The sequence below is a fragment of the Capricornis sumatraensis genome, chromosome 22 (assembly GCF_032405125.1).
Source record: "Capricornis sumatraensis isolate serow.1 chromosome 22, serow.2, whole genome shotgun sequence".
Taxonomy (NCBI): domain Eukaryota; kingdom Metazoa; phylum Chordata; class Mammalia; order Artiodactyla; family Bovidae; genus Capricornis; species Capricornis sumatraensis.
Window position 1 is genome coordinate 54,150,875 of NC_091090.1, and position 70,294 is coordinate 54,221,168.

The 70,294-nt window shown below is 52.0% G+C and overlaps 1 protein-coding gene across 1 annotated transcript; it reads left to right on the forward strand.

The window, feature by feature from the left end:
- The first annotated feature begins 8,522 nt into the window (after positions 1-8,522).
- MYLK4 (myosin light chain kinase family member 4) lies at positions 8,523-58,796 on the forward strand. Its single transcript, XM_068994213.1, has 13 exons — positions 8,523-8,652; positions 25,563-25,745; positions 25,837-26,010; positions 29,050-29,155; positions 33,009-33,102; positions 33,174-33,283; positions 34,382-34,523; positions 37,709-37,779; positions 38,600-38,728; positions 39,495-39,647; positions 41,413-41,491; positions 56,574-56,673; positions 58,648-58,796. The coding sequence occupies exons 1-13, from the start codon at positions 8,523-8,525 to the stop codon at positions 58,794-58,796; spliced, it is 1,620 nt and encodes a 539-aa protein (XP_068850314.1).
- Positions 58,797-70,294: the final 11,498 nt, after the last annotated feature.

Genomic DNA, 70,294 nt, shown 5'->3' on the forward strand with positions numbered 1-70,294 from the left:
CCAGTTCCTCATTGCTTCTCTGATGTTCAAATTCCACAGGACCTCCTGTTTCCTCAGTTTCGCGGTAACAGGGCGCAGCCTGTGAGCACGGAGTGCTTTGTGATCGTGGCCGCGGGCTGACGCTGGAACCCAGAGGCCAGGTGTGGGCCCAGCTGGGGGGCTGGAACCAGGAGGGCGTGGGGACTCCCGTGGCCCACTGCAGGGGCGCTGATGTCCTTACAGTGTCGGGGGTGGTCACAGCCCAGCGGGGGAGAGGGACACGGCCGGGCTGCAGACAGGGAGGCCTGGGGGCGCTGCGGGGGACGGAGAGAGGCTGACGGGGAGGCAGGGCTGGGTGGACGGGCGTGACGGTCAGGAAGCAGCAGGTGTGGCTGTGCTGGGTCTCCACGTCGGTGACGGCCGGATGCAGAGGACTTGTGCTCACCATGGTAACCAGGTGGAAGCGAAATGGCCCCACGGCCCTGCTGGGTTCTGAAGCCCCACCTGACCTGGTGGTCAAGTCACAGGATAAGAAGGGCCCCCGTGGGTGCTGGGTGAGAGGGAGGTGGCGGGAGCCCAGGGTGCGGCCCCAGGCGCTGATGAAGGCGTGAGCCTCCCGCAGCTGCGGCGCCAGGCGCTCTCCTTGTTGGCCCTCCTCTTCAAACGGTGCCTGACGGGCTGGGCTGAATTGCAGACAAGTGAGCGGCCCCTCCTGAGTGGTGGGGGCACCGCGCACCCCTGCAGAGAGCAGGGAGGAGTCGCTGACCCCCAAGCTCTACGTCTGAGGACGGCCTTCCCCCCCAAAAAGGACAGACAGGCTGCCCGCCCAGGACCGCCGCCCAGGGCCGCCTGGCCCTTGTGGGGACCTTGGTCAAGCTGCGGTGCCCGCTGACCTTTAGAAACAGAGGCCGGCGCTGCGCCCTCCCGCCCAGGGCCTTGGAGTCCTGCGGCACTTTCTGGGCCCCGGTTTGCCTGTGTGGAGGGGAGGCCATGTGACCGCCTGGTGGGTTAAGCAGGGGCCACCGGGCTGTCTTGCATCCTCAGATGGCCGTCACTGCCAATGGTGACCTAGCGGTGAGACGTGGGCCAGCCCCTCCAGACCAAAGCATCAGATCTCTGCGAGTCCTGCTCAGGTGATTCTTAGGATTCTAGAAGTTTGAAACACGTTTCTTGTGACAGAGTGTCTGTTCTCAGGGGTTTCCCAGCCCCTTTCCTGATGCTTCCCCACCTCCCTTCTCAGCACCCGTTTTTACCCCCAGAACCTTGTGGGGCTCCCCAGGGTCCCACTCCTTCCTTGTGACCAGAATCGTGGAGCAAGAGAATCCAAGGGCCTGTGTTTGAGTTCCTGGTGGATCGCTTTCATTTTCAAGGGTCTCTGATTCTGTTAAAGGAGCCAGTTCTTCAAGAGTCGTGAAGATTGACCAGAAAGAGCAAATTCCTGAAGCTCCTGGGGTGCCACCCGTCTGCCCACATCCGTGTTCCCTGAAGCCCCACGGGGACTCGACGGGGACCTCACTTCAGAAAGCAGCGGCCTGTGACATGGTCACAGCTCAGAGCGTCAGGGGATTTGTCTCTCCTGCTGGGAGGGAAGAAGCCGGCAGTAAGACGTGTACACAGAGGTCTGTTTTAGCCTGAAGGACCGTCCAGTTAATTACAGTTAATTACGTCGTCAGGTCTGAGACTCCTCAATCCCCCGTGTCTCCCGCCTCGGCTTTTGTCTTCCCCGAGTCCAGCCACAGGGGACCACATCAAGGGTGGGATTTCCTTAGGCGGACACCTGACTCTGGGATCTGGTTTCAGAAACCACTCACCTACGGTCTCAAGGTACGTGAGCCGTTTCCTGGCGAAAGGCGACGGCGCTGTGTGCCCGACCCCCTTCTTCCCCGACACCCACTGCGTCTCTGCTGCTGTAGCGTCTGTCTGTAACCTGAGACTCCTCACGCTTTCTGCGGTCCTGCAGCTGCAGGGTCTCTGTGCCATTTTTGGATGTCCACAGCTGTGTACGTCGGAGAGGCTGCTTCCTTGCCTCTTCAGAAACCGGCGCCCTTACCTCTGGGCTGACATGTGCAGCTGGCAACGAGGGAAGCTCTGCTTGCTCCCCGGTGAGACAAGAGACTCTCGAAGACAAGAGGCGAGGAGGCTAACCCTGGTGGACCAGGAGGACCTTCCGAATCCTGGGGTCTGCCCCTCCCAGGGCGGCCTGGCCGGGCCGTGGGCTCGAACCTGGACCCGCGTGTCAGAATACCATAACTGGAGCTAGGGCGAGGTGCACGCGGGGCCACTGCCAGCTGTAAGGCCTTTCACTTTGTTTCAATATGGAGTCCTGGTGTTTGTTCCCTCGGTACATATGAGGTTAGCAACCGACCATAAACGTTTGAAGTATGAATTTCTGTGATGTGAATATTTTATTAATGCTTGGCCAAAAAAAAAAAAGCCCTTTTTCCTTCCCCGCAATTTTCCAGAAAGCTACCACGGACTCTTCGCATTTCTGTTCCTCAGCTAGGGCAACAAATGGTGTCTTCCTGCTTGAGTTAGGGCTTGAGCCAGCTGCGTCAGAGTCAGAGCCTCGCTGGGTCCGGACCCTCTGGGGTTCCTGTTGCTCTCCCCTAGAAGCCCCCTGTCCAGAGCAAGCCCCCTCTGGACCCTCGGGAGCAGGAGCACCGGGACGCAGGGTTTGGTGGTGATGTCTAGGCTACCGAAAAGCGCCTGTGCGTCCAGCCCACCCGCGCAGGTGCCAAGGGAGGAGCAGAAACGCCGTTCCTGGCTGCAGGGCATTGAAGGGGGACGGCCATCTTCAGAATGGCCCACCGGAGAGCCGGGGAGATGGGGATGGAAGCAGACAGAATCGCTTTGTGGAGAAGAGCCCAGAAACAGTGAGGCTCCCGCAAGTGCTAACAGCCTCAGGAAGGGCGTCTGTCTAGCCGGGGCTGCCTGGGGCCAGAAGCACCCACAGCCCGACCACTTCCACCTGAGCTCTCACTGAAGATGCCAAAAGCCAAAACCGTAACTTTACGAGGTGCTCCGGCTGGGCTGCGATGAAGAGGGAGCGTGGAAAATCAGTGAGCACTCGCCATCTCGGGGTGCCAGTGTGGCCGGGCGGGCCCCGGGAGAGCCTGGGCTGGGGGTGGCCCCCCAGCGCTTCTGAGCAACCTCTGCGTCTCCTGTTCTGCCGAGCGTTCTTGCATCCTTCCGTCTGGGAAGCTGTCTTGGGCAGTTCCATACTCTCTCGTTTCCGTTCTGGAACTCCTAGTATGTGAGTGTTGGATCCCCTGGTCTTGGAATCTCTTACCCTTTCATGTCTGTTTTCCTTCTCTGCTCAGCTTTCGGGGAGTTTTCTTTATTGTGGGGGTTCCTTTAAGTTCTCTTGTCAACTATCGGAATCGATTCCAACAACTCTTTCCTATTCTCTGAGCGCTTCTTTTATGTAAATCCTGTTCTAGTAACAGAGATTGAGCACGTTTCATGAGCGCATTGATGAGTTTTCTTTTACAGTTTTCTTTCTTACATCACCTCTGCTGCCTCCAGCTTGCTTTGTTCCATTAGTTTTAGCCTCTGGTTTTCGTGCTACGGCCGAAATGCCAACACTTGTCTGCATGTTAGAATCACCAGGAAGTCCTTAAAAACTCAAGTGTCCAGACCACAGGCCAGACCAATTAAATTGTAATCTCTGGGACTAAGGTGAAATACTTGGTATTTTTCAAAGCTTTCCAGTGTCCTGTGGAATAACCCGGTTGCTTCTCCATGTCCCTCTGCTGTCCTGAGATTCCGCTCTCCTGTCCGGATCATTTATCCATCTGCCTCCAGTCTCTGAAACTCTGTTACCACGTATCTTCTCATGTTATCTGTTTCCTCTGTGTGGGTATGACCCACTTATTGTTATTGTGGTTAAATCCTGAAAGATGATGCTGTGAAAGTGGTGCACTCAATATGCCAGCAAGTTTGGAAAACTCAGCAGCGGCCACAGGACTGGAAAAGGTCAGTTTTCATTCTAATCCCAAAGAAAGGCAATGCCAAAGAATGCTCAAACTACCGCACAATTGCACTCATCTCACATGCTAGTAAAGTAATGCTCAAAATTCTCCAAGCCAGACTTCAGCAATACGTGAACTGTGAACTCCCTGATGTTCAAGCTGGTTTTAGAAAAGACAGAGGAACCAGAGATCAAATTGCCAACATCCGCTGGATCATGGAAAAAGCAAGAGAGTTCCAGAAAAACATCTATTTCTGCTTTATTGACTATGCCAAAGCCTTTGACTGTGTGGATCACAATAAACTGTGGAAAATTCTTCAAGAGATGGGAATACCAGACCACCTGACCTGCCTCTTGAGAAATCTGTATGCAGGTCAAGAAGCAACAATTAGAACTGGACATGGAACAACAGACTGGTTCCAAATAGGAAAAAGAGTACGTCAAGGCTGTATATTGTCACCCTGCTTATTGAACTTATATGCAGAGTACATCATGAGAAACGCTGGGCTGGAAGAAGCACAAGCTGGAATCAAGATTGCTGGGAGAAATATGAATAACCTCAGATATGCAGATGACACCACCCTTATGGCAGAAAGTGAAGAGGAACTAAAAAGCCTCTTGATGAAAGTGAAAGAGGAGAGTGAGAAAGTTGGCTTAAAGCTCAACATTCAGAAAACGAAGATCATGGCATCCGGTCCCATCACTTCATGGGAAATAGATGGGGAAACAGTGGAAACAGTGTCAGACTTTATTTTTCTGGGCTCCAAAATCACTGCAGATGGTGACTGTAGCCATGAAATTAAAAGATGCTTACTTCTTGGAAGAAAAGTTATGACCAACCTAGATAGTATATTCAAAAGTAGAGACATTACTTTGCCAACTAATGTCCATCTAGTCAAGGCTATGGTTTTTCCTGTGGTCATGTATGGATGTGAGAGTTGGACTATGAAGAAGGCGGAGCGCTGAAGAATTGATGCTTTTGAACTGTGGTGTTGGAGAAGACTCTTGAGAGTCCCTTGGACTGCAAGGAGATCCAACCAGTCCATTCTGAAGGAGATCAGCCCTGGGATTTCTTTGGAGGGAATTGTAGGGAACTAGGTTTAAGGAAGGTTGAGAAGTGCTTGCAAACGAGACTCTCAACCAGGGCTGAACATTCTTGCAAACGAGATGTTCTGCCCAGTGTAGGAAACTAGGTTTAAGGAAGGTTGAGAAGTGCTTGCAAACGAGACTCTCAACCAGGGCTGAACATTCTTGCAAACGAGATGTTCAGCTAAGAATCCTGTTTGTTCCCGTGGGAAAAGAACATTTCTTGCACACAAGGATGTTTCTCTGATTCCTCAAAAGGAACAGACCCTGGGACAAAGCGGATTCTAAGTTGATAAGGAAGTTCCCCAAAACAAAGTCTTAGCTGCAGTAAATAAGTCAAGGTAAAGGTTATTTTGCCCTGCGCCTGCGCACTGTATAGTCTCGGAATCATAGTGCTTGGCAGCTTGCCCTGTAGGTTGTTGTGCAAGGGATATAAAATAAAGCAGCTGTAAGAAGCAAGTGTTAAAATATAAAGATTTAAACCACTCTGCAGTGTTGGTGTTTCATTCCGTCGCCGGCAGGGAATGATGCTAAAGCTGAAACTCCAGTACTTTGGCCACCTCATGCGAAGAGTTGACTCATTGGAAAAGACTCTGATGCTGGGAGGGATTGGGGGCAGGAGGAGAAGGGGACGACCGAGGATGAGATGGCTGGATGGCATCACGGACTCAATGGACGTGAGTCTGAGTGAACTCCGGGAGATGGTGATGGACAGGGAGGCCTGGTGTGCTGCGATTCATGGGGTCGCAAAGAGTCAGACTCGATTGAGCGACTGAACTGAACTGAACTGGACTGAAGAAGCAGCAGAGCACGGAGTAAGACAGAGAGGAAAGGAAGGGCTCTTAGAGGAGGTCAGTTTCAAACCAGAAGGAAGGGTCCTTCTAGTACAGACGTATCAGCAGCGATTTTACTTCGCTTCATTTATTCAGAAAGGGGCTACTGCCTTAAATCCACCCAGATTTTCTTTACCTGTGAGAGCGCTGGCACCACCCTCAGCTGTACAGTTAGAACTTCACACAGTCCCCAGTCCCTCCCAGCATCAGGGCCTTTTCCAGTTCACACGGTCAGCGTTTACCCATTCATGGTTTAGTCACTAAGTCCTCTCTGTGACCCCACGTACTGCAGCCCGCCAGGCTCCTCTATCCATGGGATTTCCCAGGCAAGAGTGCAGGAGTGGGTTGCCATTTCCTTCTCCAGGGGAACTTTCCGACCCAGGGATCAAACCCAGGCCTCCCGCATCAGAAGCAGATTCTTTGCCAACCAAGCTACGAGGGAATCCCCACTAATTTATAACTAGTGATAACAGACTTGGTTAAAGCTTGCTTTTCTCTAATTATTCTGGTTAAAAAATTAGTGTAAATAAGATTGGAAACTGGTAAACTGATTAAGAGAAAAATATTCAAGGGTCTTACTAGAACTTAAATGCAGGAAGATGAACCAGTTGCTGTGATTACAGATGCTGCTGATCTGATCTGCTCTGCCCTGAGCCACACTTCAGTAGCTATTAATCTGTGTCACTGAATTAACAGAACTGGAATAAAACTCTTCCTTCTTTTTAAACAAATTTCATAATTTTATTTTTTACATACGTTTGGTCTGCCTGAACTTGGGATTGTGGTCTGTTTGATGAAAATAACAGGAAGACAAACTGTGGAGTGGAACATGTCATTTCTAATTAATAAACCACTAAACACAGGCGAGGAATCCAGGCTGTAAAGCACCGTGCCTTTTCACAGGCAGTTAATACAGAATTATTTGGCACATTCAATTCTGTAGCTAGGTGGGAAGTTACTGTATTTAATTGCGCTCACGCTCACACGTGTACCTATGAAGCAGGGCTCTCTTTCCTGTTCTCAGGGCCTGTAACCTCGGCCGCCCCGCCCCGGAAGTGCGGTCGGCTCCTCTCCCCCACTGTGACCCCCTGCCCTCTCCCCTCTCTGTCTTTCCTTCCTCGCTGATGAACTCCCAGCGCTCTGGTCCCTGTTCCGGGGCTGACTGGCATCCTTTCTCCCGTGTGTGGGTGGATGTGACTCAAGGATGTGAGCCCAGACCTAGCTACACATCCTGCCTTTTGAAGGGTGTGAGTGAGTGTGTGTGTGTGTGAGTGTGAGTGGGTGTGTGTGTACGTAGAGTGTGGCTTTCTCTCAGAAGCCTGGGAGTTTCGCTCACTCCTAGCTGGTCTGTCTGCCACAGCAGTCCTGAGTGAGGCCAGCGGAGTGAAAGAGAAGGCAGGGAGCCGGCCTCGGAAAGTCACGCGGAGGCTCCAGTGAGACTAGTGACGTTCAGCCTCATGGGTGTGAGATTCAGAGGCTCCCAGGCTCCCCAGCAAACACAGCTGCACCTCTCCTGTTCCCTGTTGAGAAAAAGATGACTAAAAGCTATTTTTATTCATCGGTTCTGACAAGTAGGCTTGACTTTTACCAGCCACACTGGTGTGAGCGAACACGTGAACGACGGTCAGAGTCAGTGCGTGCCCATGTTCCATCAGCGTGCCGCTTAGAAACAGAAGGCTTCCCTGTGGCTCAGCTGGTAAAGAGCCCGCCCGCTATGGACGAGACCCGGGTTCGATCCCTGGAGAAGGGAGTGGCAGCCCACTCCAGTACTCTTGCCTGGAAAATCCCATGGACAGAGGAGCCTGTGGGCAACAGTCCATGGGGTCGCAAAGAGTCGGACGTGACTGAGCGACTTCACTTTCTAGAACTCATGCTCTAGCGAGTTCAGTACACGAAGGTTTAGACCCTGAGAGTCTAGAAGTCCAGAGGTTCGATTCTCAGCCAGGCTCTCTGGAACGCTCCGGCCTCTCCCTCACAGCCCCAAGGAGGTTAGTGGGGCTCCTGCCGCGGACCTGCTTTCCCTGTAGCTTGAGGACTGGAGGGGCAAGACGTTTTCCTTGAAAGCTTTTTACTCTCTGATGCTTATGTCTCAATGGCCAACCCTTCTACAAAGGAGGCTGAAGAACATAGTTTTTTAGCCGAACACATAATCCAGGTGTCTCTTAGAAGGGAAGCTGGGGAAAGGACATTAGACAGATTGCTCGAAACCTATGGCGTGATCTGTCCAGAGACCAGGCCGAGTGAGCGCCAGGCCCGCGGGCAGTGTGGAGCTTCTTCGCGTGTGGGCCAGAGACCCCGCCCTGCTGTCCCCAGCACTCTGACTCCCTGAGACTGGGGTCTTGGGGTGCTGGGTGTGAAGCGTTTCCCAGAGGAGGCAGCTCATAGCAGAACGCTGAGTGTGGATCGAGAGGAGGTGGCGCACATCCTGAGTGATGGTCAAGCTGGACAGGCTGCTTGACTTCCTGGAGGCTCAGCTCTCCCCTGCCAGGAGAAAACGCTCACCTTTACTCCCGGGAGGGCCGACGAGCCGGGGTCTGCGGACGCCTGTTGGCTGGGAGCCTCGCACACGGTGCTGCTGACTCAGTGTGCCTGTAACCTGAGGAGCCGGGGTCACAGGCCCACGCCGGCCTAGGGGACCACCGGGCAGACGTGAGATGCCGGACCTTCACCTGGAGTCCCACATGGTGGGTGCTGGGGTCGACGGCCACAGAGTCACTCCCAATGCCAAGTGGCGCCTTGTGAACCGCTCGGCCCGGGGCGCGGGTGCGAGTCGGATTTCGCGCGGTGCGGGGCGCTCCCTGCCGCAGTCCGCCCGCCCGGGGCTGCTTACGTGTCTGCTCTCCGTTTCAGGGGTTTCACTTTTATACTGGCTCGTTTACAGATGTTTGATCAGGTGTGAACTTCTACCAAGAAGACTATAAAAAGGCAATTTAACCAGGGAGTCTGAAATGCCATACGAGGGGTCGGCCTCTACACAAATTACGTACTGGACTTTAAAAATGAACAAAGTTGCTCTTTCTTTTTCATTTCCTTGCAAAGCTCCTAGAAGGAAAGTTCAGGAGTTCACTTGGCCTGTTCGGGAGACTGTCCCAGCAGCCACACCGTCCTGTCTGACCTCAGTTCTTCTCTTTTCCTGACACAGCCTCTCCCTCCTGTTCACCAGGCAAACACTTGGGTATGTTTTCAGGCTGGGCTCAAGGGGCAACACTGCCTCAAAGCCTCCATAGCTAGGAGCCCCTGGAGGAAGCCCTCCTTCCCCTGGGCTGGGGTAACCCTGTCTGCATCTTTATGGTAAGAGCATCAGGCGCTAATTGAGAGCTTACCATGTGCCAGCCACCGGTCTAAGTGCTTCATACATGTTCGCTTCATGCTCATGAAACCTCTGTAAGCTCAGAACCCTTATTATCCTTAGCTTACAGATGAAAATTGAGGCACAGAAAGGTTAAGCAGCTTGCGCAAGATCACACAGCTAGAAAAAAAGAGCCGAGGCAGGACAGGCATCCGGTCTGTTAAGTAGTTATAACCCGTACAAGATAACTATTTTAATAATGCAGTTCTCAGGTTTTCTCACTTTGATTATAAGGATTTTCCGTCAGGGCTCTGTCTTATTCCTCTGAGCATATTCAGCATTCTGTCTTGGATGAATGAACGCATGAACGAATGAATGGGAACACACATGCCAGCATGGGAAACAAATTCAGACCGGACAGGAAACTTGAAAATGATGAGAGATTACACTGTGGCTCCAGCTCCAGCTTCTCGCCGCAGTGAATGCTGTTGACAATTTCCTGTGACTTCTTTTAGGAATGCCAGCATGTATGCATGTGCTTTAAAGAATTCATCCAAGCAGGGTCACACTTGAACACATTCTGTTCATTCCTAGCACATACAGGGCTACTTTTAACTTAGCAAGACTGAAAAGTGTTTCCCATCCATCCACCCATCCATCCATCCACCAGCAGACGCTTGAGTTTCTTCCACATTTTGGCCGTTGTGGATAATGCTGCTGTGGACGGGGCTGTGCAGACATGCGTCGGCATTCTTGGTTTTAGATCTTTCGGGTGCACACTCGGAAGCAGGACTGCTGATATGGCAGCTGCCTGTTAAATCTTTGGAGAATCCGCCTCACCCTTTTCCCCGGTGGCTGCGCCATTTTGCGTCCCCACCGTCAGTGCACAGGGTTCCGATTTCTTCACACCCTCACCAGCACTCACTGTTTTTATGCTGGGCTCCCAGGCGTGATGGGTGTGGTGTGGTATCTCGTTGTGGTTTTGGGCTTATGTTATTTTATTTTATTTTTGTCCATGTGGCATGTGGGATCTTAATTCCCTGACCAGGGATTGAACCCATGGCCCCTGTAGTGGAAGCTTGGGGTCTTAACCGCTGGACCACCAGGGAAGTTCCCTGGCTTATATCACTTGTCATTCAGGAAAAATCATCCTTCGTTCTGGGTTTGGGTGGGAGTGTTTTAAGGAGAAATAACAAAAGCAAAGTTCTCCGTGGGATGTGGCTCAGGGTATGTTTGTCAGCCAACGTCTGGGCCCAAATGAGGAATCCGACCTTTAAACTGGCTGGGAAACCTTGCACCACCCCGCCAGGCTCACCCCCAGCGACCTCCCCGGGGATTCCTGAGTGTTAAATCGTGCCCTGACTCTGGGTGGGAACGGCCTGCTCTAACGGCAACTGCTTTGTGCTGGCGTTTATGGCAACAGGAGAGTGTTCTTCCAAGTGTCGGGGTCAGGCGTGGGTACGCCTCCCTGGTGGGGGTGGACTTGCCCTGGGCAGCGGAGTCAGTGCAGACAGCGGACCCGCCTGTTCTGGGGACCCTGCATCAAGCTGGTGTTTGTGATGCTTTTGTTTTTCCAAAAACACTTCCACATTCGTCACTGTATGTTAGCCCCTCAATGGTCTTTGAAACTAGGGGCGATAAACCCGCGTCTCTAACATGGAGCGCTCTCCACAGGGAATGCAGCTGGTTAGCAGAAACGCCCCTAGGACCCAGCCTCCTGACTGTGGGCCAGTGATCCATCTGACAGAGATGGTCCCCTCCCAGAGTTAAGATTTCATGCCTTTTAAGAGCCTGCTTTCTTCAGGACTTTTTCTGGCTTCAAGCAAAGTACCCTGTCGAGCAGCGGCAGACAGTAGCTTGTGTCTGGCCCTTTCTCAGTGGACCCTGGTGGTAAAGACCAGCTCGGTGAGGATGGGCACAACCCTGGGGCCTCCCTAACCTTGGCAGGTTCCACCTAGTACCCCTCACAAGCCTTTGAGACCAGGACTGGTTAACTCTGCTCAGCTTAAGGTTAGAGACCTCTGCTGATGGCTCTCACGATGGTTAAAACCAACGTCTCCAAACATGAATGCCGTAGGCTGAGGAATGCCCTAGGTCTTCTCTTGTTGTTCTGCGTAGCTTGAGTCAGAGATCACGGGAAGTTCTATGTCATTGGAGAAGGTCTCTGGGTGACCAGTGGCTCCATGCTGGACTTCGGGTGGCCTGAAGTAGATAGAGGTCTGGGTGGCCCTCCCCAGGCTACTTGCACAGACACGAGCCCACGCGTGGCCAGTCTGTCTGCTGGAACTTGCTCGCTGCTAGCTGAGTGGCCGAGGGCACCGGGGCTCACGGACGCAGCAGGTGGGTGCCACTGATGGACGAAGGTGGCCAGCTGCGTTTGATGGCGTCGCTCCACGGAGGTCATCCCCCCGGCTCAGGTGGCCCCTGCTGAGTGTGAGCCCCGGGGCATGATGAAGCTGTTGTTCCAGGGACAGCGGAATCAGCGCCCGGGAGTTTCAGGTTTCGTGACTGTCAGTGGGAAAACAGTGAAGGTTTCCTCAAATAGACGTGTTCACAGAGTGTCCTTTTCTGCTTTAAAACGAAAGAGGAGAAAAACCCACCTCATAGGCCACCTCTGACATGTTGTATACTTACTTGCAAGATGTACACCTTTGATTGATTATTTATATCTTTACAGAGGCACCTTCTTTGTCAAGGATACTACAACTGGAGGAAAGAGCTTTGGTTTCCAAGGAAAAATAATCGTCACTCTTAGGTTGCTCTTCAGAACGACTACCCAGAGCCTACTTAAAAATTATAGACCCGAAATGTTGCCTTATTTCTTTTAAGCCAGAGATACCCAACGTTAGCATGACTTAAAAATAGTTTTTAATTAGTGGATAATGTTACGTATGAGATGCCCTTCCAAAGCATCTTAGCACTTTACAGCTTCTCAGATGATACCACCCTGTGAAAGTATGTTCGTGAGCCCTGGGCTGACACCCCACGCAGAAGCTCCTGAAGGGTAACCAGAAGGTTTCCTCCTGTGTCGTGCTCAAATGCAGTTCAAAAATAAAGTCTTGCCCTCATTTCATTCCATCTTTACTGAGCCAGAGGTAAGAGAATTTCATGAGAAAGTTTGGAAGTAACTGGAGACTTGAGGATATTTAGAATACGGACCATCTGAGGGTGAAGACAAGGACTGCTAAAAAACACCTCCACGAATTTGTAACTTGCATTCATCAAGGAAATGTGCTGCACTCATTCTTTCCTCTCCTGCGTTATTAAACCAACGTGAGAGTGCCACGACTCAGGTTAATTTCCGCAACTCCGTTTCTTGCCGTATCTTGCGGGGAATGCAGAGCCTGTGGACTGGCCAGCAGCAGAGCGGGTGACGCTGTGGTTGGCTGGAGAGCCATCCATCCTCAGGACAGAGCCCGGAGCCGTGGTCCTCAGCGTCCTTCCCGTTGTGGCTCGGTCAGAGGACGGTTCCCGCCCTGGACTCGTATGCACCGCTGTGTGCAGACCAGCTCCCTGCCACTCAAGAAAACACACCTCCAGAGCAGTTAGGGTGAGAGATATTATTATGAGAATAAACCCACCACTCCAATCCGGAAAATGGACGGCCAGCGGATTTCAGTACCTGGGACACTATTAGCACCGGAGTGGTGGAGCATCTGTGAGGGACCCTAAGTGAAACAGGCTGTGTGGTGGCCTTGCCCTCCGCCTCCTCCTGGGCAACATTCTAAACTCCAGCTAAAGACATTGCGCGGTGCGCTTCCAACCTCCTGGAGAAGCCCAGCTCGACAGCCAAGAGCAGCCTGCACGAGAGAGGCGGCTTCAGAGCTCCAGGGGAGGCTTCAGGACCAGGAAACCTATAGCTGAGGGAAGCTTTAAGCCAGTACATAAAAGTGGTTAATTTTCAAAAGTGAAGCTTCGATGTCCCATCCAAAAGTTTTCAAAACAAGGTTTGATTTCTGTAAGTTTTGCTCCAAAGGGACTTCTCTGATAAACAGACCTGTCAACATGATCAACTACTATTTGGGTAAATATTTTAAAGAATTGTAAGAAATTACAAGAAATAATTTATTATTCTATTCTGCCTCTGGACGGCTAGTCCTTGGACGACAGTGACACCATCTTGCTGGTTGTCTCTTGACCCTGGCTGTCTCGGGCACGTGCCATAGAAGTGTGGTGCATTAAACGCTAGTTCACAAACCTCGCAGAGGCATCTTGGCTGTGACAGAACTCTCCACTTAAGACAAAGTTTGCAAATTAGACGGCTAGGACCTTGACGAGCTAACCCCAGGGCAGCTGTTCCCCACCCTTGACTGTGCGTTACTCACATGAGCTGCCCAAGAAAATATACAGGGCGCCACTTAGAATGGAATTTCAGAGAATGAATGATTTTTTTTGGTAAGGGACACACATTAAAAAGTTATTTGTCATTCATCTGAATTTAAATTTAACTGGGCGTCTTGTGTTTTCCTTTGCTGAACCTCACAAGTCTAAGGCTTTAGAAAAGGTTGAAATAAAGTTCTCACTTTGGAGGTGTGGCCTGGGATGGGGCGCCAGGGCTGGGGTTTCAGAGGCTCTCCCGGTGACTGTTCTGCAGCTGGGGTCGCGGGCCGCTGTCCTGTAGGGCGCATTTCAACCTTGAACCTGTTCTCATGACCTCCAGTTGGAAGCGTCTGCACCTCCTTTCCGAGGTATCCCGGGCCTTGGGACCCCAGGGGCCAGTGGCGGGGGTCTGTGACACGCAGGCGTGGGGAGAAGCGGGAGCTGTGAGGCGACCTTGACATCTCTGCCCTTCCTGAGACAGCGGAGCTTTACCCCGGGAGCTTCTCCCTGTTAGATTCTCCCGAGAAGAAGTGTCTGTGCCCAGGCGCTGGGCTCCTTGGCTCATCTTGCCATCGCAAGACGCTGCTCCCGGTTCTGCACGGTCCTCAGAGGTGATGCTCAGCCCCTGGGCACCCTGAGTTCTCGAGGGGCCTCCTACACCCGAGTCCCCACACTAGGGCCCCCCACAACCCAGGGAGGCCTCAGATTAGGAGGAGGCCAGGCTTTGCTGGTCCTTCCAAGTTTGATCGTGTGTGAGAGCCTAGTCTAGGCCTTAAACCCCTCAGACTCCCCACCGGAGACTGCTGCTGCTTCCTGGGGCCCAAGCCCAGCATCGGGGCCTGTCAGCCAGGAGCAGGCCTTGCAGGGTTTGTTGTCCCAGGTGGAATCTGCTGTGGTGTTTCTCTGGATTTCTGTTTGCTTTTCTCTGCTCACTTGGTGGTGCCAGTCACATGCCTGAACTGTGGAGCTTGCCACGGCCTTGGGTCTAAGGTGGGCGAGGCTCCTATGAGGACAGTGCCCAGTGGGAGGATGGACACTCAAGTGCGAGGTTAGGCCTGGCCCTGGGTTGCTTTGAGCCGGACACCACGCCTCCCTGGCAGATCCACAAATAAGACACAGCGCTGTGGATGGAGGCTGGAACCCCTGAGGGCAAGCCAACGCAAGCATAAGATGGTGGATTTCATTTAGATTTGTACAGTTTGAAATCCTGATAGCATGATCAAATGGTAAGATCTAGTAATCATTGGAATCATGGCATTAAACACAGAGTTCTGAGCTCATTTGTCTAGAGTTTAGTTGAAGGTGTCCATGAGTCCTCCAAGGAGAAAAAACGGGCTCGGTGCTCACAGATGTCAACCACACAGAGGAGAAGCCGGGAGCGGCATGATGATGCCCGAGGCAGGAATACGTGCCGAGCAGCCGTCAGCCCCTGATCACGTGTGGACCCTGAGGACCACTGCTGCGATGAGGTCTAGGATGAAGGCACAGCATCGTCTGTGAGGCCGGGATCGTCTGCCATCTGATAGGCGCGTGGCTGATGGAGGGAGGCTAAACGGTTAGATATTTTTACGAGTGACCTATCAGAGGTGCTCATTTAGAAAGAAACCAGATAGTGTTTTCAAGGATGTGAGCTCTGTAGGAAAATTACCGAGGTGTCCTAGCCAGAAGACAAACCCGGTCTTAATAAAGACTTCTGCAACGAGGCAGCCGTGGAGGGAGGAGGCCAGAGCTTTTAATTTGAGTTGGAGTACGAAGTAAGACTCCAAAAGATTAAGTGGAAGGAACATATAGTCCTGGCTATGAACAAAGCAGCCCTGCGAGAAGCCCAGCGCTGGCAGAATCCTCGAGCCTATTAGCAGCTAATTAACTCCTGTGCTAGCTCGGGCTGACGAGACCGACGGCCCGGGTCACAGCAAATCCGAGAGGGGACAGTCCCTTCTGTCTTGTCACTGGGGGAATGGAAACGGGAGACATGGCTTTTTTCTTTTTCCACGGCCAAAATTCATGACAACAAAGGCTACGCTGTATGGCAGATCTGTGAGGTTAAACTTTAAGATCAACTCTTTGGTATCCTCTGAAAAAACGATTTGAAAAACGACTTGAAGAGAAAGTAACATATAATGCTTAAAGGCAAATTAAAAAAAGCAATTTTCGTCAGAGAACGTGACTCATAAGCACAGTTGTGTTATTTCTAAGCGTAAGTACGTTTATAGATTCAGCCAGCTTTCCCAGCTTTGGCTTCGGAGCTGGTGTTCTTTGACTAGTCCTTGAATTTAGTAAGGAAACTTATTTAGGGTTATGAACTATTAAAGCATTGTTTAGAGGCAGTATATTTAGATATAAAGATGAGACTAATTCTATCAAAATCCCTATTTTTTAATTTTGATAATGATATTAGATTACCTGGGGGAAAAGGTTATGTATACTTTCAGACATGAATTTGGTTAAATCAGTATAGATGGGAGCAAGTTTTAATAAAAATATGGATGATTATGAAATGCATATAAATAGTATGCTGTTTCATTAAATATATATATATCCATGTTATAAAATAAACTAGTCTTAGTTATTTAATCACTTGAAAAGAATTCCTAGGTTTTAGAATTTTTGAGTTAAGGATTTTTTTGCAGCTGGAGTCCCTATTTTATAGAACATGGTTTTCATAGGAGTTGGAATCCTCATTGGTTAATTTTCTTTAAAATTAAAAAAAAAAGCCCCACATTTGACTTCGACATTAATTGTCATGACTTTTAGTAGAGAAAAAACTTTGAGGTGCTACTAAGAGTAGAATTCATAAAAAGTACTTAATATTTTTTATAACATTTACCCTAGAAACTGAACTTATTTATTTTTAAATAACACTGCTTCTCTGTTACGTAGGAAAAATTGGTGCCAATATGAGTAATTTTGTGGGAGTGAACAGAAAATGAACAACAGCAACGGGCTAGCAGGTGAAGAAACGTCCAGGTTCAGATGTGACCGATGTGGCTACAGCAAGCTATGTACTTGTGTAAATGTGCTCCAGCAATAATGAGGTCAGTTTGAAAAATATATTGCTTATAACTGACTTAAATCAAAATGAAAAATTTTACAGTGATTGTTAAATGCCAAATTGAACTGATCTCATTAAATGTGAAATTCAAGTATATTTAGACTTTTGCCTAAATTTTAATACATGAAAATAATGAGACATGAACAGAAGACTTGGAAAAAGTTACTTCTAACTTTTTTTTCTTTTAGCAGTTTCTCATTTCACAGTTTAGATGTATTTTCTGGAGTTGGATGAAGTAGCCTAGCGTGTGAGCCTCCAGCGTGCCGTGTGTCTCAGTGAACCAAGGATGAGTTGCCGGTGTCGGCCCTGGTGGTTTGATGTGAGCGTTTTGCTCATGACTTCTCACCTTGTGCAGTTATCTTTGTGTGTGAGTCAGGTTCACAGAGAAGAAAGAGTTCATTAAACTCGAGGAGGGGGCTGCAGTGGCGTGGAGTGAGCGTAGATGAGGTTTATACGAGGTTGTTAACTGAAAACAGACTCCAGTTCTGGGCTTGCAATACCCACAGCTGCAGTTTGCATCCAGGAGGGTGCCGCGCTGCGTGGGCTGCGGCCAGCTGTCGCCTCCTCGTGGGCACTGATTTATTTCCTGCTCTTCCGGGCGTAGTCTGGCCAACAGTCTCCAGGAAGACGGATGAGCAACCGTGTGCTGTTTTTGCTTCCTGTGGAAACCCACGGAGAATTCCAGGTGGAGAATTCCCACAAGCCGAGGGAAGTAGGCCAGCCCCTCCTCGTTTTCAGACCCCGTCCGGCCCAAATCTACTCTATTTAGATACAAGTGCAGGCACCAATAGAGTTTCCTTAATTCCCACTACTAGGGCTTATTTGAGAAGCTTTCCCTCCAAACAAAAGTAGTCACTTTAAAGTCCTTCTCACTCTGGCAACCCGATACCAGAAGACAGATTAATGCTTATGTTTATACCAGTTCATAACATGAAACAGTTCTGCAGTTGCCTGTTCTAAGTGTCTAGAAACCTGCTGTGTAGTGACGCAGGGGGCAAGGAGAGCTGTGTGCACATTTGGGAAAGGTGCTGCGGTGGGCGGGTGTTTAGTGAGAGGAGAGGAGAGCAGAGTCCGTGAAGCATGGGTCCTGCTGGCACTGCAGGTAGGAAGGCGCTGTGGGGAAAGTCAGCAATACACACAAGAACCATGCCTTTCAGCACAAATACTTCAGCTAACCGGGCGCTCTTTGGTAAACCCTCCTGCCAGTGTGGGAGATGGAGATGAAAGAGACTCGGGTTCAATCCCTGGGTCGGGAAGATCTCCTGGAGGAGGGCGTGGCAACCCACTCCAGTACTCTTGCCTAGAGAATCCCATTACAGAGGAGCCTGGTGGGCGACAGTCCATGGGGTCAGAAAGAGTCAGACACGACTGAAGCGACTTGGCAGGCAAAATTAAAATCTCCTACAGTTGAGTGGAGCTGGAAAGACCCTCATTTCTCTTCTCTCTGGCTGAGCTGACTTGGCCTACATGCTGTTCAAGGTCTCTTCAAGCTCTAGATAATTTTATGGGTTATTAACTTTTCCATTTCTTTGTTTTATTTTGAACGTTTAAAACACTGTGTTCCTTCACTGTGAATTGTGTGGCTGGGAATGCGAAACAGGGATGTATCCAACCCAGCGGATTGGGAAGCAAGCTACTTTCATTATCTTAATTCCTTTAAAACATCTGCTTTAAACCTGTGATATTTCATCTAAGCTGATTTTGTGGGTTTCTCCTTGTTCTGTCTTCGGTCGTTGTGGAAAACAAAAAAGCATTTTTTCCGTAATGAAAAATGCTACCTTTCCACATGTATTAGTTTTTTCATGGACGAAGCAATCTTTTCGTGAACAAGAGATTGTTATTCTTATCGGAATTGGTGGATAGCGCTTTCTTTTTTAAAAACATAAATGTATCTTCAATTGGAGGATAATTGCTTCCCGATATTGTGCTGGTTTCTGCCAGACATCAGGGTGAATCAGCCATAGGCATCCATGTGTCCCCTCCCTCTGGAGCCTCCCCCCACCTCCCAGCCCATCCCACCCCTCTAGGTTGTCACGGAGCACAGCATGGGCTGTCCCTCTTGCACGTGGTGTGTATATGTCTCCATGCTGCTCTCTCGATTCGTCCCGGCCTCTCCTTCCCCCAGAGTCCTCCGGTCTGTTCTCTCCCGCTGAAGCAAGAAGGACAGACTCAATGCCAGCGCTGCCCGAGACCAGGAATTCACAAAGGAGCTGAAGTGCGCGTCTCAGGGGCCAGTCCCCGGGCCAGTCCCCAGGCCACTGCCCCTGAGCAATGCTAGGGAAGAGGCCTCATCATACGCCATTTCCTTATATGGAGGGGAGATGCGAGTCTCCTGATAAAGGGTCGAGAGATCGCCCTCCTTCGTGTGGACGGGGCCGGAGGCAGAGGGGAGGAGTCAACTCTGTGGAAGCAACTCCCTCACCAGCTGAGAAATGGAAAGAGGGTCACGTGCAAATGAGGAAGCACACACCTTTCTGTGACCTGCCTTCGAGACACCTCCACACGGGCACCTGGTTACTGAATCATCATCACAACAGAGCGATTCCAAGGGCGCAGGTGCCTGGAAAGGCCCCCCAGCAGCGATCTCTCGCCAGCAGACAGGGATTTGGAGAGTGCGTTTAACTCCGCCGGGCTTCAGTCGGAGTCGGTGACCTCGCAGACGCTGAGAGCCGCCGGGGCGTTTCAGCACGCGCGGTGTGTAGGCCGGCTCCTTGGTCCCAGGACAGAAGCAGGGAAGGACTTCAGTGTCCGAAGCAAAGGCACTGACCAGGCACCTGGTTTAGCGTCGAGCTCGGCAATGCACAAAGAGGTAACTGCGGCTTGCTGTTGCCTCCTGGAAAATTAGGTTTCCTGATCCTCGTGAAGTAAAATGTGGCAGTTCCAGCACCCGCCTCTAACCTCGTCTCCTCCCCGTCATCACAAGTGCTCATCCCGTCTCTGAAGCACGTAAGGCAAGTTGCAGTCTAAATACAGAGTCTGCATTGCTGACAAGGTCTCAGGGGGAGCTGGACACAGCCCTACTCTGAGTAGAAGGGACCAGCCAACTAAACCTTTGGGCAGAGTCATCACAGACGAGTGTCTATCTCCAGCGTTCACATCACATTCCACATTCAGAGATTTCTCAGAGACGCCTTTTAAAGCCACTTTGCTTTGTAATATGCTTGCAAAACTTGCTGCCCTGGGGAAGCTGATCTCTGAGCTTCCCCTAAACCCAGGGGCCACACAGCCCTCCCCCTGGGGAGCGCCGGGCTCCCCAGAGAGCACAACCACCCCCGTAAGCCAGCTTCCCAGGGGGCTGGGCTGGACCGCCCGCCGCTTCCTCGGAGCGGGACACAGGAGATGAAGCGATAGAAGCGAACGTGAAATAAAAATTAAAGCGCATACGGAGAACACCACGTGAAACGGATCCTTATAAAACTGTCTGCGGCGGGGAGAAATCAAAGGGTTTTATTAGGTGATGAGAAAATGCTGTAAACTTCATGTGAAAACATTCCAAGGTCGGGTCTTGTGTTGCATAAGAGAGGAATTATACTAAGTAAGACTCATTTTAATCAAATGCACATCAAGGAGCTCAAATCCCATTTGTACCTGGTTTGAAATTGGTTATTAACACACACACACACACACACACACACACACGTTCCACTCCTCAGCAACTTTGCAGGTGCTGTTCTGGGGACAGAGGCGGCCGCATTCACTTCTGTGTGAGGGGTGCAAACAGCTCCGTGCCTGGGAGCCAGTGTTCCCCACTGCAGCCAGTCTCCCCTCTGCTCACCGGGATTTGCACGGAGGAATTCAGTCCCTTGCGATGGCCACATTTTGACCAGGAAAAGAGGCGAGGATTTCACAGGAGAACCAGGGCTGTGGGTGGGAATGTGGGCTTTTCCTTGGCTCCTCCCTCTCCAGATTCCCTGCAAGATCCTCCTGGAGAGGGGTCTGCGGTCTGCTGGGCAAGCACCCCCAGACGCGTTCCTCCTGCGTCCCTGGTGGCCGGTGAGGAGGAGGCAGCGGTTTGCTAGATAATCCGTCCTGGGGAGGATGGAAGACCCTTGATGGGGGGAGGGAGGCGGCAAGGCTGAGGAGCACGGCCTCCCCAGTGTCGCACTGTCGTTCACGCTGCGGTGGGGCCGCCTGGGTGGTGAGGAACCGAAAAATCCTCCAGAAGCCAGAGGGGTGGGGCCGGGGTGGGCAGAGCCCCGGCTCCCAAACCTGGCAGCTCTTACAGTGCGCGGGGTGTGGCTGGGGCTCAAAATGCCAGTCTCCAACCCACCCCTGGGAGTTTATGAGGCGCTCGGGGGGACCCGGGCACTGAGCGCTTTCAGCCCCCCGCCAAGGTGGTCGAGAAGCAGCAGGTCAGAGCGAAGGAGGGTCTGGGCGGGTGAGAAGGCGGAGGGCAGCCGGGCAGAGTCCCGTTGGCGGCTCCCGGGAAAGGACAGCAGCTAGGGGCAGAGGGCCCAGCGGTTTCTGCTTGGGAAAGACCGGAGAGGTGGTGGAGGGACGGAAATAAGAGAACGTGAACCTCTTTAAGGCGTCTGAGGTGAGCGCGCCCGTCGGCAGTAAGAGGGAAAGTGAGGTCTGTGTGGCGCACGCGCCCCGTGTGCCTGGACCTTAGGGTGCTGTTGCTTAGTCGCTCGGCCCTGTCTGACTGTCTGTGACCCCGCAGACTGCAGCCCGCCAGGCTGCTCTGTCCATGGGATTCTCCAGGCAAGAATACTACAGTGGGTTGCCATTTCCTCTCCAGGGGATCTTCCAGACCAGGGATCGAACCCACATCTTCTGCATTGCAGGCGGATTCCTTACCACTCAGCCAGCCCAGATCTTTAGGAGAAGAGTCGTAATTTATTCCCGATCAGTTCTAACCAGTTCTTTTAAATCGACAAAGGCAGGCTGGAGAGGAGAGTGGGAGACAGTGTGTATTTTCAGCAGTCTGAGTCTCTAGTCCACAACCCGGCCCCCAAGGAGGAAGGGCAGACCAAGGGTTGGCCTCTCCCAAAACCCTGGGTCTTCACACGCCTGTTCAGGCCCACTGGCGGCCCACTGGGTCACTCAGCCGTAGCAGGGGCTTTGGGGATGAGAAAGCGTGTGCATGCTCAGTTGGCTCTTTGAGATCCCATGGACTGTAGCCCACCCGGCTCACGGGACTTCCCAGGCAAGAACACTGGAGTGGGTTGTCATTTCCTCCTCCCGGGGGTCTTTCCAGCCGAGAGACAGAACCCGAATCTCCTGCGGCTCCTGCATTGGCGGGTGGACCCTTTACTACGTGAGCCGCCTGGAAGCCCAGACAAAACCTGCGAGTGTGTAAAGTAAGTCAAGTCTGTAGTCCGTGACGAGTGGTAGGGGAGCGCGTCTGAGCAGGGCTGGCCCCACCCACCTTCTCTCGCGTAGGGGCAGTGACCCAGGCAGTGTGCTGCCTGTTTACAAAACTGCTGATTCATCTTGTAATCAAATGAGGGTAAAATCACCCAGGTCTCTGCCCTTGACACAGGCTCCCATTAGGCTTTCCAACACCGTTGATTCTGGCCTCTCTCTTGACACACACCTGGGAGCAGTCCTCTTTCCTTGGTGGACACAGCAAGAGGCTTTGGTCTTCCTGGCAGGGTCGTGTTCTCGTGTGACTGTCGGACTGTCCCTGACGTTTTCTGCAGTCCAGGGGGTGTCCGCCCACTAGCTCTGAGGTCCAGGTTGGCACTTCCCTCCCAGGTTCGGTCCTGCCCTGTCCTGCCAGGCCCGGCACATCGCTCAGCGGGTCGTATCTGCCGGGGGCTGTAGGAAGTTTTCTTCCTTAAGGTCCAGGGAGTTTGCATGTGTGCCAAAGATGAAGAGAACCAGATTTCTCCTACAAATGGTCTCTACAGTCATCTTCCAGGAGCAGGCGAGGAGACCGAGTTTCAGTATTTCTTGTGAAAATTCTTTCTTTTATCTTCTTTCAGGCTCTGTTTTCCTCTCGCCCCTGTGAGGAGCCTAACCAAAGTTTAACCATTTAACATCGCAGCTTTCATAATTTTGCTTTCGTATTTCTAAGGCATTAGGTTAAAGTTACCCAGAGTGTTCACCTTGGCACCTCAATAGCAATAATATACCCTCAGCTCAGCATATAGGCAGTTAGTTTGGTCGTGTCCCATTGTGATGTTAAGAAAACAGTTTTCTGAGGCAGCTGCAATCCCCACACGCAGAGCCACGGCGATCCTGTAACACCAGCTCAGGGACGCAGACCGTCAGGGGCGCCCGGGGAGCCCGTCTTCAGTGGCGCAGCCTGATGGGGCTTTCCCGCCCTGCCATCAGCAGTCCGGAAACACGTCTTCCTTCTTGCGCGTGGGTTCAGCAGGCCCGCCGTGCGGTGCCACGGAGCGGAGTGCAGGGAAAGGTCTGTGCCCCGGGCGAGGATGGTGCACGGAATCAGAACTTCACCCTGAAGTTTCTGTTCAAACAGCAAGGAGACCTACAGCTGCTGCGTGTTTGCAGCTCGTCGGGTCCAAGCTCCTCTAGGTGTCAGTGTGACACAGGGAAACGGGCTATGACAGCCTGCGGCAATGAGGGGAGACCTTACACTATTCAGAGGGTAAAGCTCACCTGATACACCGCAGAAGGCGACACACAGCCTCGCCTGGAAACTGGTTCCCACCTTCCTCAGCGTCAGGAGCTCTCCTGTCGGTCAAGCCAGACCGTGGCACCCAGCGCGCGTCCTGGGGGCCCCACCACCGACATGGGGGCGTCCCTGGAGGCAGCGCCCGGGGTCAGCACGCCACTTTATCCATGTTGCATATTCTGATAGACTGGCGTCCACTGGCACACTCCAGTTTTCTTTCCTACGTCCACCTGTGTGTTTCCCAGCACATTCATGCCGTCCAGTATGAATCCAGAGATTTCCACTGCAGAAGAGATGCGTTGAAAGACAAAGCTACCACACATCTCAGTTCGTTAAACTACCTTATCTGACTCAAAGCCTGCATGAAATTCTCTCTCCTTTCTTCCATGTTGATTCTGATCTTCTGACTGATGAATGTTTATTTCTTTGCTTACTTGTCTCTATTTGATGCCGTTTTCTTGTAACTTTTTGTCTTGTCTCCTGTGGTGCTGGCTGTGTGGTAGACACTCCATCAATATTAAGGATATACCTGGCCTATAATCTTCCATTTGTTTTTTCAGAGTGACAGTGCAGCTGTAGTTAAGAGGTAAAATCCTGGTTCTGCCATTTCTGAATTTTATGTAACCCTGTGAAATTACCCAACTGTATTATAAAATGGAGTTCGCAGTATATGTCTCAAAGTGTTGCTATGAGGAACCAGAAATTAGTGATGTAATGTACTTAGAAACATGCGTGGTATGTAGTCAGTACTTAGTATATACCAGCCATCTCCGTCATCACCACCATCATCATATCCCTGAGTAAATGCCAGGGATTCAAAGATGAATCTGTCTTTTTGCCCACTTGAGCCCTACAGTCTAGCGGGAAGTGGATGATAAAAACATTAAGAAAGTGCTGCATGCTGCTTGGGGGATGTGCTGACCGCTGTGCTCGTACACAAGGGGAAGCTGAAGGATGGTCCTGGCTCTCACTAAAGAAGAAAGTTCCAAACTACCAGGCTCCAATCTCTTTCGGTTTCCCGCAGATTTACTAAACATGCCTCTGTGTTTGAAGGTCCTTATCTGAAAAATGGAAATACTCTGAACCTATTGGACTGCCCCTTGGATTTTGCTTAAAAGCACACTTGTAATTTGTCTTGACATCTATGACCTGCACTTACATAGTGTTTCATGCCTGCAAGTCACCCACAGGCAAAGTTTGCTCTTTCCAAATTGAAAAAAAAAAAAAGAAAAGACTGATTCTTTGAACATCCATAGAATCTCATTAATTTATAATGCAGAACTTGGGATAATTTGGGTGGACTGGGCTAATGTTGACCTTTTATGTGATATTGAAAAAGGGTTTGGCAAACTAGTTCAGAGAAAGCAGGACTGGGAGAACGCTCGTCTCCTTAGAAAGGGGCTCTGCTCTAAGCGGTGTAGAAGCCTCCTTTGTGAAAGCTTACTGTAGCCTTCTACTTTCTGATTTGCAAAACCCAGTCACATACAGTCTCTGATTTTCATTTGATTTACATGTGAACGATATCAAGACAGAAATAACAGAGGTCAAGGGTAACATACTCATTGTCAGTGTCCTTTAATCTATCCAAGAAGATGGGCCTTCTTCTACAAACAATGCCAGGGTTTTAGAAAACTTCTTTTCAAGTAGTTTGTTCGCTTTCAAGTGCTCCAGTTGCTACGGGGCTTCATTAATTCAGACTGTTCTGCCCTCTAAATGACTATTTGTTTTCGGTATTTTTGTCTGTTTGAATTGTGTAATGTAGTGGTTCTCAATCTGGGGTGAATTTGTCTACCAGACATTTAGCAATTTCTGGAGGCATCGTTTTTGGATATTTCACCTGGGGGTTCTGTGGACATCTGGTGGGCAGATGCCAGAGATGCTGCCAAGCGTCCTGTAATTCTGGAGACATTCCCCACAATAGAAACTTCTCCAGCCCCAAGTGTCAGGAGTCCTCTGGTCAGCAGAGCCTGCTGTGATGTGTGACTCACATTGCTGATTACTGCGTCGTGTCCCCACAGGCGAAGGAGCAAGCGTGGTCACTCCCTGGCCTGCAGGAGACAGCACCTGCCGCCGGTGAAAGGACAGCGGCCCCCGCAGGTAACCTTTCCGTGAGATTAGATGTCGATGAGTGAAGGGAGCGCTGGCACGCAAGGCCTGCCGTTGTTCTCATCCAGAGGAAGTCACTCTTTCGTGAGGGCCTGTGTTGGGTCAAGTGCTGCTTGAATACCTTTATCTGATTGGCTTTGGGCCCTCCTCGCCGCAGGCCAGAGAATCTTTCGGGGCTCGGCCCTCAGCCCATTGGCCATGTGCTCTCCTGCTTTGCTTTCCAAAGCTCGTATCGGCCGATAAAGAGAAACCTGAATAGAGGTGCCATTCTGTGAAGCCAGAACGACACCGGTCGCGTGCGCCCATCATTAAAATACTTTGTGTCCTGTGGTGGCTTTTAGAGAGATCTTCCCAGAAGAACCTGCCCTCCTCTGAGGAAGAAACGTTTAACAAGCTCGACGAGAAGCAGGCTGAGAAGACCCCTGCGTCTCTAGCTCGGAGAAATTCCGCCACATTTCAGACAGAAAGACCCCACGATGAACCAGGAGACTCTGCCCTCAGAAATTCCGCAGAGCCGAGAGAGAGTGAGGACGGAAGAGACATTTCATGCCCAGGGAGGCTGAGCCGACAGCACGCTCACAGCTCTGGGGCTGAGCGAGGCTCTGCGGATAAAAGTGAATGTCTGGTGTTCAAAGCGGAGGAAAAGGGGCTTCGCTCTGAGGGAGAGCCTGGTGAAGGAGGAGCTGAAGAAGACGGAGGATCCGAGATGCCACACAGATCAGGGCCGGCCAGGAGTTCACGTAAAGAGCAGTGTGTTGATAGAACTAAGGGTGGTCAACCCCACGAAAGGTAGGGTTTACAGCGTTCGCATCCCCAGCCTCCGTTTTCTGTAGATCTAGGTGCCGTTGCAAAAGGCCACACTGAAGGATAACTGGAGGGACTCTTCAAAATGACGGTTTAGAAGCTGCTTCCCCAGTGGTGTGGATTTTTCTTGCCATTATTTCTTCTTCTTGCTGTGACATTTTCAGGCAATTTATCACTTTCTATGTCTCCTTCCAACTGACAGACAGATACGGTGATTGCTAGCGATCACATCTTATATTTTCTAAACATCAGGTAAAAGTTTCTTATTCCCAACAACATAGAGCACATCCTTCCTGAGATCAATGACTGAACGATGATCAGATTTTGATCAGATGGTACCTTCGCTGCTTCCCAAGCACTGTGAGGACTGAGTTCGAAGCAGGTTATTTAATGCTTCGTCCTCATCTGCGAAGTTTCACATAGAAATTCAGGCAATTACGCAGCTAATTAAAATGAAAGAATCAATGCTGTGATCAACCAAGAATCTACTTGAAACAAAGAGCACCCAGATCCAAACATCTATGGTGTTTTTTAGGGATTAAAGATATAATTCTTATTTCCTTTTTGAATAATGCATTTTGGAAGCTGTTTGTAGAGAAGTCTAATTTTTCAAGAGTTAAATGTAAACACTAATGTTCACAAAGGAAGTCCATCCCTGAAGAGATGGGTTTAGTAGAGTCTGGAGGTGTTGGAAAGTGGACATTAGGTCAATTCTTTCACCAGCAGAGGCTCCTCTCGCTGCTGGTACTATTCAGAGACCATTGCTTTTTTTTTTTTTTAATTGCACTTTAATGCGATGGTTTCCCTCTTCTTTAAGGAAGAAAGTGAAAAATGAAAATCAAATTAGTTAGGGAGTCATAAAATGACTGCTTGTAAAGGGTCTGGGGACTAACTCGGGTTGCCATGAGGTCGTTAGGGAGCATCTCTAGGATGTGGGCCATCTCCAGCTACTTGGGACGATGGGGTGCACGCAGCTCCATCTCACCCCAAACTCTGACATTGCCAGCTCCCTGTCTTGAAGCTTGTCCCATCACTAAAGCATCGTCGCGAGGAAGCTTTCCTGCTCCGAAATGTGACCATCTGAGAGTTTTCTCTTGGGAACGTTGAGAGCTGTGGCTGGATTCTATTTTCCAGGAGGGTCAGCTCTGTAAAAGCCACGCCCCCGTCACGAGCCGTGGGAAAGGCAGCGACAAGACCCGTCTTGCAGAAAGCTGATCCAACAGAGGCCTCGGGAGGCGGGAAGAGGAGAGGCAGCGAGGAGAGCTTGGTCCAGGAGGAGGACAAGAAGAGCAAGATAGACATGGCGAGTAGAGGAGCTGGGGGCCCGCAGAGCACACTGCAAGCCGGCCGTGCTGTGGACTCCCTGCAAGGCAGAGCCCCCGCGCCCTCTGGAGCAGAGGCCCCCAGGCAGCAAGCTCTGGAGACGCCCCTGGGTAGGAAATGGCTTTGGTTCCAGCCCTTTAAAGCATCTTAACCTTTTCCAGCAAGCATTTCTGACTAAATGTCACTTAGACTAATGTCCCGCAGGAGACCTTACAACGTATCGATACCGTTTGTGTTTGAGACTCCACCACCGTTTTGGGGGGCGGTGAAGAGACAAGTACCACCATGAGGAATCTTTCCTAGCTTCTTCATTTTTCAGTGTATTTATGGTGTGAGAGGAGAATGTCCTCATCAGATCAGATGCCCAGAGACCAATGTCATTATCTGAATCTTAAAAAAATATGAACTCTTGGCAGAGTGCCTAGCACAAGATAAGTGTTTCAGGATTACATTCTGAATAAAAGCGAATTTCTAAAAGCAAACTTATTATCGGCTCACTCCCCCCTGTACCCTTTGGACACATGTAAGAAGCTGCATGCAGTAGGTGATTAAATAATGAATAAATGGAGAAATGAATAGGTTCATGGCAAGAAAAGTTTTACAGTAACTCTGGAAAAGTGAAAAGTGTACTGGAAGAATATGAGTAAGTAACTATGTATTTCAGGGCCTTCCAAGCTGGTGCAGTGGTTAAGAACCTTCCAGCCAATGCAGGAGACACCAGTTTGACCCCTAGGTCAGGAAGGTCCCTGGGGGAGGAAAAAGCAACCTACTGCAATTGTTGCCTAGGAAATCCTACGGACAGAGGGGCCTGGCAGTCTGCAACCCATGGGGTCACAAAGAGTTGGACACAACTTAGCAACTAAACAACGAAGTGTGTAAGAAGAGACCTACTATAGACTGGGGGTGAAACGCTCAGACTGGGAGGCCGAAAGTGGGGGAAATTTGTGAGCTGGAGAATATGCACTTGGCCAGTGTTACTGGGTGTTTTGTTTCTAGTCAGGAAAGATTCATCTTTGAGCTTTGTGCTTAGTCGCTCAGTTGTGTCCGACTCTCTGTGACCCCAGGACGGTAGCCCACCAGGCTCCTCTGTCCACGGGGATTCTCCAGCCAAGAATGCTGGAGTGGGCAGCCTTTCCGTTCTCCGGGTGATCTTCCCAACCCAGGGATCAAACCCAGGTCTCATGCATTGCAGGTGGACTCTTTACCAGCTGAGACACCAGGGCAGTCCCTTTAAGCTTTAAATGTGTCTTAAATAAAGGCCAAAATATTTTGGAAAGTCATGTTTAGTAATATCAAACGTTTCAATGATGGAAGAAATTTTTCATTTTTTTCCCTCTCTATGTTAATTAAAATTGTGGACTTTACCAGTTGTGCTTTTAAAAAAAATGGGTCAAACAGTGTCAGGGGTCTGAGTGTAAGTGACTCAGACTTGGAAGTATTACCTGTTTGGGCATTATATGGAGCTCTTTGATTGTTTTATTGTTTCTGAAAGCTGTCCCGGAGAAGGTGGGAACTGAGGTCCTGACAACCTTTCTCAAAAGTGTCAGGTGTCACCTTCATGATCCGCAAATCACGGAACGAAATGAAGATCTCTGTTCCCTGGATCTTTAGAAACCCAGGGGGCTGCTTGCGTTTTGCTTCTAAACGAGCACATTGGCACGCGGGCCGCTTCTCACCAGCCCTTCTCCTCTCGCCTCCCAGCCGACGCCCTGGCACCGCCCGCGCCCTTTGACCACCGCATCGTGACGGCCAGGCAGGCCGCCGTCAACAGCTTCTACACCGTGAGCAGGACCGAGATCTTGGGAGGGTGAGTGCCGCTCCTCTTCAGCACCCTCTTGACAAGGAAGAAAGCGTGCTTGCAAAGACGCAGGCCTGTTTAAATTCCCACATAGTTTATCTTTCTATTTTTACTTTCCTTGGTTTTTGCACTGATTTTTCATATTTTTAAATTTATATTGGAGTATAGTTAATTTGTAACGTTGTGTTAGTTTTGGGTGTACAGAAAAGTGGTTCAATTACATCTATATATCTATTTTTTTCCGATTCTTCTCCATTACAGGTTGTTATAGAATACTGAGTAGAGTTCCATGTGCTATACAGTAGATCCTTGTTGGTTATCTATTTTATATATAATAATGTTTATAGGTTAATCCCGAACTCCCAATTCAGAGCCACGCCACCCGCCTTCCCCTTTGGTGACTGTGAGTTCCTTTCCTAGGTGTGTGAGTCTGCTTCTGGTCTGTAAACAAGTTAGTTTTCACCGTATGTTTGGCCCTCATATGTAAGGGACGTCACGCGGCCTTTGTCTGTCTCTGTCTGACTTAGTTCACTTGGCACGATCGTCTCTGGGTCTCTCTATGTTGCTGCACATGGCATCATTTCCTTCTCTTTATGACTGAGTGATATACACAAGCTGGAATCAAGACTGCTGGGAGAAATAGCAATAACCTCAGACATGCAGATGACACCACCCTTATGGCAGAAAGTGAAGAAGAACTAAAGAGCCTCTTGATGAAAGTGAAAGAGGAGAGTGAAAAAGTTGGCTTAAAGCTCAACATTCAGAAAACAAAGATGATGGCATCCAGTCCCATCACTTCATGGCAAATAGATGGGGAAAGAGTGGAAACAGTGTCAGACTTTATTTGGGGGGCTCCAAAATCACTGCAGATGGTGACTGCAGCCATGAAATTAAAAGATGCTTACTCCTTGGAAGGAAAGTTATGACCAACCTAGGTAGCATATTGCAAAGCAGAGACATTACTTTGCCAACAAAGGTCCGTCTAGTCAAGGCTATGGTTTTTCCAGGAGTCATGTATGGTTGTGAGAGTTGGAGTATAAAGAAAGCTGAACGCCTAAGAATTAATGCTTTTGAACTGTGGTGTTGGAGAAGACTCTTAAGAATCCCTTGGACTGCAAGGAGATCCAACCAGTCCATCCTAAAGGAAATCAGTCCCGACTGTTCACTGAAAGGACTGACGTTGAAGCTGAAACTCCAACACTTTGGCCACCTGATGCGAAGAGCTGACTCATTGGAAAAGACCCTGATGCTGGGAAAGATTGAAGGCAGGAGGAGAAGGGGACGACCGAGGATGAGATGGTTGGATGGCATCACCGACTCAATGGTCATGAGTTTGAGTGAACTCCAGGAGTTAATGATGGACAGGGAGGCCTGGCGTGCTGCAGTCCCTGGGGTCGCAAAGAGTCAGACAGAACTGAGCAACTGAACTGCACTGAATCTATATGCCACACATTTCTCATCCCCCATCTATTGGCAGACACTTAGGTGACTCCCATGCCTTGGCTATTGAGAATAGTGCCGCTATAGACAGAGGTGGACATGAAGAGGTTCATAAATGTTTGTCAGTCTCACCTGGAGAACCAGAAACATCATACACAGTTATTTTAAGTGATTTTAACCACTTCTGAAAACTGTTGCTGATGCCAGAAAGGCTGATGAGGTGACTATCTGCCGTGTTTCATCTGCTTCACTTCCCGCGTTGTCCTGTCCGGAGTGAGAGGAAAGCAGTGTGAGTCTCCAGGAGGTTTAGAAGCTTGAAGGCTGAGGAGCAAAGTGTAGAAATGCGTGAACGCTGTTTATCTCATGGCACATTAAAATTTTTTTTTTTTAATCATCACTGGTTTTCCATTTGCACTGATACCATGTGAGTTTCCATCATTCGTTTCAGTCGGTGACGTGCCCTCCTGCAGGACTTGCTGGCAGGGCATCCATGCATATCCCCTCCCTGAAGAAGGAGGAGGCGAGTCCACCAGGGAGGAGGGGCCTTCCTCTCCTACTTCAGCCACGACCCCCGGTGAGGTCTTGTGACTTCCAGGGTTGACTCCCACCAGCAATCTATGTAAAGTAAGAGGCAGAAAGCAGGAAGACTGTCCATGTATTCAACACATAGAAATTTACTTACAACCCAGGGAAGGCACGTGTGGCTCTTAGCGTGCGCGTTTCTGCCTGTGGTCAGGGGTGCGGCTGACTCTGCGAAGCCCCTCCTGGCTTTTCTAGTCTCATGGCTCCTCTGCCCTCCGTCACAGGACGCACCCGAACTTTCTTCTCCTCGGCCGGCTGATGGTGGAGAGGCCCCCCTGCCTGTGAGACGGTCGAGGGGGACGGGGCTTCTGGAGCAGGCAGCGGTGCCTGGACCCCCCTAGTTTCACGGCAAGCATTAGCTTATCAGGGTCTCGAGGCACGGGGGTGGCAAGCCAAGCCAGCCTCCGTTTCTCTAAAGGAGGAAAGTTATTTGCGGGAGCCGCTTTGGAGCAACCCCAGGGTTTGTGTGTGTTTCTGGTTGAGGTCCCTCGGTGACTCTCAGAGCCTCCGGGGCAGCGTGGGGTCTTCTCTGGTGGCTGCAGGTGTGGCCACCCGCCCACCACCCCGTCCCAGGCTCAGTGAGGAACTTAGGGGGGCAGTCAGCTGGGCGTGCTGGCCTCATCAGCAGGGACCTCCTCTCGGTCGGGGGTGAGTCGAGGTGCAGCCCCTTGTCCTGCAGAGTCGGCAGGGCCAACCCCGTGGGGCCGGGATCCCGGGGCCCCCACGCCGCGGCAGGCCCCCCATTTTCCCGGGGCTCCCTCCCCACCTGTGGCCTGTGGGGTGATTAGAGTTGCTGCTCACCATGGTCAGTTATTCCTAGCGTGAGGTTATCAGCCTGGCGGGCCAGCAGGGACCCTTGAGGCCACCTCCCACCCCAGGCCTTGCAGGGTGAAGCCTTTCAGAGGGACGGAAGGAGGTGCTGAAGCTGAGCAGTGACGTGGCACCACGGTTGGGCCAGGCCGATCTGGGGGCCATTGCTAATTAAGGGAAAAAGCCCTTTCTTAATGAGCAGCCACATCTGAAGTGCCTGGGGCTATGTTCCTGGGCTCTGCGAGAGAGAGCACGTCTGGATCAGTGCGTGGGATTGAGGTCACACTTGGCTGCGCTTACAGTAATGTCACCCCACCCCCAGCCCAGGACGCATCTGCTTCTGTGCAGGGAGTGTGGCTGAGGGGGGTGGGCTGGGGTGACCTCCCCCCAGCTCCCCAGCCATTTCACTAAGTTAGGAATCACAGCAAGCAAGTCAAACGAGAAGACTGCTTATGAGTGTGTATTTGGGGAGGTGGTGACGTTTGTAAGAAGCTGCCTTATGAGGTGCATTTATTTAAATTGATATCCAAGCTGAAGTGTGTAGTGTATGCTTTGATTAAATGTGTCTATATGCAATTTTGTGATCACTTCTTATTTATTTATATGCAGTTTCCAAAAATAATCTGACTTGCCCGACCAACAGCCTGTATCATTCTTATGCTAGAGAGCCTAGCTTGTTATATTCACATGCATTCAGAAAGATTCTATTTTCTCTATGAAAGAAACCCTCAAATTTTAGGGTGCATGAGAACCACCCAAGGGGTGTTGTGAAAATGCAACTTCTGGGGTCTTCCCCAGCCTTCCTGCTTCAGTAGGGCCGGGACATCACCCCCAGGAGACTCTGAGGCCAGTGGCTCCTATCAGAACTTGACCTGTTCTAGGAGATTTGGCAACAGCAGGGGCACGTCAGGCCTGCTCACTCAAGTCAGAAAGAGGGGTGCCGGAAAGCTTCAGTGCCCACTGGGCAGCAGCCAGAGCGGGGCCCTGGGGGGACAGAGCCTCATCCGGGCCACACCCTCTTCTCCTGCAGCGGACGCTTCGGCCAAGTTCACAAGTGTGAGGAGAAGGCCACGGGCTTAAAGCTGGCGGCCAAGATCATCAAGACCAGGGGCATGAAGGACAAGGTAAGGGCCACGCGGTGTGGACGCGGCGGGCTGCCGTCCACCCAGTGCTAAACCAGACCTCCCTCCCCCAGGACGACGTGAAGAACGAGATCAGTGTCATGAACCAGCTGGACCACGTGAACCTCATCCAGCTCTACGATGCCTTCGAGTCTAAGAACGACATCGTCCTGGTCATGGAGTAGTACGTCCCCCCCCCACCCCATCCTGTGCGCACATCCCCAGCACGCCGCCCTGTCCTGCCTCCAGCTGGGCCCTGCTGGACCCCGGGATGCTGACCTGCCTCCAGCTGGGCCCTGCTGGCCCCCGGGATGCTGACCTGCATGTGTCAGAACTGCAACCGCCGCGGGAAGGAAATTACTCAGGAAAGGGTCTCCGCGTGAGATTCTGTTGCTAAGCAGCAGGACGACCACACAGGTTTAGCTTCGTACGAGCTGAGCTGTCTGTCGAGGCCCCGGCTTAACTCTTGCTCTGGGTACCCTGGAGGGGTGAGCCTTGAACTGTGTCCTTCTTTTGACCTGGTGGCGAAAACAAAACTCATGTCAGACTCTTAGAAGTAGAGCTAAGAGGCTTCTGTTTAACATCACCTTCCTAGGGCCTTCCCTCGTGGTCCAGTGGTTAAGACTTCACCTCACCACGTAAGGGCTGTGGGTTCGATCCCTGGTCTGGCAGCTACAAGTCCCACATGCTTCGTGGCTAAAAAAAAACAAATATAAAACATAATTCATTAAAGACTTTAAAAATGGTCCACATCAAAAAAATCTTTAAAAATATTATGAAAAATAAAATAAAATCACCTCTATAGAAGCTTGAGTGTTTAGTTAGAAAGTGAGTCATTCCAGCCAACACTGAGTCTGTGTCTGTGACTCACTGCAGCTCCCCGCCCCCAGCCCCACTTCGGGTTTCGCTTGTCGCTGTGGAATAAGAGTCTTGGGGAGTGGAACAGCCAGCATGAGCTCCACACAGCACTTTATCGCCTAAGTCAGCCTGGCCTTCCCGAGGAGCCTGGAATTCCCTGCACCCCTGCCTTCCTAGCGTCCTCCTTAGGAGATGCCAGAGGAGGGCCCACCCGAGAGCGCAGCCCCTGCAAGGGAGGGGCTTTGAGACTTTCCCCCTGAGCAAGTGGTGGGGCTCCAGCGACGGCCACGCCATTAGAGGCATCCTATTGAGAAGGTAGAGAGACAGCTGCAGACGCGTCTGGTGGGCGGGTCAGCGGCGCGCGGACGCGAGGAGCAGGTGCGTGTCCGGGGCGCTGACGCGGGACTCGCCCCTCTCCCCGCAGCGTGGGCGGCGGTGAGCTCTTCGACCGCATCATCGACGACAACTGCAGCCTGACCGAGCTCGACACCATCCTGTTCATCAGGCAGATATGCGAGGGGATAAGACACATGCACCAGATGTACATCCTCCACCTGGACCTGAAGGTGGGTGCGCTTCCCCGGGGGTGCGAGCCTTTCCCCCAGGCGGACCCGTGGGCCCCACCGCGCGCCGGACGCCCGACTGGGAGACGGAGCCTGTCGCTGGGCATGTATTCGGGAATTTGAACACTCTGGACTCTTCGCCTCGTCTCCCTATTCTCAATTTCTGTCACTCCCTGGTATCTGCCTGTCTCCATCCTTAGGGACTGCCGTTCAGCGTCTTATTGTAAGTTGCTTATGTTAAAGGAGCTCACAGGGAGGCGGTTTCTACCATCACACCGGCCTCATCACCACCATCCTAGCTGCATCCTCTCGTCATCAGTCTGAGTAGGTGGGAGGGATTTTAGCTGACTCAGAGTTCCCTGGTTGTGGTCAAACTTCCCAGCTCTCCAGAATCCCCAGCAGTCCTCTAAAACCCTCCAGGAGACTCTGGACTTTAGGGGTTATTTTTCCACGAGCAGGCTAGAGCCGGGAGGAGGACGCTATGGCAGAATGGGACCCGGGGCAGCTGGGGGGAGGCGCTGAGAGGCCGAGGGGCGGAAGCGTGGTGGGTGGGGCTGGGCGCCTCCCCGGGAGCCTGCGAACCTGTCGAAAACAGTGGGGAGCCCACCCTCTTTCTCTTATTTGACGGCCTTTCCCTCTCGCGCTCTCTCCCGTTACGAAGTCCCTGTAATCGGACTGTGCGTAGTTCCGACCAGTGAAATATGGGCCCAGCACCTCCGAGCAGCTCTCATGTCCTCAAGGCACCTTCCTGTGTGGCTCAGCCGTTTCCTCATTTCCCTGTTTGCACAGTGGGACACTGAGATAAAATATACATTCTGTGGGGCACACCTTCTACGGCAGGTCATCAGGGGTCGCAGAGCGAAGTCAATTCAGCTTCCAACTAGGTTTCCACGTGCCTCGGTTCCTGTAACTGGCTCCTCTCGCCATCCTGATTTACACGCTTGCCTCTCCCATCCACAGAGCAGGGGGTCGCGGTCGATAGGATGACGCAGGCAGAGGTTAAAAGTCACTAGCAGAGCCCATGGCTACGAACCGGTTTGATAATGCACTTTCACGGAGCATTTTCATGGAGTGTAGATACTCTCCAAATATCCCTGAAGGGATTTGATTGGCAGCTGAAGCGGGGACCTGACCCGCCGTAAGTCAAACAGCTCCGTATGTGGCTTCATAATGTTGATTGAGGACTTGCAACGGGCAGTTTTCACTGTGGCTCATATGTAAACATGCAATAAAGGCGACAGCTGGATGGGTCACTAAGGACCAGGCGCCCTTTCAGAAAGCTCCTTGGAAGGAGAGGGGCCAAAAACCCCAAAGGCGTGTCTCTCTGTGGGGAGAGTATAGGTGAGATAAAATGGCCTCCTTCTTGCATTTTTTGTGTTTTGTAAATCTTAGTCAATGAATGTGCTTTAATTTTATAATTAGAAAAAAATTAACCTTCTGAAGTGTCCGCAGAGCTTTTTTTTTTTTTTTTTCATTCTGTAAACAATTCTTTTGTGTCGTGGTGCTTCTGGCAATTGGACAGCTTGATACGTAATCAGTCAGTCATGTAAGCATGAGGCCAGGTATTCCTGTGTAGCTCCCACTTCTCTATAAACTGCCTTTGCCTAGAGACATCTGTTTTAGAGATATTTTAGGAAAAAAGCTTCCAGTGACATTCAGTTCAGTTCAGTCACTCAGTCGTGTTCGACTCTTTGTGACCCCATGAATCGCAGCACGCCAGGCCTCCCTGTTCATCACCATCTCCCGGAGTTCACTCAGACTCACGTCCGTGATGCCATCCAGCCATCTCATCCTGGGTCGTCCCCTTCTCCTCCTGCCCCCAATCCCTCCCAGCATCAGAGTCTTTTCCAATGAGTCAACTCTTCTCATGAGGCGGCCAAAGTACTGGAGCTTCAGCTTTAGCATCATTCCTTCCAAAGAAATCCCAGGGTTGATCTTCAGAATGGACTGGTTGGATCTCCTTGCAGTCCAAGGGACTCTCAAGAGTCTTCTCCAACACCACATTTATGCCCAACCAAATGGACAATTGAATGTTGACAAGCAGACGCTATTGCTGCAGGAAATGGCAGCCCACTCCAGTTCTGCTGCCTGGGACAGAGGAGACCGGCCGCCTGGGGAAGCAGAGTTGGACACGACTGAGTGGCTAGACTGCCACCACCAAGCTGGTGCTAGCTCATCTCATAAAGTGTTGCTGTGTTTCTGACCTCACTCTACCCTTTCCTCCACCTGGACAGGCAGGGTAGGGGGCAGCCAGGACCCCACGTGAAGGGTGGGACGTGGAATCCTGGGGACTTGGCACCTCGGCTAATGGCCCCTCCTAGCGCTTAGGGAAGATTTGGGATGAGTTAGAGCTTGAGAGTTCAGGCGGTTCTTTGAAACCTTTATTTCTCTTTGAAGGATGACCTTGACCTTAAGTCGGATTCCCCCGTGTTTGCCGTCCCTCAGGTCTCCTGTCCTGACGTGGGTGGCTGCCCTTGTCAGATGCTCTATAAATACCGAGGTGCAGTGCTATCTACCTCTCTCCTCTGCACCCCAAGACCATCCCATTGGCAGGGCCAAGGCTTTCCAGAGGCAAGCTCCACGGGAACGGTTAGTCAAGGCTTTTAGGCACGGAGAGCAAACTCAGCAACTCTCTGGAATCGCCGAGAGTGAAGAATGAACGGGGGTGGAGGGGTCCTCCCCTTGCAGATGGCTTTCCCATAGACGGAGCGCAGGGGAAGGGAAAGCCTGGGGGTCGCGCTGCTCACATGCGGGTGCGTGCTCGGTGTGGCTGGTGGGGTGAAGCAGGCCATTTCTCCTGGAACTCATAAATCCTCGGGAAAAATAGTCCTCCAAGAAGGGGAAATTCATACTTAATAATTTTAGGGGGGTGGATGTCAAGTCTGAGACGGCCTCCACCAGGCCATTTGGAAAGTCTTGAGGCAGGAGGCCTTGGCCTGAACTCAGGCATGGTCGTCAACGGCAGAGCTGGCGGGGGAGGGAAGGCAGGGCCACGCAAGCTTGGCAGGGCCCACAGCCTCATCCACCACATAATTAAAGGAGAAAATACCCACACAGACAAGCCCGCCCCGAAGTGAAGGGCCTGATATGTTTTTCCTGAGCATCGTTGTATTTTTAGTTGTGGTTCAAGGACAATTTGAGTGAAGGATGGTTGTTTTCATTGCTAATGTGTCTCTTTCTCCTGGCAGCCTGAGAACATCCTGTGTGTGAATCGAGACACTAAACAAATAAAAATTATTGACTTTGGATTGGCCAGAAGGTATGTCAATTTGGACATAGGTGTATGAATTGGGTTAGAGAACATGATGGGTGATCTTTCTTTGCAAAGATAAATCTGATATACCCCTTGGTTTCGTATCCCTGTTTAGAATTAACCGAAACTATGTTTCAGCTTTACCTTGCTGGCTTCAGAATTTGAACGTTTAGGAGTTTCTACAGTGCATGCAAGAAAAATATGGAATATTAAAACCCAGTACAGCACAGTTCTTAAATTTTAAGACGTTAATCCACAATTTGTAAGAGTTTGTCTCAGTCTTTTGTACTTGGTCCATCTGCGAAGAGGAGATTCACTTTAAAAAAGTACCTGTGTGAGGAGGATTGCCGAGGGTTCAGGCAGAGGTGAGCTCCCTGAGGGAACAGAGTTTACACGGACCTCAGTGCGTGAGTGAGAGTATTAGACGGCCGTGAACGGCTGCGTCTTCCCTGCTCATTACACTAGGCTTGTTTGAGCTGTTGACAGGGCACACTCTGTTATCACGGCTCCTTCAGCCGTATTTCATCACTCAGGTGTTCTGATTATTCCGAGTGGCTTTTCTCACAACCATTTCAGATTATTAAGGCTCTCTAGTGAGAAGCTTCCTTACCGTTTCAGACCCTTCAGGCTCTCTGGTGGGAAGCTTCAATACCAGTTTTGGACACTGTCTCTTTAATATGCGATTTCCTTTAACGTCTGTTTGCATTCAATGTTTGTGCGGCTGCAGGTCTTTTGCTTATAGACTGCATCTGTGTCCTCCTGTTTCCTCGAGTTTTGATTTCCGGCTGACCCTCTTCATTCCTCCGTGTTGTCTCCTAAATTTCAGGTACAAACCCAGAGAGAAGCTGAAGGTGAACTTCGGAACGCCTGAGTTCCTTGCCCCCGAAGTTGTGAACTATGATTTTGTCTCCTTCCCCACTGACATGTGGAGTGTGGGCGTCATCACCTACATGCTGTAAGCAGACCCCCAGCCCCTCGGACGCTTGTTCTCAGTCGCCGTGTACATTCCATCTGCTATTTTGAATAAAGCCCTAAGTTAGATCTTTCAAAGATAAACAGCTCTGCCCCATACTCAGGTACTTCCCGTGTTCTGTTGAATCAGGTGGGCAAAGGAGTGAATTCTTTCCTTTTATCATCAGAAAAAGTAATAGTCTCTCTTCTTCACTAATCACCCAGATTCCTAGACCACCATCCTATGCTCTAAAAGTAACTTAAAAAACATCCCCAACTGTGTCCTGATCCCCTGAGTGATAAGGCAGCCTCACTGTCCGGGGAGGGGGCGTTCCTAGCATCTGCCATCTGAGGACGTGATGGCACTCTGTGGTAAAACACGTTAAAAAGGCATTTGTGTTATTCTGTGAGATTCGTGTTTGAGGGCAGCTGTGCCTTCATCACAACCACTGCTTATAAACAAAAAATTAAGCTCGTGAGTCGCTCATTCATGTCCAACTCTTTGTGATCCCATGGACTGTAGCCCACCAGGCCCCTCTGTCCATGGGTTTCTCCAGGCAAGAATACTGGAGTGGGTTGCCGTGCCCTCCTCCAGGGGATCTTCCCAACCCAGGGACTGAATTCACATCCTGTGTAACTCCTGAATTGCAGGCAGATTCTTTAACCCTGAGCCTTCTTTCTGTTTTAAATGACAGAACCAAGAAGGCACCTGTCTCTACAGAGTCTGAGGGTGTTTAAAGACTTCTCACCCTGGACGCCGTGTCTTACAGACTCAGCGGCTTGTCCCCCTTCCTGGGCGATGACAATGCCGAAACCCTGAACAACATCCTGGCCTGCAGGTGGGACCTGGAGGACCAAGAGTTCCAGGACGTCTCGGAGGAGGCCCGGGAGTTCATCTCCAAGCTTCTCATTAAGGAGAAGAGGTGACCACGTCCCCTGTGGGCTCAGGAGGAGGCAGGGCGAACAGAGAGGCGGGGCCCCGGGGCTGAGGGGACGGCAGTCAGGGAAGCAGCCACCAGCCCCCGCGGCGGGCTCTCTGATGCACCTGCAGAGCTGTAGACAGGGTGACTCTGATGCTCTCCACCCGGTCTCCTGAGATCTGGAACTGCTGTGATCGCAGGGCTTGAGTGGGGCTAGGGGGCTCCACGCTGCTGAACGGTTGTTTCATGGGAGAGCCTGCTGTGGGCCAGGCCCGCCCGCTGCTCTGCAGACGTGCTCTCTTTACCCGCTTCCCAGCTCCGTGGGAGGAGGGCGTTATCAGTCATGTTCTTTGACGATACTCCAAGATCACATGGCCGGTTAAGTGACGACCAAGAATCAGCACAAGGCCGTGCACGTGACTGTTACGCATGAATGGCCTGCTTTCTGTCTTGCTAATAGTTCAGAATTCAGTGATACTGAAATACGGGGGCTCACGTTTTAGGATCATGGAGGGGGTGGAGGACTGTGATGAGCCAGTCAAACATCCTTTTCGGATGATTCTGCCTAAAATATATAATGACAAAAGATAAAACTAAATAACAAAAATTTTTAAAAAGACAACTCCCAAAAACATAAAAGAAATAAAAAAGAAAACAAATTAAAAATAAATAAATAAAAATAATTTTTTAAAAAGTTTTAAATAGAAAAAAAAAGGAAAACAGGAAACCTCCAAAATGGAAAAATAATGAGAGAAAATAGAAAAATAATAAAACATATGATGACAGATGGCATTTAAGATGTTCATGGCCAACACTACTTGCTTTACTGTTTTACAGCTTTTAAGTCACACAGCCACCACCATGGACCAACAGACAGGCAGTTTGGCAGGGTGGGGTCCGGGGCTGACCCCAGACGCCCCTTTCCCTGCACTTCACTGTCCCTGATCCGCCAGGAATTGTATCTGGGGCTTTGAGGGCAAATGTATAAAGCCCAGTTCCTGGCTTCAGGTAACTTGTGATCTAATAGAAGAGACGAGCAGTTTTTAGTTCAATTCAGTTCAGTTGCTCAGTCGTGTCTGGTTCTTTGTGACCCCATGGACTGCAGCACGCCAGGCCTCCCTTCTATCGCCAACTCCCAGAGCTTACTCAAGCTCACATCCATCGAGTCGGTGATGCCATCCAACCATCTCATCCTCTGTCGTCCCCTTCTCCTCCCGCCTTCAATCTTTCCAGGCATCAGGGTGTTTTCCAGTGAGTCAGTTTTTTGCATCAGGTGCATCAGTCCTTCCCATGAATATTCAGGACTGATTTCCTTTAGGATGGGTTGGTTGGATCTCCTTGCAGTCCAAGGGACTCTCAAGAGTCTCCTCCAACACCACAGTTCAAAAGAGCAGTTTTTAAAGAGGCTTAAATACAATGTGGTGAACATTTACTGAAGATCAGCTTCCCTGGTGACTCAGTGGTAAAGAACCTGCCTGCTAAGCAGGAGACACAGGTTCAGTCCCTGGGTCGGGAAGATAGAAGTTCAATTTATGAAGCTCAGACATCTCACCAAGAATGGTTATTTCTATCTGAAGGAAGATGTTCGGGGAGCGACAGATTTCAGAACTGTTTGTCTTGCTTGTCTTACCAATAGTGTTACCCTGATGGGGTTGGATGGTAACCTATCCCTGATACTAATTCCATGGAAAATAGAATCGCCTGGCAACTTGACATAAGGCCATCTGGTGTCCACTGGGTCCCTAATAACCCCTGCCTTTCCCTTTAGCTGGAGAATCAGTGCTAGTGAGGCCCTCAAGCACCCTTGGCTGGCGGACCACAAGCTCCACTCCAGGCTCAGCACGCAGGTAACCACGGCTGCTGCTTTCCCCCTTCTTTCTAGTCGGCTCCAGCCTTCTGACGACCAGATGCTGGCGGCACCTTGGCCTCGAGTGAAGCTCCAGTCACTCTCTCACAGCCTTCTAGCCTTGTGCTATTAGCGCTACATTGCTTAAATGCTTTTATTGAGCAATTGGTGCTTTTTAACAATGCTAACTACACTAGAGAATTATTTTCAGCAGAAATACGTATTAGCTTTATTGTTTAATTACTGTATCCATTACAAAGTGAATCGTATCGTCACCATAACTGCACCCACACTTACACGTTTAGCCTCGGGCACAGGTGTACATAAAGTTTCGGAGGATACATGTTAATGTACATTCAAGGTATATCTCCTACTTAGAACTCAGAATTCTAACTTCCCTGCTTGCCTGGTTTAGTGTGCTCCAAGCACCAAAAAAAAAAAAAAAAAAAAAGGTAATATTCAGCTTGGACAAGAGACTAATGTAAGTGTGTGTGAAGGAGACTGAACGGTAGGGTGCACCTTGAGAGCCGCCAGGCCGCCCCGTGTGGTCACTTCTTAGGCAAAGTCCCGACTGCCTCTCACCGCCCTGGCCAGCACTTACCTCTCACCTCGCTCGTCGGTGCCTGTGCACAAGTGTCTTTCCCAACCCTTGGGTCCGAGTACTCCCTGTGAGCTGGCCACGTCCGCTTGGATTGTCTCCACGACCTCCCCCGGACCACCCTCAGCACCCTCCCAGACCCCGACGCCTCTCTGTGCCCCTCCCGCAGTCCCCTCAGCTCATCTGTAATTTTCCTCCAGCGTCGGCACCGATTATTTCTGGAATCTGTACAGTCCCCACAGTCACGATGGTCGTCTAGGCTGAGGCCACCTGTCACCTGAGTGACTACCATCGGCTCCCGCCGGCGTCCACATCCAGATTGCGTGGATTATATAAACAGCACAGAGGCAGGCAGGTCACACCTAAGCAGCCTTCCTGAATATTCAGCGTGGTCAGCGGGGCGCGAGCCCAGGGAGGCAGTGGACAGGCCCTGCCGTCACTCGCCGTGGAGGCGGCTGGTCGGCCTCGCACACCCCCCTCCCCTCCATCTCTGCTCCTCCGGGGTTTGGAGCGGAGCTTTTCCACTGACCAAACCCTGGGATGACTGTGCCCCCGGTACTCATTTTTTCCACATCCAGTTTTTATTGAAATTGCTTCTAAATTCGGCATCAGTTGTAAGTTTTATTTGTGTCTGAATATACCTTTCCTTGATAATTGGTACTGATGTCAAGTAAAAATAGGCTGATTCCCTGGTAGGTACCTCACCCAGACGGCATAAACTGCTTATTAGGGTTACCAACCTATTCTGGGCCAATTTTCCACCCATGTATTTTTATCCAAGCTTATTGGTGTCCAAATACACTTTGACGTGGTGGACAATATGGAAACCACAACAGATAATTAATGGCGTTATACAGTGTAGAAGTGTTTAAAAATATTTTTTAGACCATATAACAACAACAGAAATCACCTTTTTTTAATTTTATCCAACTGCTGGTACCTAAGGTGAATAGATATTTCAGGTGAGGATTAAACAAAAAAATTACATTGTATAAACCCAGTTAGTTACCATGAAAGTTAGAATTGAACAGCGCTGTGCCAGGCACTGTTCTGACAGCTTCAGGAAGATGAACTCATTTGGTCCTCGGGTCGATGCTCTGATTCAGACGTGCCATCATTCACTCCCTTTACGTGAATGAGCCGCCGAGGACAGGGCTATAGACCCACCTAGGATCCTACCCTGGAGTTGCGCGAGGCCCCCACTCTGCCGTCCCGCGGGAGGCGGGCTGCTGGGCCAAGGGGGCCTGAGGCATTTCCAGGACCACCCTGGTATGACATCTTTCGTGTTACTGAAGGACAACACTCAAGCTTAATACATTTTATTTTTTGGTGAAGTATTGAGAATAATTTTTTCTAGGCGATTTACTTCTGGGAGAATCTTGTTTCTATGTCCTGTAGAACCAGCATTCAACTTCACGTTGAAAATTCATCTCTTACCCAAACTATTTAAATTTAAATTCTGATATTTCAAAGTTTTTGTAATAAACTTTTATTTGTCTCTTTTCACTGTTTTGTGCTTAAAAGCACTTCCTGTTTCCCAACCACCGAGCATGCCCGTGATCTGTGAACTTAGGATTCTCCTTCTTAGACACCGAGGCCCGTGGTCTCCACCTCCTGAGCTGGGCTCACAGGGCCCACTGCGTCAGACACAGCCTGGGCTGCAGCAGGGCCTCTTGGAGGGCAAACCCCTGAACCCCTGGCCAGCACCTGTGCAGACACAGTCGCCACTTTGGGGCTGGGGGCGGGCAAGCCGAGCAGGTGGGACCGATACTCTCCTCCCGCGGCTCACGACCATCCAGCTCTCCTCCCCGTCTCCTGGGCGCCGGCCTCATCCTCTGCTTCCCGGGTGCTGAGCTAATGACGGTGGACGTGCTCGGAGTCTGCGTGCGCCCGCTCTTCCCTGTTACCAAATCATCCCTTCCTTAATTATAGCTCTGACCATATTAGCCCCTGATGAGAGAACCTCCCAGTCTTTCCCTCCTTGCACCCTGAACCCCAATGCCCAGCAGTTCAGGCCCAGGAGTGCCAGTGTTGGGGCCCCAGCCCTGTGCCCAGGTCGGCCCAAGTCCTGGGCAGTGTCTGAGGCCCACTGTCAGTGCCCCTTCTCCAGGACGGTCTCCTCAGTGTCAACCAGAGGGGCTTCCTCTGTCCTCGAGCTTCTCCCGGGGCCCTTAGCGCTCGTCTGCTGGCTTGAGAACGTCTGCAGGCAGCCATGTCTGTGTCTGGCTCATCCTTGTGGTCAGTCTGTCTTGACTCTTGTGCTTCATCCACCTGAGTCTTGACTAAACACACCTGTGTCACAACTAAGGGTCACGGGGTGTGAGTCTCTCTGTCCGTGACTCCGAGGGGAAGAGTGGTGATGACAGGGACGTTGGCGGGGGGGAGTGGGGATGCCCTTGAGCCAGATTCTGCAGCCATGAGCCACTCAGGGTCCAGGGACTTCTCTGCAGGAACCCCTGCCTCTTTGGGTATCATTAGACTGCGTCAGTTCTGACCCTTCTCGAAATGTCTTCTTGGTTTTCCTAGAAGAGGAAGAATTGCTGCTCTGATGCCCAGGACCTAGCGACCAACTAGTGCCCGGAAAGCGCCCTCTGGAAAGGTTGGTCTGAAGGGGCCTCTGAGCCTAGAGAGAGGGCGGAGAGAGCGTGGCTGGCTGACTGCGCGTGCAGCAGGGCACGTTTCCTCTGGGGGGCCCCGAGGCCGGGCGGCTGTGTTTGGGTCTGCTCTGCTGTTCCCTAGCAGAAGACCCTCCGTCTTGTGATTTGTGGGCTGGGGACAGTCTCATTTCCCATGTTTGTTGAGTGGCTCCACTGAGACCATCCAAGCAAAGCCGGAGACCAGGGCTTGGCACACAGTAGGTACTCAGGAAGCCTCCTGGGAGCCCTTGCAACAGGTGCATGTGGTAGAAGTAGCAGGGGAGGAGCGCTGTCTGCAGAGTCGGGGGGTCTGGGGACCCACCCCCGGGGGCGCCCCCGCGGCACGGTGCAGCCCGACCCTCCGGGGAGTCTGGGGACCCGCCCCCGGGGGGCACTCCCACGGCACGGTGCAGCCCGACCATCCGGGGAGTCTGGGGACCCGCCCCCGGGGACACCCCCGAGGCACGGTGGAGCCCGACCCTCCGGGGAGTCTGGGGACCCGCCCCCGGGGACACCCCCGAGGCACGGTGGAGCCCGACCCTCCGGGGAGTCTGCTCGCTCTTCTCCTCCTCCCGAGCTGTTGCCAGGCCAGACCCCCTCTTGGACCCCAGGGACCTGCCTCTTCATACAAAGCCTCTGCCTTGCTTAGAATTTTGTCAGAATTATTCAGAGGCGTGTTACACATGAGCATGTGCTGTTACAGCAATGAATGGTCCAATTTATGGCCTAAAGGCGGCTTCCCAGGTGCCGCCAGTGGTGAAGAACCCGTCTGCCAGTGCAAGAGGCATCAGAGACACGGGTTCGACCCCTGGCTCAGGAAGACCCCCTGGGGGAGCGCAGGGCCGCCCACTCCAGGGCTCTTGCCTGGAGACTCCCATTGACAGAGGAGCCCGGTGGGCTACAGCCCATAGGGTCGCAGAGAAGCAGTCACGACTGAGACTGAGCACACACACGCACACACACAGTGCACACACGTGCGCGCGCACACATGCACACACACAGTGCACACGTGTGCGCACACACACGCACACACGCGTGCACACGCACAGGCACACACATATGTGCACACGCGCAAGCGCACACGCGCACGCACACACACACGTGGCCCAAAGGAGAGGCTGAGGGCAGTGCACTACCCCAGAGGGCTTACAGCACCCCGCCTGGTGTGGGGGACACTCGGCCCAGGCCAGCCGCCCTGTCGTCTGGGCCACGAGTCCACGGCCGGCCGGGCAGCTTGGCTTCAGCGGCCCTGCTGGACTCGAGCCTCGTGAGGCGGCATTCTTCTGCCTGCCCGTCCGAGCTCTCACCCTGACTTGCATCTACTCTGGCCCCGAGGTCTTCTTGGTCTGTTGCCCGTGTGTGCTCTTGCACGCTGCCTTGAATCTGTTGAGGAGGAAGATGGGGTAGAAATAAATCAGCAAATCGTCATGCAAGTCATGGGCCAGCGTCGGCGAGCACCCTGGCTTCGGCACGAGGTTCCCTTACTGGGGACCCTATCGCTTGTTTAGAGATTGATGTGACGTCAACGGGAAAGCTTCTGCTTTCTACATACAAAGACCACTCTTGTTTGTCCAGACTAGCGGGGAGTTGGTGTTGGGAACAGTAGGGGGTAGCCTCATGTCTGGTGCCACGGTGGAGAAGGAGGGCCATCTGCACCCCCTGAAGTGGGCATCCTGGCTTCGCTGGGAGCCGTGAGCCCGAGGTCTGCGGGCAGCACGCTCTGGCAGTCCTTCTCTCCCCCAGCCCTGCCCAGAGGGAGCTCCATGCCCAGCAACCACAAACCCTGAGGGTTTGCCGCAAACCGTCTTCCCACCAGAAGCCCTGGGCGGGCTCTGGGAGCTGGTGGGAGCGAGGTCACTGGGTGCCAGGAGGTGCCCAGGCAGGAGGCCTGGCGCCAGGGGCTGGTGGGAAGGATGAGGCGAAAAGGCAGGGGGCGACGGTTCCAGGAGGTTTGCTCTTGAACCCAAGGCAACGGAAGGTGGTGGCAGCCAGAAGGACAAGGACAAAGGGTTGTGGGTTTTCCACCCCCCAAACTTCAAACTTCTTATTTCGTATTGGAGTACAGCCGGTTAAAAATGTTGCGGTGGGTTCAGGTGAGCGGTCAAGGGACAGCCATACGTGTAGGCGTACATGCAGCCAGACTCCCGTCCCACCCAGGCTGGCACCTAACGCCGAGCAGAGGCCCCTGTGCTGTGCCGCAGGCCCCTGGTGGTTACCTGTTTTAAATGTAGCAGTGTGTACATGACCTTCCCAAACGACGAAGCGCTTTGAGCCGGTCGCCCTGGCAACGCAGCATCTTTGTTGCAGGTGCTCAGTGAGACCACTCCAAACCCGGCCTGGTCCGCTCTGTGACGGCCACTCAGGCTGGCCACCTTCCCTTCCTGGGCCCCCCCACCCCTCCAGGAGCCCCAGAGCCCCTCCTCAGTCCCACTGCATGTCCATGCCATGCAGGCGCTTCCTGGTTTGCTTTCTCATTTTTTTTTTCTTTCTCACACTAAAATGTAAGCTTAAGAAATTAACGCTGGGGCAGCCTTCCTTGAGAAGGATGCTGTGCTAAAAGCAGTATGTCCTGCTTCACAATCTCTCCTGCCAGGAGGAGCTGGGAGCTTTGGCAAGACACGACATGAGTAAAACCAATTTTGAGATAATATTGATTTTTAAAATCTGGTGGTTGGAGATGATTCCTGTGGAAAAAGAGAGTTATGAATAAGGCATAACCCGCAACGCAAATTGAGGACAGAAATCTCCTGCAATTTGTCAGAGGTTTTTTGATGGGTTGAGGAAGCGCTCTAAAAACAAACCAGGTGGCGTTTCCTTTCTCCTTTCTGCTGCTCCGTGGCCAGTCCGGGAGACGCGCGCCGGGGCCAAGCCCTCGGGTCTACAGGGAGGATGCGTGGCTGAGACAGATGGAGAGAGTCCCACGCGCGTCCCCGGCCACGCTTTGATGCCGACGGAGCTGGTGGGGCGCACGGTCATAGCGGCTCGGAGCTGGCTGCGCTTCAGGTGAAACAAAGGGGCCTTGTCCTTCAATCCTGCACACAGTACCAAAATATCTTGCATAAACCGAAAACATACACACACACACAACCCACCCAGCTCTGGTAAGCACTGGGATCCTTCAAGGGGTTCCTTTTTTTCTCACAGACACACATACATTATAAAAAGTCATCTGTGGTTTTCCTAAGGGGCGCAACCAACTAATTACAATTTTAAAAGCCTTGCTGAATTAACAAGAGTCATATTTTGTTTGCTTTGCAGGAAAACTGCTGCGGTTGCTGCTGCCTTGAGAAGATTTTTGGAAAAATCAGCAATTCTGATGCCTTGACCCCTACGGAGACTGGTGGCTCTGGGCGGTGGGTGGAGGGGGGAGGGTGCCACTCTGAACTCTGAGCACCTCTGCCAGGCTTGGGGGCAGGGGATGCTGAGAGTTGAAGCCCTGGAGGCAGGCAAGCCTGCACCCTACCCCCCAACACCCTGTGGCTGGGCACACCCAAGAAGACGGTTCCCAGCCATCCTGAACTTAAAGCTTTCTGTCTTCGTTGCTGGGGCCCAGCGGGCCTCATCTCTGCTACATCTCAGATCACTAGAGTGGTCATACTGGAGACTGAGCTGAGGGCTTAAAATGTGTTGGAAGCAGCAGCAAGCTATTATCTACAGGATGGACAAACGGCAAGGCACTCCTGCACAGCCCAGGGAACTGCATTCGGCGTCCCAGGGCAGACCACTGTGTGTGCTCACGCTCGGTCGCTCAGTCCTGTCTGACTCTGTGACCCCACGGACTGTAGCCCACTAGGCTCCCCTGTCCATGAGATTCTCCAGGTAAGAATACTGGAGTGGGTTGCCATTTCAGACTATAATGGAAAAGAATATGAGAAAGAATGTATTGTTCAGTCGCTCAGTCGTGTCCGACTCTCTGCGACCCCACAGACTGCAGCACACCAGGCCTCCCTGTCCTTCAGTATCTGCCAGAGTTTGCTCAGACTCACTTCCATCGAGTTGACGCCGCCGTCCAACCATCTCATCCTCTGTCGCTTTGCTCCCTTCTCTTGCTGCCAGTCTTTCCCAGAAACCGGGTCTCTTCCAATGAGTCAGCTCATTATAATGGAAAAGAATATGAGAAAGAATGTGGATATATGTTAAAAAAAAAAAAAGTTGGATACATTTAGAGAGAGAATTGCCTGTCAAAGGGGTGAGTATGTTGCCAGAAAAAGTTCTAAGTCCGGTGAACCCTTGACCGCTTAGTTTCTCGGACTTTATTATTTTGATTTGGACTGAAATCTGGTGAATCCAACTGATGAGTAATTTGCTTTCTGGAATATACGCTTTCTTTGAATTCTGAGCAACAGGCATCAGAAAGCCTGTCTTCCATCTGCTTTGCGATCTCCTCCAAGAGCAGCAGTCTTCCCAGCAGCTGGGCTACTTTCCGCTGAGGGACCTGGGTTGTCACCGTGCACCTTGCTCTCTTCCGAGGGAACCGTCATCCACGTGAAACATGGGCTTCGAGAGGCAGTGCACGGTTAGTCTGTCCATTCATGGCCTTGCGAGTAATGTTAACTGTCCCAAGAGCTTCCCTCAACGCGGCTGGAACGAGGAGGACTCTGGTGAGTCCTTCGGGGGACAGTGCTGGGCTTCCTGTCGAGCGACCTGGGTAAATAGGACCAGTGGCCATGCCACATGGCGGCCCTTTGGCTCAGCCCTGCACAGGGCACCCCCGCTCGGACGTGACCCTGATTTCCAGCTGGAAGCTCTCCCGTTCCCGAGCTCGAGTGCCATTTCTTCACATGTAATCCGGGACCCGAGCCCTGCTGCAGAAACGGGGGTTGTTTCTCCAGGAAGCTGAGACGATGGATACCACGCCCATCACTTACTTCTTAAGCCTCTCTCACACTTTCCACTTCCAAATACCTGTTGTGTTGAGATCAGCTATAATAATGTCTTTATTTTTAGCTTAAGCCGCTGTAGGCTCCAGTTGTCTCGGTAATGATGAAACCAACTGAGAACAGTTCCGGGGGCCGCCCGGGAGAGGGGGCTCTGACAGGCGCTGACAGTTCTCCATCCTCTCTGATCCTGCCCGAGTCCTCCTCACCCGCCCACGCGTTTCGGGGGCGGGGGAGGCGGAGACAGAAGCCCCGTGTAATTAGTTCAGGCCTCTCGCCAGCTCACCCGTCGCGCCTGCGCGCTCATCCAAGGCTGGCGTCTCCTCCTCCTGTTCTGCGATTCTGCTTCGTGTTTAATTTAGTTTCCTTAAAACACACACGCACACACAAGGCCCTGCGACTGAAGTGTTATGTTACCACGCTATCTTTAGCTGCTGGTGTTCATCGGGTCTGGAAAAACACGAGGTGGTCCAGGTTTCATGCTCAGCCCACAGAGAGCTGCATCCGCTCAACTGCTAAACGGGACCCAGGGGTCTGAGCGGAAGCCCCTCGTGGAGGGCGTGTTCTGGCCCGGGTGTGGGTTCCCCCCCCGGCCTGCCCGGAGGACCTTCCTCCGCGTAGGGTCTCCTCAGTCCTGGTCGCCTTCCCCGGTACCCCTGCACGCGGAGGACCCAGCTCGGGCCAAGTGAGCAAGTGCTTGCTTGCCGGATTCACCCACTGACGGCCCCGCAGTCAGCGGGCGTGTGTTTTAGGTTTAGAAAGGAGACTCCGCTTTGAAAGCGGCTCTCCTTACGCTGCCTAGTTAGATTTGCACGCTTGGCTGGGGAGTGCCAGGGTGAAGTCCAGGGGGCTTTCTGAGAGCGCTAAGGACAGTGTGTTGAAGAGCCGATGATTGCCTTCCAGTTACATGAGATGGGGGGTTCCTGTCTGCTGCTCAGCGGTCCCCTCCGTCCACACCCTTGTGTCGCTGCGGGACGCGGTGACTCTGGCGAGAAACGGGGTTTGCACATCAGAGGACTCAAACCACAGGCGTGTGTGGACCCAGAAGTGCAGTCTGGCTGGACCAGGGTCCTCGTGACCCCTTTTCTCCAGAAGTCACCAGGGCTGAGAGGCTGTGCGGAGCTTCTGTATCCTCTCCGTGGGCGTGGTGGCCTTGCTCACTCCTTTAGGCCGTCGCTGTTCCTCCAGCAAACGGAGGAAATTAAGTGCTGGGGGGTGGGACATGTCCCACGGCCTGGGGAGAAAGAAACCGTCAAGGGAGAAGAAACTGACAGGGACCCAGAGTCTGCTGCTGCTTAAAAACCAGGGAGAAAAGGGTCACGTTGTTCATGACATAAAAGCCCCCAGCAGAGACTCCCACCTGGATTGACGTGGAAACCATTTCCGGGTTGAGGTTGGCTGACTCGTGTCTTTGGGCGCTGTAGAGTTGCCTGGAGTCACTTTCTGTCTGACTTGACATTTTTTTTGCTTTCTTTCCTCAAAGATGCAAACAGGCGTGATGGCTTGTCACGGGAGGCAGACCCTGATACGATGTAGTCTCAGCTCTGTGAGAACCGACGTTTTCACCATCTTTATGGAAATTAGTACCGCAGCATTTTGTCCTTGTTTTAGAACCAAATATGGATTTTTCTACGAGGGAAATGAGCAAGACTCTCCTCTTATTCCTTTTTTGTCCTTCTGTTCCCACGACCCCGACTCCAGCCTCTGGGTTGTGGGAGGGCCAGTATTAGACTTGAGCCTGTTTGGTCTGGACTCCAGGCCAGTTGAGGGGCCTCCTTTGGAAACTGATCTGTGAGCTCGTAACTCAGGGCAGGGCAGGGTCGAGCTCAGCTCTCTCCCCTGGAGACTCCGTCCTGGGCTCAGGCTGTTCCTCTGTACCCATGCCCTTCTCAAATTGGCCATGATGCCCTCCTTTGCTTTGCTCCATCTTTTAAAATATTTCACTTCTTTCTCTTTTTCTTACATTGGAATCAAAGTCCGGCTTCTTATCTATCACCATGTTCCCCTAGAGCCTCTCTGAGATGAAAATTATGTTTGCAAAATGCGAGTATTGCTTTCTGTCCTAAAGGGCTGAGAGGCTGCACTTAGCGGGCGGGACTTCCCGAACCAGAACGACTTCTGGGCCCTGTGTGAAGCTCACAGCTTCTCATCTTAGAGGGTCGGTGTATCTCTCCTCCCAGCTCTGATCCAGGCAGGCGCGTCGTCCCTGGCGGTCTTTCTGTGGGCGGTCTCACCGTCCGTGAAGGCTTCTCACTACTCTGCTGCCACTCGAAGGGGCGGAGGAATGCTGCGCCGTGTGAGCCTGTCTGGAGCCCTGCACGCTCTGTAGTTATCCCAACGGCCAGATGCCAGCCCTCTGGACGAAGTTTTTCAGTGCAGACAAGAAATGAACACGGAGCCCCGAAGCCGTGACTACATACACTGTGTGTTCTCTATTTCTGGCATAGTTTCACTCATCTGTACTCCTTTTCCTTATAAAGACGTGTAGCAGTCATATACATGTATCGAATTGAAGAATAAACTCGGACCTTGTCTACCCTTTGGTTAATGAGCTAATCTGTGCATGTGGCAGACGCGATGCGATCACTGTCCTCTGGACGAGGGTGGCGCGTGACATCTGCTGATATCAAGAACCCAGGCTACACTCACAGGGGCCCGAGACCACCCACAGGAGCCCTGGGGAAGACTACTCCCCAACACAAGCTGCAGGGTTTTTTCCCCTAATTTTAGCACAAAGATACAGACTGAGATAAACACAGAGCGCCTAGTGCCAGCACCGCGTGTGAGAAATCATGAAGGCCGCCAGCAGCTCACCTTTCCTGCAGCTCTGGGGCGATTCCTCAGACCCAGAGGGGTATGCGTCTGCCCCAGAGGACCTACCGCTGAGGAACTCAGGAGGAACGGCTGCCCAGCCGGGGCCACCATTCCCTTTCCCGGCCGGAACGCTGCTGTGAGAGCTCCCAGCCTAGCCGTTGTCTGAGGGGGACGCGGGGCCAGGCCAGCATCACTAGTCTAGCCCCCCAGGGGTGGCTGCCCGCCCACACTGGCTGGCATGGTCCTGCTGGGAGCAACGGACCCTGTGTTCACACAGACACCCTGCTACTCACTCGAGGCAGGCTTCCCCACCCGGTGTCAGGCCAGGCCCTCTGACCTCTTTCCCAGAGGAGGAGCCCTCCTGGGCCTCTGTGATGTCGTGACAGGAACCAGCTGTGTGTTTGACCCGGGTCCCAGGTCCCGGGTCCCGGCCCTGGAGCTCCGAGAAGCCCCGGGGTTTCCTGAGCATCCACAGCTGAGATGTTGCCCTCAGGCGATTCTGGGTGGATGAGGCTGGTGGTCCAAGGACCCAACCACAGGATCGGCGCCCACCTGGCCCCCGCCGCCCCCGCCCCCAGGGAGGGGGAAGGAGCAGGGACCGAGCTAGCACCCGTGGCCCACGAGTTGATCCGTCACCCCTGGGCACCGAAACCTCTATTAAAAACCCTGAACGTAGGGACCTGGAGAGGTTCTGGGTTAATGAACATGCTGGAGGGGGTGCACCCCAGCTCCAGGGGTCAGAGCCTCCTGCTCCCAGGGCCCGCCCAGGCCTCGCCCTTGTAGCTGCTTGTCCGTGCCCTTCACTTTGTCCTTTGTAGCACCCGGGGAGTAGGAGGTGAAGGGAGCCCCTGGGTTCTGTGAACCAAGCATCAACTCAGATGATGGAAGCTCAGGGAGGCGTCTTGGGAAGCCGCGATCTGTAGTCAAGTGGGACAGAAGCCTGTCTAGGGGTGGGGCGTCTGAGGGACTGAGCCTGGAACCAGGGTCTGCGCTGACTCCAGGGGACTGTCACGACGGTTGTGTGCGGAAGCCCTACACACTTGCCGTCAGGAGTGTTTCAAGGAGTGACGCGGGGTTCCTCCTGCCTCCAATACTGGCACAAGCGGGTCCGGGGTCCAGCTCCGCCCTTTCCCAGGAGGGTCTGCCTGCTGGGGCTGGGGACTTGGGCTGCTCCCTGTCCTCCTGCGGGGACGGGATGGGGCGGTCTCCCTCACCTGCATCCCAGGGGAGACACATGATCACCTCCCGGTCCCCTCTAACAGGCGGCCCCATCCCACCTTGGGATCCAGACCCATCAGGGTTTGAGAGGGTTTGGAAGCCCCCACTTCGGTAACTTTCTGCTTCTGCTCCCAACACGGGGATCCCTGAGAGCTTGCCTGTGTCCCCAGATGTCGCCGCGGAGACAAATCGTTTCTCAGCAAAGATGCTTACCTGTGCACAGGGCCTCACCTGCAGAGGTCGGCACCCTCAAAGCTCACTCGGTTGTTAAGTGATTGATGGCAAAAGTATGGACTATTATGAATAAGTAAGATTTTCTTTGCCATGTATACTCATGATTTAAAAATTATTTCCCCTGTGCATATGCTCAAAAATATGTCAACTTGAAAGAAAACAACCCAACGAGGATATTATAATTCTTGCTAATTAATGTCTGAACTTCTTTCCCCTCAATGACTTCACACACCTGTTCACTGTAAATTTCCCAGGAACTTTTTACACTATATTAATGTTGTCCAGAACTTGGACACACACCTGAGGTTTTCCTGAATTTTAATTATTCTCAAGTCAATTTTAATATTCTGAATAATTTCAGACTTGCCCATGTGTTTAATAAAATTGAACTTTAAAACATTATGAAGTTTTCCTAGGATTTTTTTCAAAAGATAATGTACGGCCTGCCTTTATAAATGCTTTTTAAATTGTTTTTTAAAAACTCCTTTCACTGAAAATTTTCCTATTTGTTGCAAATCTTATCATTCCACAATTCACTTACTGGCTTTTCTCGTGAGCAGGGGCTCACAACTTTCCAAGGAGAACAGGAGTTTTGCTACTCTATCAAGACTGCCTTCTGCTGACTTTTCGAGTGTCAGATGCTGTGGTTTTGATCGGTTTTCCTGCAGCAATTTTCACTTTGCTTCTGTCTCACTCAGGAGTTATTCAGTCCCAGCTGTGCTACCTTAGAAATTTGTCTGACATCCACTTGTTTCTTAAAACATGTTTGGTTAAGGTATTTCAACACACAGGATATTACTTTGTTGTTATCATTTAGCCATTAAGTCATGTCCAACTCTTTTTTGACCTCAGAGACTGTTGTCACCGGGCTCCTCTGTCCATGGGATTTTCCAGGCAAGGATACTGGAGTGGGTTGCCGTTTTCTTCTCCAGGCGATCTTCCTGACCCAGGGGTTGAACTCAAAAGTCTCCTGCATTAGAAGATGTTGTTTTTTTTTGTTTGTTTGTTTGTTTTTTTTTACTGCTGAGCCACCACAAATCGGGTAATGATGGTTCCTGTTGTGACAATCTACTGGGACTTGAAATTTCAAAATAATATTCTTTAAAATAGAAGAGGAGGCCTTGTCCATATCAGCAAAGTAAGGTTTCCATTTTGTCCCAGTAAGCAGTAAGCAGTGTTTACTGTTTAGCCTTCATATGGGAGTTTTATTGCATAGGAACTTAAAAGTCAGGCTTCCCTGGTGGCCTGGTGGTGAAGACTCTGTCTGCCATTTCAGGAGGCGTGGATTTGATCCCTGGATCGGAAAAATTCCCTGGAGAAGAAAATGGTAACCCACTCTAGTATTCTTGCCTGGGCAATCCTGTGGACAGCCCATGAAATCATGAGCGTGTCAGACACAGCTTAGTGGCTAAAGAAGAACAATAATCGCAACAGCCACTTTATTAGTTATTGGCAGTTACTGTGTGGTAACATTAAAGAGCCAGCAGCAACAAAAATGCTTAGGTGGGCATAGGGGGCTTCCCTGGCGGTTCAGCTGGTGAAGAACCCGCCCGTGATGCAGGAGACCCGGATTCAGTTCCCGGGTGAGGAAGGTCCCCTGGAGAAGGAAACGGGAGCCCACTCCAGCGTTCTCGCCTGGGAAAACCCATGGGCAGAGGAGCCTGGGGCTCTACAGTCCATGGGGTCGCAAAGAGTCAGACTCGACTGAGCAACTAACACTTCACGCTTCAGAAAGGTATAAATGCTGATGGGCTTTCTGACGTTAAAAATAGCCTTTCTCTATGTTCACCTGTTGATCGTTTGGGTTATATCCAAATTTTAGCTCTTACAAATAAAGTTGCTGTGAACATTCTGAGCGGCTCTTTGCATGAACGTCTCTTGCTGATCAATCTGGTTTGACGTTTATCAATTTTATTGATCATCTCAAATAACTAACCCTTTCCCCCACCAGTCTTCTCTGTTAATTTTCTCTTTTCTGTTTAATTGCTTTCTAATTTTATCATTTATAGTCCCTTTCTTTTCTTTACTTTGAGTTCAGTTTGGTCTTTTTAAAAAATTTCTTGAGGAGGAAACGTAGGCTGTTGATTTGAAATATTTCTTCTTTTGTAATGCGGGCACTCAGTGTGAATTATTTCCCTAAGTACCACCTTAAAGCTTGTGATACAAGGGGGAGGCCATCAGGTGGCATCATAAAACAGAGTACCCAGCTGTCTCCTGATAGCACTGCCCTTGGGGCCCTCTCAAGGGGTGTCCTTGCAGACGAAACTAGTAACCCCTTCATGACTACACTCCCTGGACGCAGCCCATGGAAGAGCCATGTTGCTGAGTTTTACGCTCTCCTCTGTCATTAAGAGTGAGGTTCTAACATGCTTCAGCGAAAGGCTGGCACTTGCCATCTGCCTCTACAAGGATTAATTCACAAACTGCCGTGACCGCTGACCTTCAACGCCCTCTGAAATGAGTTCAGGGTGGAGATCAGGAATGAGGCGCTCTGTGCTCTGGGAAAAACTGCCAGAACACGTCTTTAGATAGTTAGGTATTTCCAGGAGAAGATTTTATGAGCTCAATTCTTGCGTCTCTTCGTGTCTAGAAAAGCACTGAAATCTTTCGTGGTGACGTCTGCTCCTCAGGACCAGCAGTAACCTTCACAAGCTTGGCAGAAACTGTCTGCAAAAACGTGTTCTTTACTGCGTGAACTGCCCTTAGCACAACCGCGTGTACACGGACCTCCCCCTGCCTGTACGGAGCCGCTTCTCAGAGGCCTCTGGCATGCTGCCTCCCGGCTATGGTCTGCCTTTTGCCCCAGGTGAAACTTAATCCTCACGCTGCGCTTTCTGTTTCAGTGAACAGAAGCATTGGAGTTCACGTGCAGGAAGGGTCAGCCCTCTTGCGTACCATGTGCGTGCGTATCGCCGTCAACTGAGCAGACGTTCTGCGCAGGAGCCTGTGTGTGAGAGTTGCTCTCACTCTCTAACTTCGTCTCCATGGTGATCTGTGTGAGGTGTTGGTCCTACGATAATGCCATTTTCCACACCAGGAAGCTGCGTCCTCCACAGCGAGGTTGAAGGTCATTCTCTGTAAGCGTGGACATGGGTTTATCCTAAGGTCTTTCTGATCCCAAATCACAAAGCAACCCTCTCCCTCTTGACTGCGTCCGCAGCCTGTGCGCAGATAGGCAGGTGACCCCTCACGAGCGCTGGCCTGGAGAGGTGGCCCCCAGTCGTGGGGCAGGGGAGAAGCCGAGCGAGAGCTGCAAATGTGACAACTGCGATTCTCCCCCTTGTGAGAGACGCGTCTTCTCCCGAGGGCTTCCTGGGAGAAGCCGCCTCAGCTCATGAGATGGCCCAGCGGTGGCTGTGGCCACATGGTCAGCCAGTGCCCACGGGCACCGACGGGCAAAGTGAAGCTCTCTTTATGCCCGTGTTCACTGTACTGTGTTCTATTGTTTGTGAACACACACACACACACACACACACACACACACACACGATTTCACCCTCAAGCAAACCTTTAACAAAGGTTAAGTTAAATGGTCATGAATTCATACATCAAACATCGGAGCACAGTTGGGTTAAGGGTGGAAAATTGTTTAAATGCACACAGACACCCTTGGGCGCTCACAGGTAGAGCTTCCTGAGCGTTCCCTCGTAGCATCTGCCCTGAAGGGTCACAGGTCGAAGTGGAAGATGAGGATGTGTCTGGGGGGGGCGGTCACTGGATGCCCCCACCTTCTGCGCAGCCAGGTGAGGGCTCACCAGGTAATCGTTCCCGGGAAACGTGTTTCCGGGCTGCACATGTTAGATGCTCTGACCCATCATCTGTCTGAGGATCCGTCTGTTCATTCGACGAGGAAGCAGTGCGTTACGTTTTCACTCTCCCTGCTAGTCTGAAGCTTCGTTCATATCCATCGGCCATCCTGCAGCGGCTGATACCAGCACAGGTTTTTTTTTTATTAAGTGCCGACTCTGCTCTGGGCGAGGCTGGCCTCGCCGTCACCCAGAGTGCTCAGCAGGCCCTGGGAGGCCCGGTGCAGAGGGGCTCCGCTGTTATTAAAGCTGCCTGTGGCTCAGGGCTTATCTGTGCTCCATCCCCTCACCTCTGGGCCCCTCTGCGCTGCTCGGGACTCCGGTTCTCCTCTGTCGGGAGGACAAGGGTTTTGTTCCAGGACATGAGCTCCGTGAAGACTCAGGGACGCCTCTCCAGTACTCCAGGCTAGAGGGGCCTCTGCAGAGCAGGCTGGGAGCATCAGGCTGATGTTTCAGAAACTGTCTGGTCATCCCCATCTCCAGAGAGGAGTTCAAAAAGCCCAGGTGACTCGCAGGCTTCCGGCAGGCGTCTGGCCGCCCGGAGCTCCTGTTACACACGCGCACGTCTGGTCCACCAGCCCCTGGAGTGAGGCTGGGATGTTGGGTTCTCCCTGTAAACCTTGGGTTCCATTAGACGTGGGGCCTTTGTGGTGCGTGCAGGGCCCAGGGCAAGAAGTGCGCCCCTGGCCTGCCTGGAGGAACTGGACACCGTTAAACCTTCTCCCATGTCCGTTTGTGCAAAGATTCGGCTTAAGTCTAGGGATGAGAGGTGCGAGGTAATAGCCTCGAAGCTCGGATTCTTCCTGCCTCGGGGAGACTCTCGCCGTGACAGGGAACCGGGCCCAGAGGGCTAATGACAATGTGGGGAACCTTGAGCTCACCCTCCTGCCTTGGAGCAGCACGGACGGGCACCCCAAGTGCTCCTTGCCCTTGAGCATCTCAGAGGGCGATGGATCTGTGTTCCCTTTGCCCAGAAAGACTTTCCCTGCTGGTGTCCCCGCTTGAACTCTACCTGCAGCCGGAGCCGCACCCTCAAGCCACGTGGGCTCACGGTGCCTGCACGGGCGCCAGCCCTCCCCCGGCTTTCAACATGCAGGACCCCTTCCTGAGCCACAGGAAGTGACCTCGTCCAGGTGGGCACGGCCCTGGAGCAAAACCCCAGGGACCCTCAACCCAGGGGAGCTGGACCAGAGAGAGACGCCCCTTCAGCCCGGAGAGGAGCCGAGGCACACTCCCCAGCCCGCGCCCGCAGCCGGTTCCCAGCGCCAGGGGCCCCACGGGCTCCTCTGCCTCCGACTCTCCCGCCCCCTTCCCCTCACTCCTTCGTGGGACGACTTTCCCCATAAACCAGCTGTGTCCAGGCTCAACCTCAGGACCTGCTTTCAAGACCCCTCAAATGAAAACAGACACCGGGGTGAATCCACATGCCAGCAGAATCACCGCCTGCCTGTTCACGCTCATGACTGAGGGGAGGAGGAGGTCGAGGGAAGCAGCCTGTTCCTGTGCTTCCGCCCAGAGCTCCGCGTGTTGCACGCCTTCCCTCTGCAGGCGGTGGTCTCCCGCCCGACGGGCATCTGCCTTGGGGTTTTTCAAGACCTCTCCAGGGCTCCTCACGCATATCAAGGTCGGGGACCACTCGCTGCAGAAGGAACAGGGTCCAAGCAGAAGCTGCTGGACCGTGAAAGCCGAGGAAATATTCTCATGGTAGGAGGGATGGAGACGTGGGTTTCTCACCGGGTAACAGGACTCAGCTTATCCCCTGGGTGTGTCCCACTAAGTCTACCCTTACGGTTTTTAGCTGGGGAAGTTCTGCCCACCTTTGCAATTCCATTCCTTTCCAACAAGGACAGTCCTCATGACTGTAGGGTCCTTAGATCCCCAGTGCCCCCACTTACCACCCTTTAAAATGGGCCCATACCTGAGGGTTGTTCATCTTTGTGACTCTTTGCAGACAGCATTAGACTTTTCAGTAGGAGACTGAGGGATTGAGATGAGTGCTGGGATGTGAAAAAAGAGATGATCCCTCCCGATTATTTTTATCTTGTCTTAAACACTCAAACACGGAGACAGGCAGACCAATTAAGCTTTTGTGGGAAGCTGTGCCTGTCTTCCAACCACAGCAAGTCTGGGGTTATAATTCCCGGCTCCCTACAATAAAATCGTTTCAAGGGTAAATAAAAGGCCAGTGAGAAAAATGGCTGGTTGAGAACAACTGTATCACAGTGACCGCCTCGCACACAAACTGTGCGTGAGCAGATCCTGCCGGCCACAAACGGGCTCCACTGGGGCGGCCGTCCGTCGCGCTCGCTCCCAGGCCTGGCGGGGCATGCTGCCTTCCCCTGGGTCATTTGCGTCTCGGTCTCGTTCCTTTATAATCTGCACAGACCCCCAGCCTGGCGGCCACTGGCCCTCAAGGCTGATGTGTGGGGGGTGCGCGGGCTTTGTGAGGCTGCAGAAGATCCAGCCTGGCTGCTGCTGTCCTCTGGATGCCACCCGGGCACGAGTCACACGGCCCCCAGGGTCCCTAAGTCTTAGGGGACGTCCCCCCTCCTCCAGCTCCCAAGGTCCTTTGGGGGGGGCAGGGGGGAGCAGAAGAAACAGGCCCGTCACAAGGCCACGCAAGGGAAACTTATGCCACGTCCAGTAGAGCACGTCCTCCTCCGAGTCACTGCGAGAAGATCACCTTCTACAAAGCCCCCAGGCAGGGGGTGTGAGGGTCTCACTGATCAGAGGAAGGCACTCCGTCAGCTCAAATCTGTCAGAGCCTCCATCACAGAAACAGCCAAGCGACGCTGGCAGGAAAGTGGGGCCCCGGGGCCCTGTTGGTGGGAATGCCGCACGTGCAGCTGTTAGGGAAGCAGCTCAGCTGTTCCCGAAACCTTAACCGTGGAGTTACTCCATGACCAGCAATTCCGTTCTCCTGCATGTACGCCCGAAAGATTGAAAAGCAAGGACTCAAAGAAGGTGCCCCATTCACAGCAGCGGGAGGGTGGGAGCTGTCAGCGGACGCCGGGTAAACAAGACGCGGGCCATCCACACGGTGGATTACGGTTCAGTCTCAGAAGGGAAGGCGGTTCCGACACCTGCTGCAGCATGGAGGAACGCTGAGAACATCCTCAGCGAAGTAAGCCAGCCACAGAAGAAAAAGCTCCGCGTGATTCCACTTGCACGAGCTCCCTAGAGCAGATTCATAGAGACAGAAGGTGGTTTCCAGGGGCTCAGGGAGAAGGTGGAGTGAATGTTTAATGGGGACAGAGTCTCAGTTTTGCAAGCAGAGTTCTGGCGACGGTGCTGATGGGTGCACCACCGCGTGCCTGTTAGCGCCACTGGCCTGCGCGTGTTAAGCGGCTAAGACGGGACGTTTTCCGTTGCTGCGCTGGCTGCTCAGTTCTGACTCTGTGACCTCGTGGACTACAGCCCTCCGTCTGTGGGATTCTCCAGGCGAGGACACTGAGTGGGCTGCCATTCCCTCCTCCAAGGGGGCTTCCCGACCCAGGGACTGAAGCCGGGTCTCCTGCACTGGCAGGCGGACTCCTTACCGTCTGAGCCACCAGGGTAACAAAGAAGAAAGCAGCTCTCCACCCCCGGGGACGAGGCGCTCTCGAGGTGGAGAAGCTGGTTTCCACCCCCGAAGGCGCTCACTCCCCGCTGCACCCAAGGCGGCCGCTCGTCCTCCGTACACGGGGCTCTGGTCGGTTTCTCCCGATTCGAGGCGGGGCAAGCACTCGGTTCCATCATTCGGGCCTTTGCCTATTTCTCCGGTTTGTTTGGGTTTTACTTTTCCTGCCTGTGACGCTTATGGCTCTGCTGGAAAATGTCACTTGGTTCACACCGATGTTTCTATTCATCGGGCGTGTAAGCAACATAGAATGCACGCGCAACGCCCCTTGCACGTTTCCCTGGAGTTTATATCCATTGCTTTTAAGGCAGATTTGATCCATAATGCTTAGAGCATCTCCTCTTTGGAACCATCATACTTAAGTGTCAGCTGAGTTTTTTTCTCCTTTACTGGTTACTTTTACAAGGCTGTTCCCTTGAAAGAAGCTCAAAGAGCTTTATAAAAATCCACTGTATGAATCTTTCTCACAGAGCAATGCAGTAGAGAGGGAAGTGGCAGGGTTCTTCCAGTTAGGAAGAAACAGTTGAGGGAGTGGAAAATTCCAGAAGGAGCACGCCTCCTTGAACTGCCATACCCCACCCTGATTTCCAGATACGCCACGGCTTTTTCCTCAGTCTAGACTGGAGACGTTTACAGCGAGAGGTTGGAACTTTAATGAAACGCTCTGTTAGAGGCAGACTTCTTCAAGCCTGGCTTACACATACAGGGTCACGCATGCCTTTCTCACGGATGTGTGGATGGGGGCAGAAGCCAGGTTTCTGGCTCAGAAAGAACCTGAGCTCTGAGTTTAGATAGGAAGTCCTCAATCTGAATAATTTTTAACTTAAAACCCGGCATTTTTATGTAACACAAAGGAAGCATAAACTTTCATTCCTTTTCGAGTTTCATAGCATTTTTGGTCACTCTTATTAACAGAGATAGCAGTGTCTTAAATATTTTGCTTATGAAAAGCAATATTGTAAAATGCCCTTAAAAAGTATATTCTTTAGTGAGCTCTCACTAAAAAATAACTACTGAGAAGTTCAGCTCACTATTTGGGGACCAAAGAAGTAAATAAATTCAAAGTCTTAAAAAATGAGATTTTTCTCTTATGCTTCTTCCCAGCTTGAAGGCTTCCGGGGGAGCTCTTTGGGTTTTTGGGTTATGTTTTCTCTGGGATTTTAGTGATAACACTGGTTCGCATGCACCCTGGGGCGCTAGCTCAGCTCGGCCACCAGGTGGCACTGTGGTCATTCACCAGCGCCCGCGGCGCCCGGGCTGGCGAGGTCGCCCAGGCATGTCCAGCTTCCAGCGCTCAGCCTGCGCTCCGTTATTATTTTTTGATTTATAAAGCGCCATTCCTCCGCAGATTCCCTGGCCGCAGCTGCTTCAGAGAAAGCATTACCCAGCAAGGGGAGCGACCCCGGCAAGGCGTAAGGTGGTCTGATGGACGCGCACAGGTGAACATCTGGAAAGAAATCTGCTGACCCAAGGGGCCCAGCGGCCAAGGCCCCGGCCAGCAGGGGAGGGGCCAGCCCCGGGGCCAGCCGTGTCCCAGCTAGCAAGGAAGGCAGCCCCTCCAGTGGGCACATGTGCAAATCTGTTCCCGTAAAAGATAGAGGCGAGACTTCCTTTGGTGGTGAGCAACCGAAACACTGCAGCTGGGACCTGCTGGGCCCGGCTCAGCCTTTGTGTTCTGTCCGGAGTTGGGCTGGCTCCGGGCGCTCAGTTCAGTCTGCAGGAAGCCAAACACGCTCCTCATGGTTTAGGGAACTGGTGCAGTTGAGACCCTGAGCGGGCCGGGAAGCTGGGGACACCAGGGACCCTGCTTCTGGGGACAGTGCTCTGAACGGGGTGGTCATTACAGGTGGGGCCTTTGTAACAGCAGCCGAAAGCTTATAAACCCAGTTCTGGGACGTTGGAAAGGGGGTGAGTCATGACCGTGTGTGGGCCAGAGGGGAGCACGTAGACGGGACGCAAACAAAAAGCAGAAGCGTGATGGAAACAGCGTGACCGTAGGAGGCCGAGTGGAACCTCGGGCTGCGAGCTGGCGGCCCGACGACACAGGTTGGAGCGGGGTCCACCTCCAGCGGTGCGGGCCCCCACGTGCTCTAAGTCCCCGCCCATCAGACCGCCTGCCCTGAGGCCCCGCCCATCAGACCGCGTGCCCTGAGTTATGCTAAGCAGTTCTCCCAGCAGTCTAGCGCAGCAGCCATTGTCATCACTGCTTTAGAGAGGAGGATGCTGATGGCCCGATGGTCAAGATTACGTGGCCAACGAGATACATCTGGGAGCTGGAGCGAAGGCCCCTCGGCTCCCAGGTGCCTTGGGGGCACCACGGTGTGTCCTAAACAAAGCGGAGACGCGGGCGGGCATGGCCACACAGAACCTCGGAAGGCTTCGCCTGCATCCCTCAGGCTTTCCTCCTGGCCGAGAGGAGGAGCGTCCAGAGCTCGCGCCTGTCTGCCCTCCTCCCCGGCTCCAGGTGGGAACCGGGCTGCTGTGAAGACCCGGGCCCAGGGGGTCTCCTGCGGCCTATTTTCTGCGGAGAGTCACTCACAGTGCTCGGGAGAGAGGAGGAGCCCCTGCTGGTCACTCCTGGGGAGCCTGTCCGACAAGCCGTGGAGGGCGGCCAAGCGCGGTCCCCGAGGCCGTGGCAGGTGCACATTTGGTTGGGGGGGGGCGATAAACTGTGCCCAGGAAACTTGCTTCTCTAATCATGAGCCCTGCAGGCTGAATACCTTATGCCTTTAGTTTGTTGCAATTTTTAAAACAAGACCATTGATTGTTCAGCTGTAGGCAGGAAACCTCCCTGCTACAAAATTGCAAGCCCCCAAGAATGATGATGTCTCGTAAGTTCCTTGCAGCGATGAAATGGCGAGCGTAGGATTCAAACAGGGAGGGAAAGCTTGAGCTCCCGGGAGAAGAGAGGTGGGAAGACTGGGAGGCTGGAGACCGGAGCCCCCCTGACCGAGTGGAGGAGCCAGGGGAGCCGGGAGGACGTGGACAGATTTGCTGAGGACGTTATTGATGAGCAGAGTGCGGATCCCTGGCCCTCACGGGATGTCTAACCTGACAATGGGAAAGACCGAGGAGCTGGTGGGGATTGGCCTCCAGCTGACCTGCCAACTTCTGGAAAGAGAAGGCCCGCGGCAAGCGGAAGGTGCGGAGCCGGGGGAGGAGGAAGCGGAGGGCAAATGTGGACGGCGCCGTGGTGGGGCGCGGGGTCGCCTCCGCCCCACGGCGTCGAAGGAGACCCGCAGAGAGGAGCCGGGCGCTGGGTTCCAGTGGAGACAGGCTGGAGCCAGGCTGCTCGGCGTGGGGCGGGTGGGCTAGGGTGGGCTTGCACCAGCGGGGGCTGCAAGGTTGCTGTGGCTTCACACGCCTGCTCTGGGCTGCTCGTCGGTGTGGCCGAGAGAGTGACCACCTTCCGGCGTCCACAGCTGTCTGCCCACCTCCCCTGACCCCCGGTGACGTGGAGGCCGTGGAGGAGAAGCAGAAGGAGCACGGCCTTCTCTGGCTTTGCTGGGGCTGATCAATGTCCAGTAAGTACCTTCTTTGAAAAATGACTTTCCATGTGTGGCAAAACCAACACAGTGTTGTAAAGTAAAATAAGAAAAAAAAAAATAAAAATAAAAATGACTTTCCCCAGCAGGCTGTTTTGGAAGTGAAAGTGACTCAGTTGTGTCCTACTCTTTGCGACCCCGTGGGTTGTAGCCTGCCAGGCTCCTCTGTCCATGGGATTCTCCAGGCAAGAATACTGGAGTGGGTAGCGTTTCGCTTCTCTAGGGGATCTTCCCAATCCAGGGATTGAACCCAAGTCTCCTGCATTGCAGGCGGCTTCTTTATCAGCTGAACCACAGGGAAGCCAGGTTGTTTGGGAGTGTTAGAATTAAAAAAAAATTGCCTGTTCTCCGAGATCTATTTTAGTTGTGTTGCTGTAAGTTATGCGCGTGAAGTGAGACCTTCCCAGGAGGTGAACACCGCCATCTCTGTGCTGAGATGTGGACACGCGGCCCCTGGAGACGTGGGGTCTCTTGGGGCCTTGGCTGCTGGCTGCAGAGCTGGCATTGGACATTGGGTCCAGACTCAAAACTTGGGGCACATCCTCCTTATTTCCGTAAATACAAAATAAGAAGAAATAAGAAAACATATCTCATTTGTTTTGTGCACATGACATTACTGCTTTTATAAAATATAGTCTGAAAAACCGTCTCAGATGCCATCAGCCATCGGCAACCAGCAACGTTTCAGCGACTCTCTGTGAAGATGTCTCGCTGCATCCGTTTCGAGATGGACTTGTCAACACACAGGTTTCTCCTGCTTGAAAACCAGTCGCAACACATCTCATCGACCAGAAGTGTCTGGCTCTTTGGTTTTCAGGTTTGCCCAGTGGGGAGGGCCTGGGGTTTCCGTGGGGGTAAGGGCCTCCCTGGCTTCAGGGAGCCTCACCCCCGTGTCTGTCCCCCACCCACTGGGGCAAGGCTGCTGCGAGCATCTGTGGCCTCTGACCCGCTTCCAAGAGGGGGTATGATCTGCCTCTGGGGGCAGGATTCCGGGGACAGGTCCTGGAGATTGACAGCCACGTCCACCCTCATCTGCCTTGACTGTGGGGATTTCCCTCCAGTCGGGCCCTCCAGGAAGCACTTTCAATATTGCCTAGAAACTCCACGAGGCGACATGATGGTCCCTTTTCCACACGAGGAAACAGAGTTGCTTGGGTGGGAACGCAGCTGAGAAGGGCCAGGGTCGGCCCCCAGGCCTCTGTACCTTGGGGCCTGTGCTCGGCGTCCCTTCAGTGTGTCCCTGGGTCACGTCGCCATCGCTAGAGGTGGCTTTGCGTGGGAGGCGTCTGCAGGAAGCTGCGGTTTGGGGGAAGGAGGAGTAGACGCAGCAGACGCACACAGGCGCTCACACACCTCGCGCCAGCACGGGGCCTCCCTCTCTCAGAGCAGCCTGGGAGTGAGCAGCCGGCGCTGGCCGGGACTCAGAGCCCAGCGCCCGCCCGCGTTTGGGAGCCAGCACCGGCTGTGAAGGCGCCTTTGTTTTCCTTATTGTGCAAAAGGTGTTCTGATTACCATATGTTTTTCTGAGTCAGACGAGGGAGGGAAGATGTTGGCTATGAGATGGTATTTGTGAAATCCCAGTGGAAGAGACCATAAAGTGACTTTAGTGCTTGTTTACGAATACTTTCGGGATCTGAAGGAGAACGGACTGAGCCGTGGTCACTTGGAGAATTTCTCTGGCAGGTTTGTAAATGCTGATGTTCAAGGAGTTCAGGAGAATGAATAATGAGACAGCTGCTCGGGGACTTGTATCAGTCAGGAAAATGGGTCATGCTGCATAACAAACAAGCCCCTGGGTCTCCTAATGCGATAAAAGCCGATCTCTTATCCAAGTGCAGGCTGGCCGGCTCACAGGGCAGCTCTGCTCCCAAGGATGAGCAGGGGTCCTGGCCGTTTCCCCTGTGGCCCTGCCAGGGAGCTGCCAGGTTTCAAGGCTGCCACACTGAAGAAGTGAGGGCCTGAGGGCAGGTGGGGTGCTTTGAAGACCATATTCCGATGCCAAAACCAGAGTTTTGGAACCACTTCAAGAACAAGCTCTAACTTTCACATTTGATGAAGGCACCTTGAAGAAATGTGAAGGTTAGCTCTTTTCTCACCAGTATATAAACATATTTGGGAATAACAGGCCAAGAACTGTGGAAGCGGAATGGAAATCCATGATGAAAAGGAGCTGTTGTAAGATCTGGAGCTCACCCGAATCCAGGGTGGTCTCACCTGGAATCACCGCTTAGCTACCTCTGCACAGACTCTTCCCAAACGATGCCACTGCCGTGGATTCCTTGTGGATGCATGTTGGAAGGAACCAGGATCCTACCTATGACGACCTCTGTCTGCAAAGAGCAAACATCTTGTCCCTCATGCCTCAGACAGTTTTTAATGAAACAACCAAGTTTCACCAAGGAAACTGGAATTCCCTGGGTTCCTTCTGGACCCCACTTCTTCTCCACATCCCTGCCGCCCCTGTCCCCCTCCCTCCTTAGAGGACACAGCTCTGATTCACCCGATGCGGTCGGTCCCTTGTGGGTCACTTGTTTATATACTCATTACACTTCTGTTTTCCATAATAAAGGCATAGGATTGATTTCTGTATTTTCAAAATTTACATAAGTGACATCCCGTTGTGGGCATTGGTTAAGACCATTTTGTATATTCAACATTTTGTTTTCAAGAGCTGTTCAAGGCATAAACTCAATTGTTCCCTTTAATAAATATTTTGTATTCCATTATATTGGCTCTTGATGTTGGAAATTTAGACTGTCTTCAAATTCTCCTCTTACAAACGAGTTAGTGAATGATCATCAGGGTTCATCAGAGAAATGGAACAAATAGTGTGTGCGTGCGTGTGTGTGTGTGTGTGTGTGTGTGAAGTAATCATGTCTCTATCCATGTAGGTATAGAACCCACTCTCTTTATATATACTTAATATATATAAACACATATTTTTATATGAAATGGTTGTAATATATACAATTACAACAGTTCTCAGAATGCTCAGCTCAGCTCAACTTTGAGGCCTCAATTCAACAAGGATTGTTTACATTTTATAGGCTCAAACCCCCCAAAGCAAGTCCTCTGGCTTAAAAAATCCACTTGCAGGAACTCTTCCACCCCCGGGTCCCCAAGTAGTCACCGAGGTCCTCTGTGTCCCCGCCTGCGGCATCCGTCTCCTCTGTCGCCTTTGGACCTCTCAGCCCTGGTTTCCCACCTCAGCGCTGCTGACGCGGGGGCTGAGGAGTCCACACCTGGGGGGTGGGGGGTTCCTGGTTTTGGAGGCTGTTCAGCAGCCTCCGTGGCGTCTACCTGCTCGATTCTCCCCCTCCCCCAGTTGTGAAAATCACAGCTGTTTCCATTCCTTGCCAAATGTCCCATGAGGGCAAAACTGCCCCAAACTGAGAACCAGTGACTTAGTTAAACCCCCTCGGTAGAGTCCCCGTGGCAGATGCTCTCAGAGAAAAAGCCAGCTCGCCCACTCTGCCCACAGGCGCTGGTGGAAAGGAGAGAAGGATGTGCAGCCTGATGGACCCTCCAAGGTTGCCCTCGAGCTCTAGGTTCTGAGTTTATTTCTCTGCTGGCTACACTTAGGAGGGATCATTTCATGAGTAAAAACGATATGGTCGAGACAAATTGAGAGCAAACAGAGAAAGAATCTGTCTTTTATTTCTATGGCAGGAAATGATAGGAACCTGAAAGGGAGTTTGCTTAAATTTTTGTCTCCCTAATTTAATTTTCTCTGTTGTTTTCCCGGTGGGGACCAGGCTTCCAGATGTTACCACTGCCTTTTGATGTTCAGGGGGCTCCGGACAACGAAGAGCCGCAAGCATGAGCCCCTTTCTCCGCAGGCCAGACGCGCGTCAGTCACTGCCACCTAAGACGCAGGGAAGAATCTGGAAGAAGCAGGAATGTTTTCCAAAGAAAACGCACATCGTGAGGTCCGTTCACAGGCTATTTTGACCCTAACTCAAGGGAAAGTTTTTCCCCACGGCCAGACTCTCAGTTAAGCACATTTTAGAGTCTGACCGCTGACTTTTCCTGTAGTGCGCTAGGAAAGAGTGGGCGTCACAGAAAAGTGTCCTGAAAGCAGAGAAAACGGTTGTTAGCCCCTGATGGGAGAAGACAGAATAACAGAAACAGGAGCAATAAAAACCATCTCACGACCCCAAAGCCTTAGGGGCTCGAGGTTAGCTAGCGTGCAGCGTAAACTGCACAGACACTTCATTTGTGCCCTCTCTCGCCGTGAGTAAGGTTACAGCGCTCACAGCGCTGGAGGCCTACGGGTGGCGCTGAGTCTTTATCAAAGCAAGTTTGTGTTATGGTCACGATAGTCAGTCTTACGGGCAGGAGTGATGGTCACGCAAGAGTGTGAATGTGTTGACGACCGCTGAACTGCACGCAGACGTGATGAGCGTGGTAAACATTACGCTACGTATGTCACTATCATTTAAAAAATCAGGTCTTAGGAGGATTGGGAGGTTTGTAATATATTTTGGAAAAAAATAACCAAAACGTATATGATTCAAAATAAAACGGTGGTGCCTAGAAGGGTAAGCAGACTCTCTCCTTGTGAGACACTCAGGAACAGTGTCTCCTTTATCACAGAAACTTGATGATCATGCTGTCACTGGAATTTGTTCAAAATCAGCAAGCAAAAAAAAAAAAAACAGCAAGCAATCAGGTCCTAATAGAAGGAATCAGATGTCATGATTTGGGGACTGGCTTTTTTTTTTTTAAACTGTGACAGTGAAATATGACTGCAAATCTTGTGGTTTGATAGTAGAACTTAAATAAAACCCATGTTGGATGACTGGGCCCATTTCTGCGGCTCCTCTGATGAGTGTGGGCCTCAGGATTCCACCGCTGTGCGTGGGGTGAAGGATGAATAGGTGGACTGTCTGCCTTGACAACGGCGAGCAGGTTCCTGGTGGCCAGCACCGAACACAGCGACCCGCGCAGGCCCCGCAGCGACCCCCACGGGCCCCCGGGAGCGGCGGCTTCTACTCAGAGGTGTGACCACTCGAGGTCGTTCGTTACCCTGTTGACCGCAGTGTTAAGGACTCACTCACGCTGCTGTCACGGTGCCGGGACCACGCCAGGGACTTTCTGAGGGGCTTTGTCCGGTCAGATGAGGAGGTCGCGTTGGGTGCCGCCTTCTTCCTGCTGCCTGATCCTGCCGTCTGTTTTGCTCGACGTTTCTGCTTTTCCACATTAAAAGGGGAGGAATCCTGAAAGCACAGACCATCGCCCGAGGTGGGGCAGGCTCTGGAGACTCGGCTGACTTGTGTTGACCACTGGCCCTCTCATAATTGTCTTTTTAAGTCAGGGAGCTTCAAACCTTTTTTTTTTGAGAAAACAAGATTTTAAGTTTGGGGTTGGAATTCTAACTTTGTTTTTGTTTTGTTTAGTGAGAAATTTGATGCTCTGTAAGTGACTTTTCAGTTATTTCTTTTCTGTGGCTGCGCT

Excerpts from the sequence above, each read along its gene's own strand:
- MYLK4 (XM_068994213.1), top strand. The coding sequence starts at position 8,523 with ATGCCGGACCTTCACCTGGAGTCCCACATGGTGGGTGCTGGGGTCGAC. Across the intron at positions 25,746-25,836 it reads TTCCGCAGAGCCGAGAGAGA|TGAATGTCTGGTGTTCAAAG; the intron begins GTGAGGACGGAA and ends TGCGGATAAAAG. Across the intron at positions 29,156-33,008 it reads AGGACCGAGATCTTGGGAGG|CGGACGCTTCGGCCAAGTTC; the intron begins GTGAGTGCCGCT and ends CTTCTCCTGCAG.